Source organism: Psammomys obesus, unplaced genomic scaffold, assembly GCF_907164565.1.
Source record: "Psammomys obesus unplaced genomic scaffold, mPsaObe1.curated_primary_1811, whole genome shotgun sequence".
NCBI lineage: Eukaryota > Metazoa > Chordata > Mammalia > Rodentia > Muridae > Psammomys > Psammomys obesus.
This window is the reverse complement of record NW_026596079.1, coordinates 29,834,274-29,906,362: the sequence shown is the minus strand read 5'-3', so window position 1 is coordinate 29,906,362 and position 72,089 is coordinate 29,834,274. Positions and strand designations below refer to the sequence as shown.

The 72,089-nt window shown below is 36.8% G+C and overlaps 1 protein-coding gene across 1 annotated transcript; it reads left to right on the top strand.

Moving 5' to 3' along the window:
- The first annotated feature begins 42,000 nt into the window (after nt 1-42,000).
- On the top strand, nt 42,001-42,649 carry LOC129690738 (pre-mRNA-splicing regulator WTAP-like). The gene has a single exon (XM_055626553.1). The coding sequence runs from the start codon at nt 42,001-42,003 to the stop codon at nt 42,454-42,456; it is 456 nt and encodes a 151-aa protein (XP_055482528.1). The 3' UTR covers nt 42,457-42,649.
- The last annotated feature ends 29,440 nt before the right edge of the window (nt 42,650-72,089 follow it).

The window sequence follows — 72,089 nt, the reverse complement described above, 5'->3', positions numbered from 1 at the left end:
CTATGACTCAGGTCTGCCTCAGCTTCCCAAGAGCTGATAAAACAAGATACTCAACACCGTATTTAGTTGCACTTAGAATTTCAAAACAAAGTTAAATGACATCAAAAGAAAAGATGATTTATGGAAATTGAACCTAAACATAAATTTTACTTTTTTAGAAATGTTGTTGACCTAGATTTATAGTAGTATAACTTAAATGACTATGTAATATTCTTATTGGTTCTTAATTTTTTTACTCATCTCACACATAATAAAATTACTATGGCTCTGAAATGTCTTCATGAACTGTGTTTTTCAACTCACAGCATAGTCTACAGCATTGTTTCCAAACTATCATCTCAACCCCTGAAGAAGTTGACGTTACCATACTTTGTATGGCAGAGCATGGAATTTGTTAGCTATTTTTACAGTATATTTGTTTATATTTATTTGTTGCAAATGGTTAATCTCAGAAAGTCATTATTGGTAACCACTCTATTGGGATTACACTAGTGTTTTCTCTCCTAGATAATAACTTCCCTGGTGTAAATACTTAAATAAGGATTTTTATTTCTAGTTTTCCCTATGACCAAGAGAATACTATTTGAATACAGAGAATAGTTGAAAGTAATCAAAAGAAATAATGTTTATGCATGGTAGCAGAAAGCATAATTTCATTTCAGAAAGCTGACCTTTATAATTAGAGGTCTGAATGTTTGACACCTGACAAAATGTTCAGTTTCAGCATGTGCTTTAAACTGTGTTAGATAAATGAAATTTCTGTATGTATTTGTCTATGTATACATGTGAAAATTCTCATGTGGTGAATGGTTTAATCAGTTATACATATGTGAATGAACATATAAATTTATCATATTCTACATCTGATGCCTACATGCAGTGAATTCCTCCATTTAAAAGACTGTATATTTCATGCTAATTTCCATCATTAACTTCTTTATGCTATTTAAAGATCACTAATGAGAACTATTGTTTGAGTAATAGTAGATTTTATGATGAGAAAAAAAAATTTATGACTATAAGAAGTATCTCTTGAAAATATAGGCATATAGATATAAAACAAGAGACAACATTAATGCTAAATTATGACAACAGTGGAAACAATGTTTAGTATTTCATTAATGCTTTCTCTAAGGACTTGGATACATTTATATTAACAGATAATTTCAATGTTCCATTATGTATAATAATTTCATTAGCTTACATAAGAATTAACACATATCTTATTTCTGCTTCTAAACTCCAGTGAATATCATATATATGTCCCCTCAAATCTGGTTACTAACTTCTCTGTTCCTCATCATGCTTTCTGTTTGCTTACTTGCATCTGAGCCCTACTTATTACATACAGACACCTTCTCCTTTTCCTTGATTTCTGGTTCACTTAATAGAATCATAGCAAGTGAATATTGTTACAAGAGGATCAGGGGAAACTCCGTCAGAAAGTATGAAATGAACAGTATGCATTATACACAAGTGTGAAATTGTCAAAGAAAATATGTAGAAAAAATGTCTGCCCTCTCACAAAGTAATCAAGCTGGAACATTCTTCTATCTGGTGTTTTCTTGGCTGTTGGATTATTTGCTCTTCTACTACTATGATGGGTAGCATTACCAATGCACTTCATAGACAAGAAAGTTTCTTAGGATTACAGTTTCAGGGGAGCATACATAATAGTGAGGGAATCACTATTCAGCAGCCCAAAATAAGAAGCAGCGTGATCACATATTCAACCTTCATATAAAGCAGAGGAGCACATTATAATTAGGCAAGTCTATGAAGTCGCAATTTCAAACCCAGCGACTATCTTTCCTTCTACAGGTTTATCACATTCCATAACCTCTGCAAACAGCAACTGGGGATCTAATGTTCAATTGGCTGAGTGTGTGAGAGGCATTTATTTAAACAAGAGTAGAAAAATAACTTGTTTTCAAAAGCCACTGCAGACAGAGCATGTCTTGCTACCCCTCTCTCCTACCTCCAGGTAAGTCAGTAGCTCTCAGCTACTGCTCTAGCAACTGTGCACTTGCCACCATGCGCCCCTTCATGATGATGATAGACTAAATATTTGAAACTCCAATTCAATGTTTTCATTTACAGGAGTTGCCTTGACCATGTTTTCTCTTTATATAAATATAACAGTGAGTAAGACAGAAGGTAAAAAGATGTGACTAGAAAGTATCATACTAAATGAGGCAGCCCAGAAAGAGGAATATGTCATATATTCACTAATACATAAATCTTAGCTATGAAGTCAATGATAAAAAAGCTACAATACTTTCTGAGCTGAAGCATAAATTTAATAGTTTGGAGGGAGGGTCAGATAGATCCCATCCAGAAAGAGAAATAGAGTTAATAGTTATGGTGAGATGGGAGGCTGGAATGGCAGGATCAAATGGAGAGAAGTAGAGGAGATAGAGATAGTGGAGAGAATACAAAAGAGACAGCTAAAAGTGAAGGCCATTTGAGGGATGGTGTGGTAACAATATAATAGGACCTTCCTGTATATTTTTCTTTCTGGATACAGGTTACCTCACTTAGTATATTTTTTAGCCAAATCTATTTACCTGCTGTATTACTCATGGCCCTGTTTCTGTAAAAGGAAACTATGACCAAGACAATGCCTGTGTATGAAAACATTTTATTGAAAGCTGAGGTACAGTTTAAAATTTTTAGTCTATTATCATCATGATGAGGAGCATGGTGGCACACAAGCAGCCACTAGAGTAGTAGCTGAGAGCTACCTATATGAAGGCAATCTAAATGAAATCACCAAATAGTGGAATAGATAGAGCCCCATCCTGCCATCTATTGTCACCACCTCTCCTCTTTCCCAGACCCACTCCTCCGTTTCCCTTTAAAAAGGGACAGGCCTCCAAGAGACAAGAAAACATGATGCTATGTTCTCTTTTCATAGCTTGGAGACTACCTCCTCACCACAGAGACTAGAATATAGGATGAAGGCTCCATGCAAGCACTGACTTGACCTTTCTATGTTCATGGACTTGTGTGGATGCTATCCTTACTATTCAGGCCCTACTGTCCGTTTTCAACGAGACCTTCTGTCCTAGAAATGTTCTAACTTATTATACCACATGCAATTTTATTTTACTGTTATCCTTTAGAAGCATGTTGTTGGGGAATCCAAGATGGCGGTGACCAGCGTGCACCATATCTGAGGGGCAAAGAATCTGAAACTCCGAAATTAGTGAGTGGAGGGGCTGCTGAACCCAGAAATATGATATTGTGGCTTCCAGGGAGAAAGGGCACTAACCGTGAACTAAGACCACTTAGATTCGGGTCACCCACAGACTCTTCCGTGGACTTCTCCTGAGGGCTCCATCCCCAGACACTTCCCCATATCCACCTCTCTACTTTCTCTTTGGAGGAGGCAGTGGAAGCACCCTGGAAATTCCACCACAGAGCACAGTGCCTAGGCCCCAGGGACTGTGTCTCTTAACAAAGAAACCCCAGCTCAAGATCTGGGACAGAGAATACTCTGTCCCTCCCAACACTCGGCACACCCCTGGGACCAGCCGCCATAATCCTTCCCTGGCAGAGGTGAAGGATACTGAAGTGACCTGCAGAGTCCACCACAAAGTACAATGCCAGGGACCTAGAGCCCTTGGTTCCCAGCACGGCATTCAGTACCAGTGGACTGAGCTGACTGTTCAGCCTACAACCTCATTTGCCCCAGCAGGATCAAATCGGAGAGTAGAGAACAAGGGGAACCCCTGTGCTTTCCAACTGGTCCTGCTAGAGAGTGAGTGTGCCTTCAAGTGAGTGCTTACAGAGTCCCAGATCCAGGGCCCCTCTACTCAAGTCACCAGACAGCAGATCCCTACCACCCACACCCCTATTATAGGCAACATAGGGATTCTTGGGACAGCATTCTCAACACTGAAACCTCTGCTCTGCTGATCTACAAGTAAATTCAGAGCAAACAATTCCTGGAGCCCAGACAGATCTGCATACCAATGGTCTGTAGGCCACTGAAGTAGTCCGGGAATCTGCCCTTGCACAGTGCATCTGCTAACAGGACCTGCAAATAACACCAGTGTCACATTTCTCACTTAGGTACAGATGAAACAGCAACACACACTCTCAAACCAGTGAACCTCGCTCATCTTCCTGAAAAACATTCTAGAAACCAGAATAAGACTGACCCAATATGAAGTACAGAATCCAGGAACAAACAGTGAAGATTACAGATAAGCAGATGGCCAGAGGCCGGCCTAAGAACACACCCAACAAAAAATCAGGACATCATGGCTTCATCAGCAACCTCCAAAATCAATGGACACTTCAATCCACCGGAAACAGAAGAAAATGACCTTAAAACTATGCTTATCCAGTTATTAGAGGCTCATAAATAGGAAATGAACAACTCTCTCAAAGAAATAGCCACACAAATAAAAACAAATAAAAAGGAAATGAACAACAAAGTTCTCAAAGAAATAACCACACAAATGGAGGCAAATAAAGGGGAAATGAACAAAAATCTCAAAGAAATACAGGCAAATACAGCCAAACAAGTAGAGGCACAATTAGTAGCATATAGAGAGGAAACAATGAAAAAAAAAAAAAGTCATCATAGAAAAGCAGAACTCCACATTCAAACTGATGAAGGAAATGGTGCAAGGCATGAAAACAGAATTAGAAACAATAAAGAATACACAAACAGAGAACACCCTGGAGCTTGAGAACTTAGAGAAAAGGCCAAGGCCAGGAATCACAAAGGTCAGAATCCCCAACAAAATACAATAAATATAAGAGAGAATCTCAGGTGCTGAAGATATACTTGTAGGAATTGATAGGTCTCTCAAAGAAAAAGTAAAATCAGGAAAAGTTCCATATACAAAACATCCAAGAAATCAAGGACAACATCTAAGAATAATAGAAGTAGATGAAACAGAAGATACCAGGCTCCAAGGTCCAGAAAATATTTTTAAGAAAATCGTAGAAGAAAATTTTCCCAACTTAAAGAAAGAGATGTTCATAAACATACAAGAGGCCTACAGAGCACCAAATAGACTAGACCAGAAAAGAAACTACTCATATCACACCATAGTCAAAACACTAAACCTATAGAACAAAGAAAAAAATATTAAAAGGAGCAAGGGAAAAAAGCCAAGTAACATATGAAGGTAGACCTATCAGAATCACATGAGAGTTCTCAACAGAAACTATGAAAGCCAGAAGGGCCTGGGCAGATGTCATGAAAAATTTAAGAGACTACAGAAGCCAACCCAGACTACTATACTCAGCAAAGCTTTCAATCAACATAGATGGAGAAAACAAAATATTCCATGATGAAACAAAATGAAAATAATATCTACACAGCAACCCAGCCCTACAAAAGGTACTAGAAAGAAAATTCCAACCCAAGGAAAACAACTACATCTAAGACAACATGGTATAAAGAAAACTACACAACACAAAATCAAAAGAATACAAGCAGTGAAACACAGTAACACCACCAACACCACAACAAAAGAAATTAACATTCATTGGTCACTATTATCTATCAACATCTATGGACTCAACTCTCCAATAAAAAGACACAGACTAACAGAATGGTTTCAGATTCAGGATCCATCATTTTGCTACATCCAAGAAACAAACCTCTGCAACAATGATAAACACTACCTCAGAGTAAAGGGCTAGAAAAATGTTTTCAAGCAAATGGACCCAGAAAACAAGCTGGTGTAGCAATCCTAATATCTAATAAAATAGACCTTCAACCAAAATTAGTCAAAAAAGATGAGGAGCTGCACTTCATTCTCATCAAAAGAAAATCCACAGAGGACATCACAATTCTGAACATCTATGCCCCAAATACAGGAGCACCTACATTTGTAAATGAAACATTATTAAAGCTTAAATCACATATAGATCCCAACACTTTAATAGTGGGAGACTTCAACACCCTACTCTTACCAAAGGACAGATTATCTAGAGAAAAGCCAACTAGGGAACTTCCAGATGTCCTAAATCAAATGGACCTAATAGATGTCTGCAGAACTTTTCACCCAAACTAAAAAGAGAATACCTTCTTTTCAGCACCTCGTTGAACCCCCTCCAAATAGAGCATACAGTTAGTTACAAAGCAAGCCTCAACAGATACAAGAAGATTGAAATAATCCCCTGTATTCTATCTGACCACCATGGAATAAAGCTGGACGTCAACAACAATGGAATTAGAAAAAAGCCTACATGCACATGGAAACTGAAAACTTGATACTCAATGACAGCTGGGTTAAGAAAGAAATAAAGATAGAAATTACGGTATTCCTAGAATTCAATGAAAATGAAGGTACAACATAGCCTAATTTTGGGGAAGTAATGAAAGCAATGCTCAGAAGAAAATTCATAGCATTAAATGCCTTCAAGAAAGAAATTTGTAACATCTCATACAAGCAATTTAATGGCCCAACTGAGAGCCTTACGCAAAAAAAGAAGCAGATATACCCCAGAGAAGCAGACAGCTAGAAATAATCAAACTCAAGGCTGAAATCAATAAATTAGAATTAAATAAAACTATTCAAAGAATCAATGAAACCAAGACCTGGTTCTTTGAGAAAATCAACATGATAGACAAAACCTTAGCCAAACTAGTTTAAAGGCAGAGAGACACCATCCAAATTACCAAAATCAGAAATGAAAAGGGGGATATAACAACAGACTCTGAGGAAATCCAAACAATCATTTGGTCATACTACAAAAGCCTATATGCCACAAAATTTGAAAATCTAAATGAAATGGACAATTTCCTTGATAGATTCCATCTACCAAAATTAAGTCAAGATCAGGTAGAAAGACTGAATAGCCCAATATCTCCCAAGGAAATTGAAGTAGACATCAACATTCTCCCTTTTAAAAAAAAAGCCCTGGGCCAGATTGTTCCAGAGCAGAATTCTACCAGACCTTCAAAGAAGTGTTAACTCTAATTCTCTCCAAACTATTCCACAAAATAGAAACAGAAGGAACATCACCAAACTCATTCTATGAAGTCACATTCACCTTGGTACCTAAACCACACAAAGACTCACCCAACAAAAAAAGAGAACTTCAGACCTATCTCTCTTATGAACATTGATGCAAAAATACTCAATAAAATCCCTGCAAACTGAATCCGAGAACACATAAAAGATGTCAGCCTCCATGACCAAATAGGCTTCATCTCAGGCGTGAAAGGGTGGTTCAGTATTCGGAAATCCATCAACCCAGAAATAAACCTGCACATCTATGAAAACTTCATTTTTGACTAAGAAGCCAAAACCATTCGGTGGAAAAAAAGACAGAATCTTCAACAAATGCTGCTGGTCCAACTGGATATCTACATTCAGAGAACTGAAAATAGATCCAAAAGAGTCCAAGTGAATGAAAGACCTCAACATAAAACCAGAAACACTAAATCGGTTAGAAGAAAAAGTGGGGAAGAGCCTAGAACTCATTGGCACAAGAGACAACTTCCTGAACAGAACACCAACAGCACAGACTCTATGAGCAACAATCAATAAATGGCACCTCATGAAACTGAAAAGCTTCTGTAAAGCAGAAGACACTTTCATTAGAATAAAACGACAGGCTACAGACTGGGAAAGGATCTTCACCAACCCTATATCTGACAAAGGGCTGACATCCAGAATATATGAAGAACAAAGGAAGTTAAAAAGCAATAAATCAAGTAATCCAATTAAAAAATGGGGTACGGAGCTAAACAGCCTTCTCTATAGAGAAACATAGAATGGCAGAGAAACACTTACAGAAATGCTCAACGTCCTTAGCCATCAGGGCTATGCAAATCAAATTGACCATGAGATTTTACCTTTCACCCATCAGAATGGCTAAGATCAAAAACTGAAGTGACAACACATGCTGGAGAGGTTGTGGAGAAATGGGAACCCTCCTCCACTGCTGGTAAGGATGTAAACTTGTACAATCACTTTGAAAATCAATCTGGCGCTTTCTCAGACAATTAGGAATAGTGCTTCCTCAAGATCCAGCTATGCCACTCCTAGGCATATATCCATAAAATGTTCAAGTATACAACAAGGATATTTGCTACCATGTTTGTAGCAGCTTTATTTGTAATTGCCAGAACCTGGAAACAACCCAGATGTCACTCAATAGAGGAATGGATACCGAAATTGTACTACATTTATAAAATGGAATATTAGTCAGCAATTAAAAACAAGGAAATCATGAAATTTGCAGACAAATGGTGGGAACTAGAATAGATGATCCTGAGTGAGTTATCCCAGAAGCACAAAGACACACATGGTATATGCTCACTTATATAGACATATAAGATAGGATAAGCATACTAGAATCTGTACATCTAAGGAAGATAAGCCTGAAAGAGGATCCAGGGTAAGATGATCAATCCTCACTTAGAAAGACAAATGAGATGAACATTTGAAGTAGGAGAAAACAAGGATGGACAGGAGCCTACCACAGAGGGCCTCTGAAAGACTCTACCTAGCAGTGTATTAAAGCAGATGCTGAGGCTCATAACCAAACCTTGGGCAGAGTGCAGGGAATCATGTGAAAGAAAGGGGAGTTAGTAAGACCTAGAGAGAACAGGAGTTCCACAAGGACCAAATATATCTGGACACAGGAGTCTTTTCTGAGGCTGTTTCTCCAATGAAGGAACATATATGGATATGACCTAGAATCCCTGTGTGGTTGTATCCCATAGCAGCTAAGTATCCAAGTGGGTTTCCTAGTAAACGGAAGAGGGACTGTCTCTGACATGAAGTCAGTGGCTATTTCTTTGACCTTCCTGCGCCCTCGAAGGAGGATTAGCCCTGTTAGGCTACAGAGGAGGACATTGCATGCATTCTTGATGAGACCTGATAGACTAGGGTCATTGGAATGGGTGGAGGACCTCCCCTTTCAGTGGACTTAGAGTGCGGCAGGAGATGCAATAGGGAGGGTGGGATTGGAGGGATTAAGGGAGGGGTCTACAGCTGGGATAAAAGTAAATAAACTGTAATCAATATAAAAAATAAAAATTTAGTTAAAAAAAAAGAACCCTGTTTTTTCATGTTACAGAGAGAAGGTGGATCAACTAGCAACGGGTGGGATGTGGAAGGAACTGGGCAAATGAGAGAGGGGGGAAATGGTAATTACAATGTATTATGTGATAATAAAAATCAGTTTCCATTAATAAAAAGAAGGAGCTTAGTCACTTGTTCATTGCTGGTGCTACATGGGAGTTTCAGGATGCCTGTTTTGAGGGGGGCATACACTCTGTGTAGGTGTGTTGTCATGACTTAGTGAGCTGTTGGAATCTTTCTTTTATTGAATATGGATACCAAGTTTTCTGCACATTCGTATGTAATATACACTCGAAAAACACTCTAGGTAACTGTGTTTCCTTCTTTCATAGATAAATCTGCTTTCTCTTTATAAATCGTCAATGTAATATTTAACCGTTGGCCACTAACATTTTATCATATAAGTGCCCTATGCTTTTATTAAAACTGAAGAGGAAACTCAGAATATCTTGGGAACTTTCCATTTCCTCAAGAACAAAAATAAAATTTAGCTGTATGTATACTTTAATGTTTTTAGGTGTTCACATAATAAATATTGTTTTTTTAAACATTTACTTCAGTGAGAAAATGGCGAATGTTATTTAATTACCAAAACTACATTTTTGAAAATACCTAATAATTTAATAGTACTTTTTCAATTTTTTATGTACTCTGGAAAAAAATTTGTTATTTTTATTTTTTTAAATATTTAATTTATATATTCACTTTACATTCTGATCATAGCCCTCTCTCTCTTCCCCATGCAAGGATGGCCAATCCTCCATCCTTCTTCCCTCTAACCCTCCTCCCTTATTCATCGAGAAAGCAGATCCCAAAAAAATCTGGGCTCAGGGGCCTTTGCAAAGACTGATACCCCAACCACAGACTATTCATGAAGATAACCTTGCTCAGATGTTGCCCATGGCAGCTCAGTTTCCAAGTGGGTTCTTTAGTAAGGGGAGCAAGGCTGTCTCTGACATGAACTCAGTGGCTGGCTCTTTGATCACCTCCCCCTGGGGTGAGTGCAGCTATACTAGGCCACAGAGGAAGACAATACAGCCAGTGCTGAAGAGACCTGATAGACTAGGATCATATGGAAAGAGAGGAGGGCCTCCCCTATCAATTTACTGGGGGAGCAGCATGGGCAGAGAAGAAGAGGGAGGAAGGGTGGGATTGGGAGGAGACGAGGAAGGGGGCTATAGCTGGGATACAAAGTAGATAAGTTGTAATAATCAAAAAATAAATAAATAAAACAAATAAAGCTGCTATGAACATAGTTGAGCAAATATCATTGCTGCATGATAGAGCATCTTTCGGTTGTATGCCCAAGAGTAGTATAGATGGTTCTTGAGGTAGAGCTATTTCCAATTTTCTGAGCAAATGCCAGATTGATTTCCACAGTGTTGTACATGTTTGCACCCCCAGCAGCGATGGAGAAGCATTCTTTCTCCACATCCTCCACAATATGTGCTATCACTTGAGTTTTTGATTCACAGATAATATGATAGTATACATAACTGACCCCAAAAATTTTATCAGAGAACATCTACAGCTGATAGACACCTTCCACAAAGTGGCTGAATACCAAATTACCTCAAACAAATCAGTAGCCCTCCTGTATATAAAAGATAAATAGGCTGAGAAACAGCACCACTCTCAATAGCCACAAATAAAATAAAGTATTTTGGTATACCTTTAACCAAACAAGTCAAAGTCCTGTTAAAAAAAGAACTGTAAGTAAGAAGAAAATTGAAGAAGATATCAGAAGATAGAAAGACCTCCCATGCTCATGGCTTTGTAGGATCAACATAGTAAAAATGGCCATTTTACCAAAAGCAGTCTACAGAATCAATGCAATTCCCATGAAAATACCAACACAATTCTTTACAGAACTTGAAAGAAAAGTTCTAAACCTCCTATGGAAACACACACACACAAAACAAAAACAGAATACCTAAAACAATTTCATGCAATAAAATAACTTCTGGAGGTATACTCATCTCTGATTTCATGCTACACTACAGAGCAATAGTAATAAAAGCTGCATGGTACCGGCATAGAAATAGACTGGTTGACTAATGTAATCAAATCAAAGCCAAAGAAATAAACCCACAAACCTAGAGACACCTGATTTTTGACAAAGGAGCTAAAAGCATACAATGGATAAAACAAAGCATCGTCCACAAATGGTGCTGGCCTAACTGGACGTCTACATGTAGAAAAGTGCAAATAGATCCATATTCATCACCCTGCACAAAACTCAAGTCCAAGTGGATCAAAGATCTCAACAAAAACCCAGAAATATTAAATCTATTAGAAAAGAAAATGGGGAAAACCCTTGAACTCATTGTCACAGGAAATAACTTCCTGAACAGAAAACCAACAGCACAGGCTCTAAGATAAAATAGAAAATTGATTAATAAATGGACCTCATAAAATTGAAAAGCTATTGTAAGGCAAAGGACACTGTCAATAGAACAAAATGGCAGCCTACAGATTGAAAAAAAGATCTTTACCAACCCTACATAGGATAAAGGGATAATACACAAAATGTATAAAGAACTCAAGAATTAAACACCAACAAACCAAATAATCCAATAAAAAATGGGGTACAGAGCTAAACAGAGATCTCAAATAGCCAAGAAGCACTTAAATAAATGCTCAATGTCCTTAGTCACCAGAGAAATAAAAATAACACTGAGATTCCATCCTAAACCTGTCAGAAAGGTGATGATCAAAAATGCTGTTTATTATAACATCACATACAATATTAGAATTGAGTAAAACTTGTTAGAGGGATCAGATTAATCTGCCTACAACAATAAGTATTTTCATTATTAACATTATATCACATGTGAATTGTTATCTTTCATTTATGCTTAAAATTCCCAAATTAAATAACCTGGACCTAGTGGCACATCCTTTAATCCCAGCACTCAGGGAGGTGGAGTCAGGTGTATTGATGTAAGACTGATACCAGCCAGAATTCGATGCCAGCGTAGTCTAAACATGAGTCCACAACCCTGAACATCCAAGGCTAAATAGAAAAATACTGTGTAAAAAAACTATACTCAATAGAATATTTCTTCTAAATCTTTTAAAGTAATTCCTTATTTTTTAAATATTGTTGATTTGAAAGTGCAACCCATAATTGAGTCAAGCGAATTTTTTATGTGTATATTTAGAACTTTAAAATTTTCTCATTTGTTTCTGCTCATTTTATATTAAGCACTCATTACTATATTTTTATTATGCTAATGACATTCTGTTTTGCATGTATCTGAAGTATTTCTTTTGATTGCCTTGTACATAGTCCTCATGTGTATCAAGTTATATGTATGTATGTGCATATAACTATGAATTATATTATATTATAAATGAGTAATATTTATATTATCCTGTCAACTAATATATATATATATATATATATATATATATATATATATATATACTGATATATCTAGTAGGCAAAATAATTGTAAAATTAATTATTTTTCTAACTGTGAATGTTTTCATTGTATTGATATATACTAAAGTTTCTTTAAGAAAACCAATCTATATTTCAAGAACAAAGCACATGTCACTCCTTAATTCAAAGGTCAATTAGCATTTTTATTAAAATAAAATTAAAAGAAAAATTATTTACATGTTTATGAACAAATGAGGTGGATTATCTGTTAAAAGTCCTTGCCTGGAGTGCCTGGAATGACAACTCCATGAAACCTATGTAAAGTTAAAGGGGAGAAGTGACTGGCAAGGACTATGCTCTGACATTTAGCATGTGCTTGCTCATACACAGGCATACAGGGTAGACATGAGGAGAGAGAAAGGAAAGTGGGTTTGATCAAAACACATTCAAGCAATGAATAAAGTTTCAAAAAGTAAAAACAAGCGAACATATACTCACCCCACATAGGAAACAAATGACAGACAAAAAGACTGATATAACCAAAGTTAAATTTGGTAAATTAATGACTTTTGTTGGATTTTATATACAGGCATATGTATAAGAGGTGATTTATAGGAGCAGAAATGATTCAAAGACAGCTTTATCGGCAAAGCCTAACCATTCATGGGTGACATCTATCACAAGCTGGAAACCAAAGGCACACTATACAGCCTACAAGCAGCTCAATAGGACAGAAAATGCTCTTTCCCAATGGCTGTCCACTTGGTCTGAGTCTTTTCTATGCAGCCCAGCTGCTCTCTGCTTCTTTGTGGCTTCTTAGCTTGTCTGCTTTTAGACTGCTTGGCTGGTATCTGCTTGTGTGTACTTTTCCAAGCAGCTGTACTTGTCTGAGAATGACTCTCAGCACAGGTCTTACTTACTATTTAAGCAGTCTTTTGGATGGAGGGGATTAGTAAGTCTACTCAATTTCAGGGCCTCCCTTATGCAAATTTGAGTTGTTTTCTTCCTGTCTTAAAGGGCTTCCCTACAATATTTCATCTCTGTTTTGAATAACCTGTTGTTTGAGTATTCTAGAAACATCATGTCTTATTTTTTTTTCCATTAAAGATAGGAGTTTTTTGCTTGGGGGAAATGCATACACCACAGTTGTACAGTCACAGGACTTGAAACGAAAATAAATGCTCATCCTAAAACAAACAAACAAACAAACAAACAAACAAAAACTATTACACAACAAATGTTTAATACAAATAATTTGATGGATTAAATTTAGGATTATCTTTATATGCTTAGTGTTCTTTTTTGTTTTAAAATAATCATTTTAAAGCAGATACTAAGACTCATAACAAAACATTCGGCAGAGTACAGGGAATCATATGAAAGAAGGGGAGTTAGTTTGATGTGAAAAGAATAGGAGCTCCACAAGGACCAAATATATCTGGGCACAGGGTCTTTTCTCAGACTGACACTCAACCAAAGACCATGAATGGATATAACCTAGAACCTCTGCTCAGATGTAGCCTGTGGTAGCTCAGTAACCAATTGGTTTCCCATAGTGAGGGGAACAAGGACTATTTCTAACAGGAACTCAATGGCAGGCTCTTTGACCTCCCTACCCCCCAAGGGAGGAGCAATACTGTTAGGCTACGGAGGAGGACTTTGCAGCCAGTCCTAAAGATCCCTGATAAAATAGGGTCAGATGCAAAGGGAGGAGGTCCTTCCCTATCAATGGACTTGGAAAGGGGCAGGGAGGAGATGAGGGAGGGAGGGTAGGACTGGGGAGGGAATGGGGAGCGGGATACAGCAGGGATACAGAGTTAACAAAATGTAACTAATAAGAAAAATTAAATAAATTCAAAAAAAGAAAAAATAATCATTTTCTATTTCTTTCTAATTTATTTCTTTATAAATGTATATACATGTACACCTACCTGCATGCCAGAAGAGGGCATCAGAAAGCTGTATACATGGTTGTGAGCCACCATGTGGTTGCTGGGAATTGAACTCACGAACTCTGGAAGAGCAAACAGTCTTAACTGCTGAGCTATCTCTCCAGCGCTCTTCCTATTCTTGATTTAAGTTGTGGTAGCTACAAATTGTATGACATTATATGAGAAATATACATAAAAATTTAGATAAAATATATAGTTTTTATGTCATCACTTCAGGGTATATAGGAAAATATATTAATCAGACTGTGCTTCTATTATTTCACAAAATAAACTCTGGGAATTTTATTTGTATATTACGCAAAATATATTCTTATTTTCCTGTGTGTGTGTGTTTGTGTGGGTGTATGTGTTTAGTGTGTGTGTTTGTGTAAGTTTGTATGTATGCATGTACGCCAGAAGTTAACCACAAGTGCAGCATCTCTTGCTTTGTCCAGCGAGTTGCTTTCTTGACTCATAAATCCTTTGCTTTAGAACTGCCCAGAGAATGGACTGGCTAGCTAGCAAGCTCTGGCGATCTAGCTTGAATACACCAGGAGCTCACACGTCTTTGCTATGTAAATTCTTCGATTATATAAGATATGTAGTTTTGCCTAAGTTTTCTTTTTTTTTTTTTTTACATTTGTGCTTAATTAACTCTGATTTTTGTGTGTGAATGACTAAGCTCTCTCTCAAGTCCGTATTTCTCATTCTCATGGACAAGCAGAAACACAACAAACAACCAAAAAACATAAACTTTGTCGCATTACAATTCCCTGAAATTTATAGAACTATACATGAAAGGATGTTAAAGTATTAATGTATCCAGACCCACACTTTAAAATTCTCCTGAGGCTTTTCTCATTTCTATGCATATTCTCTCACATTTCTTTGGGTTCTGCTGCTTCTTTGACCCTAATCAATGCAGGGTGTCTCTTCAAGAGTCATCGGAGGGTCTGTCTTTCCTGATAATTGGTTACTAGTTCTTTTTGAATAATGATTTCTTTTTCTTCTATCTTTTTTCAGCCTAGGATAAGCTCTTTCTATTCTTAATATATCTGCTTTCATACATTTACCTCCGAAGTGGAAATAGCAATGTTTGAAAACTTGGCACAATCTGTGATTGAAGTGAATTCATAAATAAGCATAGTTGAATAGCTCAATACTATCTCACTTTAAGAAGGAAAAGGAGAGAATAATATTAGGCTGTTATTTTATAAGCTTTCTTTATTTTTTCATATTTTTTTATTTTTTATTTTTTATTAATTACAGTTTATTCACTTTGTATTCCTCCATAAGCCCCTCCCGCCTTCCCTCCCAGCTCCACCCTCCTTCCCCCTCTTCTTGCTTGCCCTCCCAAGTCCACTGATAGGGGAGGTCCTCCTCTCCTTTCTTCTGATCTTAGTCTATCAGATCCTATCAGGAATGGCTGCATTGTCATCTTCTGTGGCCTGGTAGGGCTGCTCTCCCCTCAGGGTGAGGTGAACAGGCCTATCAGATTATGTCAGAGGCAGTCCCTCTTTCCATTACTATGGAACCCACTTGGATACTACGCTATCATGGACTACATCTGTGCAGGGGTTCTAGGTTATCTCCACACATGTTCCTTGGTTGGAATATGAGTCCCTGGGGAGACCCCTGTGTTAAAATTTTCTGGTTCTGTTGCTCTCCTTGTGGGGTTCCTGTCCTCTCCAGATCTTACTATTTCCCACTTCGGCTCTTTGACCTCCCCACCCCCCAAGGGAGGAACAGTCCTCTTAGGCCACAGAGAAGGACTTTGCAGCCAGTCCTGAAGATACCTGATAAAACAGGATCAGATGAATGGGGAGGAGCCCCCCCCCCCATCAGTGGATTTGGAAAGGGGCAGGGTGGAGATGAGGGAGGGAGGGTGGGATTGGGAGGGAATGAGGGAGCAGGATACGGCTGGGATACAGAGTTAATAAAATGTAACTGATAATAAAAAACATAAAATTAAAAAAAAATTTAAAAAAAAGATTCCATGCACTTTGCCCATCAGTTGGCCTTAAGTCTCAGTGTCTGCTTTGATAGGCTGTAGGGCAGAGCCTTTCAGAGGCCCTCTGTGGCAGGTTCCTAGGTTGTTTCCTGTTTTTTTCTTCTTCTGATGTCTATCCTCTTTGCCTTTCTGGATGGGGATTGAGCGTTTTAGTCAGGGTCTGCTCTCTTGATTAGTTTCTTTAGATGTTCACGGTTTTAGTAGGTTTATCCTATATTATATGTCTATATGAGTGAGTATATAAAGTTGGCTTGAAATGCAAACATATTAAGCTTTGAATCTTGAACTTAGGGCATAAGAATCAGTTACAGACTGAAGAAATGAATGCAATTAAGTGTTACTCAGTAACATTAGATATGGGCCTTGATTGAAACAGGTTTTCAAAAGAGTCATCAGTCATTTTAGGATGTAGTATTTCATTTTAGGAGGGAAATACCAAGATGCAAAAAAAAAAAGTTCAATTTAAGTAACTATAGGATTGCTAAGATTCCATAAAAGACCTAAAGTGTTTAAAATCGTGAGAATACAACTTTTAATAGCTTTAACTGGATTTGGGCATGATTATCAAACAATAAATAAATAAATAAGTATACAGAAGGGAATTAATTAGTTGTTTTAGTAATTAGTATGCTGTTCTTTCTCCAAATACAAACTGGTATCCCTAACCTCTGATAACTTCTCTCTGTCGACATTTTCTCTGTGATTTCAAGTTTTTAAATTTGTTTTTATTGTATGTGTTTGAGTGTGTTTTGCTGTGTGTAACACTTGCATGCCTGGTGCAATTGGAATACAGAAAAGAACTTAAAATCTTCAAATGCGGTTAAAGACTGCTGTCAGCTGCCATGTGGATGCTGTTAGCCAAATCTGCTTTCCCAATAAGAGAAGCCAGTGCTGTTAACAGTTGATTCATCTCTTTAGCCTCATTTTAAGAGATTTATGTTCAGTTTGTGTCAGAACACAGTTATTCTGTGGTTTCTCAAGTTCTCTTGGGATATCATTTATTTTTCTTGCTATGAACTGAATGTGTGTTCATTAACTCAAGTTATAAAATTCCATCACTATGTGAAATTTTGTATTGTTGTAGTTTGGTGTTCTTGTCTTTGTTTTACTTAAATTATGAAGGCAGATTCTTAAAGAATAAGATTAGTCAGCTTCCCTTGAAGAAACAAGGGAAATGCCTCTTGGCTTCTGCCTTCCTACCATATCAAAATTCAGTGGAAAAAAAAAAAAGGTTTTTCCAACCACAAGAAGGACTCATATCAGACCAAACACTTGTTAGGACTTGTATTTCTCATTTTTCGGAACTCTAAATCCTAATATATTCCTTTTATGCCAGCTGGTCTACATTTGCCACATCTCTAAATACATACAAAACTATATTCAGTTTTCATAGGCTTAGGAGATGTGCTGAAAAAATGAAAAAAGAAGGAACAGGTATTAGAAATACAGCTTGCACATTTATTAATCGACCAAGGCTATAAAAAATGTTTCTATCAGAAGCTCTGAATCGTCAAGCTTTATATTGTTGGACACGCTTACATGTGTCCAACAATATAAGTATTTCCAAGAAATAGAGAAAAAGCAGAAAATTCCATACTACACAAGTGGCAGTGAACTGCTCTCTTTCTTACAGTGTTCTTTTTCTCTGCATTCTTCCCCTCCCCATTTCTATTCCTTCCTTCTTTCCTTCCATCATAGTATCCTACCTTCCCATACTTTCATTAATTATTTCATATAGTCAGCGTTGGTCCAGAAGTTTAAAAACTAATGTGTTATTTTTCTAATTCCTGGCAGATTCAGAATATAAAACTGTCTTATTCTTACTTACCTGAAAATTTTTTGGATGGAAATGCAGAAGAAAACAACAAATATTTTATTCCATTGTTTCTGATTTTCAGATACATGTTAATAGAAAATGTACTTATGGAAACTCCAAGGATGAGACTTTTCATTTCTAACATTTTTAAAACTAAAGGCTGAAAAAGAAGTACTGGACCTCTCAAGAGATAACAAATTCTCACACGTTTTCTAGCGCTATTTCTTCATCAAAGAAAGTTCACATGAAGAAAGGGAACTCAACCTCCCCAAGCTTTGTGATTCACCCATCACTAATTTAAAGGGTCATTACTCATTCTGTTTCATAGGAACACCAAGGAGGAGCTTTGCCTGCATCTTTTAATCAGTGAGTGTGATGTGAGGTCCTTTTGAGAGGTAAGAGGGAAAGGGAAAGCAATTTCCAGATCAAGTTTCTCAGAATCTCAGAATTGGTGTGCATCTCAACTACTAATTCAAAATTGTGCCATATATAGCCTTCTTGTGTTTTTTATAAGTTATTGTGACTCTGAAAATGCCAAACAAGTATCTTCTTCTTAATCCAGTAGCCAAATCTGTTTTTATGTATGTTATATCTTAAATTTAATGTTTAAGATGGATTTTCTCCTTAAATAAATGGTACCTAATTAAATTTGGGAAAAGGTGAAACAGTGGGAACATCCAGGTTAAGATGAAAATGAGTGTAATATCTTAGAGCAAGGCTTGGGATGAAGAACCACAGAACAATTTCTATTCAAATCTGAAGAAATCAATGCTAATGGCATGCACAAACCAAATCTATATATGTAACTTTTCTTATCCATATATTTAAATTATTTCTTCAATTGTTAAGTATCAGGTAAGTTCATATTCCAATTAACTTTACCAGTTCAATTTTCTGTGATAAGAATGATTCAAAAGTCTATCAAGTGCATTTTTTTAAGATTTATCTAACCTATATCTTGTTTGGTTTTCAAGAACCAACTTATCTATTTTCTATTTGATTATTATTTTTCTTCTTACCATTCCTTCCTGTCTGTTCATCTATTATGAGTGTAACTAATGTTTTATTATTCTGAAAAACAGCAATATCGTTTCTGAGACCAAAGTAATTATAGCAAATAATTTTATGCTATTAATTATGTATATGTTAACAATATGAACAATTCAGGTGAAATTGGGCTCCCTTCTTCGAAAAAGTAGGACATTAATCTAGTTTAAATATTATTGGAGGACTGACTAAGAAAATAAACACTGATGCAGTGTTCAGGCCTTTGTTTTAGGTGGCACATCATTATTTAAAATGAGGATATCCACATTCACATATATAATAATTGCAATAATAAAGCTGAACTGAAACATATTCTCGATCTCATCTTTAATTTTATTTACATAGATCATCATAATGATGTCTCTCAAACAGAAAAAGTTTAATTTTACAAAATACATATTTCATATAGACATATTTGAAAATTTGGAAAACACAGAAATCACATTTGCTCTAAAATCTACAGCTGAGAAAATATGAATAAGATAATTTGATATATGTGCTTGGAGATTATACTATAAACTTATCTCATGGATATAAAACACTATGAAACAAAAATATTGTTTTATTCAATTATTTCTGAAAAATCAACTCTTTTTTTATAGGAAATCTAAAATGTATAAAATATGTCAAAAAATTTTGGCACTATAATTTTTTCTGAAAAGAGTTATATAATAAGCAAAATATATAACTAAAACTGAAGAAATGAGATATCAGCTTAGAGTGAGTACTAATCTTGTAGAAGGTCTTAGAATTTTTCGCAGCAGCCATTTCTTGTAGTTCCTAACTACATGTACTGGCAGCTCTATGTCTCCTATCCTTTCTACACTCATATTCACATACCCTTCATTACACATATTTACATATGAGTAAAAAATTGATTATATTTTAGCCAGGGTCCTCCTTCTTGATTAGCTCTTTAGGTGTACATATTTTAGTATGATTTTCCTATACTATGTCTAATATCCACTTATAAGTGAGTATATACCATGTGTGTCTTTCTGCTTCTGGGATACCTCACTCAGGATGATCTTTTCTAGATCCCTCCATTTGCCTGCAGATTTCCTGGTTTCCTTGTTTTTAATTGCTGAGTAGTATTCCATTGTGTAAAAGTACCACAATTTCTGTATCCATTCCTAAACTGAGGGACAACTGAGTTGTTTGTAGGTTCTGGCTGTTACAAATAAAGCTGCTATGAACATGGTTGAGCAAATGTTCTTGATGTATACTTGAGCATCTTTTGGATATATGCCTAGGAATAGTATAATTGGATCTTGAGGTAGCAATTTTCCTAATTGTCCGAGAAAGCACCAGATTGATTTCCAAAGCGGTGGTAGAACCCCTGCACAGATGTGGTCCATGGCAGCTCAGTACCAAGAGGGTTCCCCAGTAATAGGAACAAGGACAGTCTTTGACATGAACTCAGTGGCTGGTTCTTTGATCACCTCCACGTGAGTGGGGAGCAGCCTTACCAGTCCACAGGGTAAGACAATGAAGCCATTCCTGATGAGATCTGATAGGCTAGGGTCAGATGGAAGGGGAGGTGGACCTCCCCTATCATTGAACTAGGGGAGGGGCATAGGAAAAGAAGAGGGAGAGAAAGTTGGATTGGGGTGCAGGAGGGGACTATAGCTGGTATACAAAATGAAGAAAAAGTAATTAATAAAAATAAAATTTAAAATTGATTGTAAAAGACAAATAGCTCATATTGCTCAGATTGTTCTGAGTGATAGCTCACAGAACATATTGTACAGTGCATGATTGCTTTGACACCATTTTTTAAATTACAATTAAGAAAATGGTATTATATAAAATCAGTTCTGTACCACGATTAAAATATTTTAACATTAGCAGGTTTTTTTTTTAATTTTACATTCATTTCCTTAATGAGCTTGTTTATGTGGTGGACAGGTACAAACTAAGGAAATAATGTAAAGGTCAGAGAACAAACTGCAGGAGTTGTTTCTCTCCTTTCACCCTGTGAGTCCCGGAAATTAGATAGGAGTCTTCATACATTATTTTAGGTGCCCTTCACAAAAAAAAAAATGAATTTATGTCTTTTACCATTTATTTTATTATGAGTAAACATTTTTTTCAAAGTACATTCTTCTGATCAAAAGATAATTCTGGATGTATTTTTAGGTAAGATTTTGCAGACATGAACATCTGAATCTTGGATGCTTTCTTTGTCTAATGTGTGCAAGTTTTAGTCATTTTGATGTTCTCCACATGGGATGATGAGCTGTTGATGTTTCTTTCTCGTGAACATGTTTAGTGATCTTATTCAGCTCCAGGTTTGTTCCCTTTATTATGCTTAATCTGATAAATCTTGGATTGAAATTTATACCTTCTGTAATGTAGTACTGTCACATTAAGTTCAGAGAAGGAACAGGTAATGAAGAAGAAGCTACGTAGTGAAATTAGTGTCTTACAAGAGGCCTCTTGAGAGCCACCTTGACTTTCCACCATGTGGGAGCATATAGGAGGTGCCTGGAGAAATAGAAAGTCTGTTTTCAGCACACACTCATTCTTTTGAACATGCCATTACACCATACTGTGCAACAGGTGTTTCGGTTGTTGTTAAGTTGCCTAACAAGCGCCGATACTAACGCACACTCATTTTACTCTAATATGTTAAAATAATAACAGTAGCATCAGTTCTTTATAGAAAAAAATATTTTATCTGTAAGTGATAATATTTTTCATAGTTTTTCCATACTTACATTTTCTTTCTTTAAATTTTTTTTTATTAATTACACTTTATTCATTTTGTATCCCCCTATAAGCCCCTCCCTCCCCCCTCCCGGTCCCACCCTCCCCCCCTTTCTGCATGCATACCCCTCCCCAAGTCCACTGATAGGGGAGGTCCTCCTCTCCTTCTTTCTGATCTTAGTCTATCAGTTCTCATCAGAAGTGGCTACATTGTCAGGGTTCTAGGTTATCTCCACGGATAGTCCTTGGTTGGAGTATGAGTCTCTGGGAAGGTCTCTGTGTTCAAATTATCTTGTTCTGTTGCTCTCCTTGTGGAGTTCCTGTCCTCTCCAGCTCTTACTATTTCCCACTTCTTACATAAAATTCCATTCACTCTGCCCATTGGTTGGCCATCAGGCTCAGCATCTTCTTTGACAGTCTGCACTGCAGAGCTTTCAGAGGCCCTCTGTAGCAGGTTCCGTGGTTGTTTCCTGTTTTCTTTTTCTTCTGATGTCCATCCTCTTTGCCTTTCAGGATGGGGATTGAACATTTTAGTTAGGGTCCTCTCTTTTGCTTAGTTTGTTTAGATGTACAGATTTTAGTGGGTTTATTCTATGTTGTATGTTTATATGAATGAGTATATACCATGTGTGTCTTTTTGCTTCTGGGACATCTCACTCAGGATGATCCTTTCCAGGTCCCACCATTTACCTGCAAATTCATGATTTCCTTATTTTTCATTGCTGAGTAATACTCCATTGTATAGATGTACCACAGTTTCTGCATCCATTCTTCAGTTGAGGGGCATCTGGGCTATTTCCAGCTTCTGGCTATTACAAATAAAGCTGCTACAAACATGGCATTTTCATAAAATTCCCTTTACAATGTATTTTTCTTTTAGAATGCCTCATTACGTAGCTCAGGCCCATTTCCAACAAGGAACCCTCCCTCATTATTTCAAATGCTAGTATTATGGGCACACTGACCACATCCAGTCCCAGAAGTTTTATAAAGCAGCAATGTCTCCCTTCTAGTAGTCAATGGAATAGTGCATTTGCTATTTAATTAAAGATTTGCCTTCTCGGCATTTATTTGAAACAACTGTATACTTCTTAAATGTGTACCATGTCCTAAACGTTTTTTTCTCTATTATTATTATTATTATTATTTATTACAATTTATTCAATTTGTATTCTTGCTGTGGCCCCCTCCTTCTTCTTCCAATCCCACCCTCCCCACCTCTTCTCCCCCTATGTCCTAAATATTTTTTAAAGATTTATTTATTCATTATTTATACAGTATTATTCCTGCACTTATGCCTCCATGCCAGAAGAGGACACCATCTATCATTATAGATGGGAATTGAACTCAAGCCCTTATGGAAGAACAGCCAGTGCTCTTAACCTCTGAGCCATCTCTCCAGCCCCTTTTCTAAACATTCTTATCTTACACTTATCCTGTGTTAGATTAGTGTAAGTCTATCCTTACAGTAATCCATTTTTTCATAATTTCTACCTATTCTTTGTAAAGAACATAAGCATGAGAAATGATTTTCTCAACAAGAAAAAAACTATATTCTCAATTTAAGTAATACTGTAAGACCTGGGGTCTCACAGCTCAGGAGTTCAAGATCGCGCCCTTCCCAGAAACTCCCACAGACCACAACTCCGTGCAAAACAAGAGGTTTATTAACCATTGTGCAATGGGGTCAGCCCTGCCGGTCAGCAAAGAGTGGCACCGGGAGACAAAGGCTTTAGGTTTTTAAAAGACAAAGTGTGGGTAAATTTGAAGTTGCAGTTTTGGCAAATTAGGATTAGATGAGGAAGCTATAAAGTAAGATAATTGATTAGTCTTAGGTGCTCAAGTTTGGCTAGTCCTGCCAAGTGTGGATGCAGCTGCAATTGAAGGTGGGGGTGGTTAGCTCATCCTTGAAGATTGGGGCTGTGGACTTTTGGCTGGAGGTCAGGAGCTACTCAGAAGGATTGAGGCCGTCTGGGTTGGTTGCTAAGAAACACTATCTCAAAGATAAGGGTCTGGTCCTTCTTTTTGCTGAGTGAAGGTCATTGCTTGCTTGCTTTTTTATATATATATATATATATATATATATATATATATATATATATATCTGTCCTCACAGATAGGGTCACATTTCTCCATTCTCTGAAAAGGTACTAAGAGGCTTTAGCTTAACCTGAACCTAAAACTCAAAACTATAGGCTTTAGAAGACATACAGGTTACAAAGTTAGTCTAACCCTTTCAATACAAAAAGCAATGGTATGAAATTTATAAATTATGACCATTACTTAAAAGGTATCTCTATTTATTTTTTATCCAAAAGAAACACAAAAGTAGATTAAAAGGTAACATCCTTCATTGTCAAGAAGAATAAAGTTCAAAGTATGGCTCTGATTTTTATAAGCTGTCTTGAATGTTTTCTTTAAACTTCTAGGGAACTTAAGTACTATATATAATCTCTGTAATACCCAGTGACCTAGTTTATTTTCTGTTGTTGTGATGAAACATTCTGTCCATGAGGAAATGGGATGGGAACGGGTTTACTTAGCTTGCATAACGTATTGCAGTCCATCATTGAGAAAATTAAGGATGGAACTCATTTCAGGAATCAGCGGGAGGAACTGAGCACAAGACCATGGTGAGCAGTTTAGAGGTTTGATTTCCATGGATTTCTTAGCCTACTTTATTTTACAATCAGAACCAACTGTCCATAAGTGATACCACCTACAATGGATGAGGCCCTCCAGCATCAGTCATTAACCAAGAAATGTGTCCACGACATGACCACAGGCCTAACTAATAGCAGCCAGTCTTCAATAGACATTTCCTATTCCTGTTTCTCTAGTTTGTGTCCCATTGACTAAATAAACCAGCACACCTGGAAATACTACCTAGATATATTTTAAACATTAAATGCAATTATATATGTATATATGCATGTATGTACATGGTTATAGTTTCAAAAAAAAACCATGTAGATGTGTGATTTAATTTTACATAGACATCATTCTTCTATTCACAAGGCCCATATATTTTTCCTAGACATTAACTATTGTTTCCATTGATACTCTGAATACTTACATGCACATTAATTTCTTCTTCTTTCAAATAAAAAGCTATTTTTTCTAGCTCATAGAACATTCTTTTCTACATAACTTCAAAGAAATAATTCAAAATGTAAAGCAACACCTCTAATTACCTTCACAGTACTCAGAACAAAGCTCTGAATTCTTAAATATGTGTTTTTGAAACTTTGAGAATATTTGTAGTGATTTATCTAACTTATATATATTTATCATATTTTCTTTTCTAATTTTATTCAGTGATGCAGATTGAGCCCAGGGATTTGTCCATTCAAGGTGAGCATTTTATCACTAAGCTAGACACAGAGAACAATACTGCCCTCTATGTTGTTTCAGGTGAGATTATAGTTATCCCCCAATGGCCATGTATTAAAGGATTATCTATGAGTGTGTATTACTATTAAGTGACATTTACAACTTAAGAGACACTCTTCAAACTAAATTTCTATTCTAGTGTAAGGAAGTTTGGTCACTGGAGAGTGCTTATAAAGAGAAGAGTAGGACCACAGATCCTGCCTCTCCTCTCTTAGCTTCCTAGCTACCCTGACGTAAGCAAATGTCTCATATTATTTTATGCCTTACTCGAGGCTCAGTTTCTCAAACACTGAGGCAAACTTAATCTTTTCTTCAGTAAGTTGCTTATCTTAACTATTTGTCACTTCAAGGGACATGTGTATTTCTGTTATACAATCCATTCTTTGTAGATAATATGATTGAATGAATAATGTTAGGTGAACAAGGACAAAATGTTTGCAGTAGAGATATAAATTTACATGCAGTATAATTAAGAGTTAATGTATAAAGCAATACTTAATATAAATAAGAAGAGAAGCTGGAGAGATGGTACACTAATAAGAGCATAGGATGCTTTTCCAGGTCAAAACTCACACTCATATGTTGGCTAACTCATCTGTCATCCCAATTACAGTAGATCAGTGCCCTCTTTTGACCTCAGTGAGCATTGCAGGGATGTAGTGCACAGTCATAAATGCCATCAAAACACAAGTACATATTAAAAATTATGAAAAATAAAGTGAAGAATGTTAGTTTAATGAAGTATATGTATGTTAATTGGGTCATGCTTTTTATTTTTACTGTGTATTTTATTATTCAGTACTTCCTGTTTGTTTTTGTTTTTCAATATTGGGTTTCTCTGTGTAGTCCTGACTGTCTGAAAAATCTCCATTTAGACAAGAGCAGACTTGAACTCAGAGATCCACTTGCCTCTGCCCAGCCATCCCCCAAGTGCCTGGATTAAAGGTGTGTGCCACCATCTGTTGGCTAAAGCAATTTTCTAAAATTTAAATATATTTTATCATATTCTTCCCTTCCACTAAGTTCATCTCCATCTCCCCACTAAACCAACTGTAATATTTTTTCAAATAAAACAAAAAATGATACAACCCAACAACAAAACCTGCTCAAAAACAAGAAAACAAAGAAGAAACCCTGTCAAATTCTTACAAAAATAAAACCACACACATAGGTTCTGCCCTGGAATGTTAGGTATACCCAGTATCATTTGTTTGGAAAAAATTGATTTGCCCTCTCCCAGAAAGTATAAATGACAATTCAGTTTTTAATCTTTACCCTAGATTTACTCTAAATTTTCATTCATTCATTTGGGTTTTTTTAATTTAATTTTAATTATATGCTCATATATTATAATTTATTCACTTTGTATACCAGCTGTAGCCCACACTCTCCCTCTTCTCCACCTATGCCCTTTCCCTAGTCCCCTGATAGGGGAGGACCTCCTCCCCTCAGATCTGACCCTAGCTTCTCAGGTCTCATCAAGATTGGCTGCATCATCTTCCTATGTGGTCTGGCAAGGTTACATCCCTCAGGAAGAGGTATTCCTCTGAGCCAGCCACTGAGTTCATGTAAGAGAGAGCCCCTGCCCCTCTTATTAGGGAACCCAATTGGAAACTGAGGAGCCAAAGAGATTGCTTTCAAGAGGGGGTCTAGGTTCTATCCATTCATGGTCCTTAGTTGGAGTATTGTTCTCTGCAGATTTCCCTGGACCCAGGTATTTTGGATCTGTTGGTCCCCTTGTGAAGACTCCTCCAGGTCTTTCTATCTCTTCCTTCTTTAATCAGGTTTCTGGCACTCTGGCCAAAGTTTGGCTATGAGCTAAAAGCTTTTCCCCACTTTTTCTTCTAACAAGGTTAGTGTGTCTGGTTTTATATTTAGGTCTTTGATCCACTTGGACTTTAGTTTTGCACAGGGTGAAAAGTATGGATCTATTTGCATTTTTCTACATGTATGCATCCAGTTAGACCAGCACTATTTGCTGAAGGTGCTATCTTTTTTCCATTGAATGGTTTTGGCATCTTTGTCAAAAATCAGGTATCCATAAGTGTGTGGATTTATTTCAGGGTCTTCTATTCGAGTCCCTCCATTTAATTCCCTTGTCAGGTGTTTTATGCCTTCCTTCATACAAGTCTCTTTCCATGTCCATGCTGTTGTTGTATTGTTTCTGATATTGTTCTTGAGACACTGAATTTAACTAGGGACTACTTTTTGGTGTGCACACAAATGAAGATACTGGGACATATCTGTAATTTTCTTCCCTATTGGCTGGCTTCCCTCATGTCAAAAGGTTCTATGTTGCTTCTGGATTTTTGGCTGTTTAACGCCTTTGGAAGATGGTGCAACACCAGCTATATCCACGATGCTGAGCAGATCACTCTTGTTAAAGGCTTTCCTCAGTAGATTATTTGAAATAGAAGCACGCATGGTAAATCTCAGCCATACCTTTTGATGGCAACCCACATAAAAGGGCCATGAAAAAACCCAGTATTTTTGGCCCATTTGTCCTCAAATTTGTGGCATTACACTATCCAGTTGCTTTACCTAGTATTAAATCCCATTTCTTTAATATATTGAGACTGGTAATTAGCAGTTCTCTAAGAACCACACAAGATCTCAACTCCAGATTTGAACTGCTGAGACATCCAGTATAATGAAATTAAAATTTACTGTATCTTAGCCTGTCTATTATGAGAACATTGTTAGATTGCATAGACCTGAGCCTGTGAGGCAGTCTAATAAGTCACATTTAATGTAAGGATAAATAAGTATAAACATATGTGTTCTATCTGTTCTGTTTCTTTAAAGAACACTTAACAAAACCTGCAGAAGTTAACATTTTGTTTTCTCTTGGAAATATTATTTGTCCTAATTTCCAAAGTGTGAAATCTTTGTGGAAGTGGCCAGAAAGTATATACATAAATCTATCAATTTTCAGAATATCTTCCAATTTATTTCCTTATATCTGTACCTCCACTGTGAATTTTACCTAAAACTAAATGCAAGTCTTCAAATATTGGAAATTTATTGGAATGTATATGATTATAAAATTGTTAATATTATTCATAACATAATATTATTAACACGTCAATGCTGTGTATATTCTAATGCATTATATTTTATACCAGTCTTTCTAATACAAAATAAAACTGTTCAAAAATTCCATGCTTTTTGATTTTTCACATATAAGCAAGAAGAGTGAAGTCACATTTAAAATTTTATATAGTACTGGGAACTTCTATGATCTCCTTATGGATCTGTCTGTACTCCTATCACACTGTTGTTCTGTGGAAATGAGATGGCAGAATCTCAAAATTTATTTTTTAGCAACTGCTTTAGTAAAAACTTACAACAAGTGCACACAATCCATGGGAAGCAAGAGCCTACACAATATCAGCTATAAATGGAGTAATCTGCGTTTACTGCAGAACTGGGACTGAATGCTGCTCTGATGCTTACGACTAGGGGCTATTCTTTTCTATTAATGATAATTTCATTTCCAGTGATCAACGAAGAATTCAACTGCTATATATGTATACATATATATGTATATATATAAATATATTTCAATATAAAATGTATATTATAAATAAAAATAGAAAGCTGTATATATCAATATATAATATTAATATATAATACATATTATGTAATATATAATATAGTGTATTTATATATAATATATCATATATGTAATAATATATTAATACATTATATTATATTATATATTATATTAATATATATACACAGCTTCCTATTTTTATTTATGAGTGTTACTTACATATAAATATTCTTATATGACAATGTCAAGACCACATATAATCTATGGCATTGTAATAAATAATAATATTAATAATAATAAATGTGTAAATATTGAACTAAAACTTTCAATTTCTAGTTGACAGTTATGGCCAAAGTGTCTACATATTCTACAGTATAAAATACTGTAGAACGTATGATATATATGGTATATACATACATTATATTATATACATTGCTTTATATAAACATACATTGTATACTATATAATATATAAAAATAAATATGTATAATTATTATATATTATATCACTAAAGATCTTTTGTTAGTGTAGTTATCATTATTATTTTTATTATTACTATTATTATTATTTACAATTTATTCAATTTGTATCCTAGTTTTTGCCTCCTCCAGACCATACCCTACCACCCTCATCCTACTCTATCCCTCTTCCTTAGTTCACTAATAGGGGAAGTCCTCCTCTCATACTGTCTCACCCTAGCCTATCAGGTCTCCTCAGGACTGCCTGGATCCTCTTCCTCTATAGGCTGGTAGGTCGCCCCACCAGGGAGAGTGATGAACAACCTAGTTCATGTCAGAGACCATCTCTTCTCCTCTTACTAGGGAACCCACATGGACACTGAGCTGTCTCTGGGTTACATCTGAGAAGGAGGTTTAGGTCTTCTCTATGTATGCATCAGTCTCTGCAGTCAATACTGGATCCTGCTTTTCTTTGGCTTTGTTGGTATCCCTGTGTAGATCCTGTAACCTGTAGGTTCTTTAATGTACCCCTTCTTCAATATGATTCCATGCACTCTGTTTAAATTTTTCTGTGAGTTCCTACATCTGCTTTTATCTCCTGCTGATTGGAGTATTTTAGAGAACATCTATGATAGGTTTCCCTCTCTTTCTACGACTTTCCCTCTCTTCTACGACTTCCAGTGTCTATACTGTTTTCCCTTCTGAGTCCTAGGGTCCCATATTCCATAGGGTCCTCGTGTAAGAGCTTATTTAGGTCTGTAGGTTTTAGTATGTTTATTCTATATAGTATGGCTAATATCCACTTATAAGTGAGTATATACCGTGCATGTCTCTCTACTTCTGGGATACCTCACTCAGGATGATATTTTCTAGTTCCATCCATTTGCCTACAAATTTCAAGAATTCCTGTTTTTTCATTGTTGAGTAGTATTCCATTGTGTAAATGTACCACAATTTCTTCATCCATTCTTCCGTTGAGGGACATCTAGATGGTTTCCCGATTCTGGCTATTATGAATAAAGCTGCTAGGAACATAGTTGAACAAATGTCCTTGTTGTATGGTTGAACATTTTTCTGATATATATCCAGTAGTGGTACATCTGGGTCTTGAAGTAGCACTTTTCTAAGTTTTCTGAGAAAGCACTAGATTGATTTCCAAAATGGTTGTACAAGTTTACATTACCATCAGCAATGGAGGAGGGTTCCCCTTTCTCCACATCCTCTCCAGAATGTGTTGTCACTTGAGATTTTTTGATCTTAGACATTTGGAAGGAATTTCAGAGTCCTTTGGATTTTCATTTTCCTGATGAATGAGGATGTTGAGCATTTAAGTGTTTCTCTGGTATTCTATATTCCTCTGTTGAGAATTCTCTTTTTAGCTCTGAATCCCATTTTTAATTGGATTATTTGGTTTGTTGGTGTTTAATTTCTTGAGTTCTTTATATATTCTGGATATTACCTCTTTGTCAGATATAGGGTTGGGGAAGATCTTTTTCCAGATTGTAGGCTGTCTTTTTGTTCTGTTGACAGTTTCCTTTGCTTAACAGATCCTCTCCTTAGATACTGAAAAAGCTTTTGATAACATACAACACTTTCTCATTTATAAAGTTTTGAAGAGATCAGGGATAGAAGGCACACACCTAAACATAGTAAAGGCAATATACAGCAAGCCTTTAGCCAACATCAATCTAAACAGAGAGAAACTTAATTCAATCTGACTGAAATCAAGGACAAGGCAAGGCTGCCCACTCTCCATATCTCAACTATCTAGAGCAATAAGACAACTAAAGAAGATAAAGGCAATACAAATCAGAAAGGAAGAATTCAAAGTATCACAATTCAGGGACTATATGATAGTATACATGAGTGACCCCAAATTCTACTAGACAACTCCAACAGCTGATAAACACCATCAGCAAAATGTCTGGATACAAAATTAACTCAAAAAAAAATAGCTGAGAAAGAAATTAGGGAAACACCATTCACAATAGCTACAAATAATATTAAGTACCTTTAGAAACTTTAACCAAGTTAAGTATGAAACAAACAAACAAACTTTCTACTCTCTGAAGAAAGAAATTGAAGAAGGTATAAGAAGATGGAAAGATCTCCCTTTCTCCTTGATAGACAGGACTAACATAGTAATAATGGCTCTCCTACCAAAAGCAATATACAAATGCAAAGCAATTTCCATCAAAATACCAACACAATACCTTACAGACCTTGAATGAACTATTCTCAACTTCATATTGGAAAAAAAAAAAACAGAAAAACTAAAACCATCTTGTACAATAAAAGAACTTCTTTAGGTTTCTCCATCATGACCTCATGTTGTACTATAAAACAGCAGTAATAAAAACAGCATGGTACTGGCACAGAAACAGACTCTAAGATCAATGGAATCAAACTGAAGACCCAGAAATAAACCCATACACCTAGTGACACAAGATTTTCTTTTTTTTTTTACAAAGAAAAGCTTTTTTCAAAGATTTTTTTTTTAACAATGGGAAAAGACATCATCTTCAACAAATGAAGTTGGTATGACTGGATGTCTACATGTAGAAAAATACAAATATCCTCATCACTCTGCATAAAAGTAAAATCCAAGTGGATCATAGACCTCAACATAAAACCATTCACACTAAATTTTTTAGAAGAAAAAGTCAGTAAGAACCTTAAATTCATTGGCACAGGAGACAACTTCCTGGACAGAACACTAAGAGCACAGGCTCTAAGGTCAACAATCAATAAATTGGACCTCCTGAAATTAAAGGTCTTTTTAAAATTTGTGTTATTTGTCACTCTGAAAATATGAAATATAGAAGCATTTTTAGAATTACTCTTTCTTTTCTTTTGAACTTGTCTTACCATGTTACTATTCCAGCTAAACTATACACACATACATACATAATATATATATGTATATATATATATGTATATATATATATAATTTTGCTGAAAGAAATCAACAGAACTTGTATTCATTTCTTATAAGAGCCCTGTTTGCTATACATGTAGGCATTTCAACATAACTGACAACTGAAAGTTGTTTTCCATAATAAATATTATTTAACAGTATTAAAACTATTAATTATTTTAAAGTTAATGATTTCTAAAATGTCACAATTTAACACAATAATTTAATATTATTTAAATATATATTTTTGTTTTGAATATACGTTTAACCTGTAGTTTTAATTAACATGTTTTTTCCTATGTTAGTCTATATGTGCACACACACACCTTATATCTCTAGGGATGTCCTTCAGATTTAAATTGTCATGATTTTCATGGTCAGCTTCCTGTTGACATGGCTGAGTGTTACTTAAATACATACAGGAGTTCTTATATGAAAATGTCAGGACATCATACAGTTTGTGACATTATAAAATAATAATAATAATAATAAGTATTATTTTTCTCCTATTTTCCTCATACAAATGTACATATTAATAATTCTAACAATATTATGAACTTTTACAGAAACATTTATATTATGTAATAATTTGTAGTTGTATCTATTGGTCTGTTTGTTACATTCATTCATCTAACAAAATATTATTTTAGATCTTAAAAGGATGTGGAAGTACATTTTTAAAAAGCCATTTTCATTATCAATGGTAAAGAAAATGGTTTCTTAAATGTATATATATATATATTATATATATATATATATAATATATATATATATATATTTCTTAATTACTAGAAGGAAAAAGCAAAACAAGGGAGTTTGTGCTAGGATGGGCAGGTATGTAATTCCCTTAAGGAAGGCCTAGGCAACAATGTCATATAAGGACAAGGTCTGAAAGAAGAAAATACAGACAGGAAGTTCTATGGAGAAAGGTAATTAATGCAAAGAAAGCCACACATACAACATTTCCGAGCTGGAAATAACTTGTTAGGAGCATACCTTCATGAGGGCCATCTATAGAATATTAATCAGTATTAATACACTATATTTAACCAAATTTAGCCAAAAGGTAAAATTTTGTGAGAAATTATTCAAGACAGGTGATGAACAGAATATAGAAGAAAGGAAATGACAAAATGACAACATTTCTTTTTTTAATTACTTTTTTATTTTTTATATTAATTACAGATTATTCACTTTGTATCCCAGCTGTAGATCTCTCCCTCATTCCCTCCCAATCCTACCCTCCCTCATCTCCTCCCATGCTCTTCTCCAAGTACACTGAGAGGAGAGGTCCTATCAGGTCTCATCAGGACTGGTTATATTGTCTTCCTTTGTGGTCTGGCAAGGTTGCTCCCCCATCAGGGGGAGGTGATCAAAGAGCCAGCCATTGAGTTCATGTCAGAGACAGTCCCTGTTCCCCTTAAAAGGATACTGAGCTGCCATGGGATATATTTGTGCAGGAGTTCTAGGTTATCACCATCCATGGTCCTTGGTTGGAGTATCAGTCTCAGAAAAGACCCGTGGGCCCAGATTTCTTGGTTTAGTTGCTATCCTTGTGGAGCTCCTTTACCCCCCCAGGTCTTTCTCTCTCTCCCTTCTTTCCTAAGATTCCCTGCACTCTGCCCAACGTTTGGCTATGAATCTCAGCGTCTGCTTTGATACCCTATTGGGCCCTCTGTATTAGGCTCCTGTCCTGCCCCCTGTTTTCTTCTTTTTTCTGATGTCCAACTGGTTTACCTTCTGAGTGAGGATTGATCATATTACCCAAGATCTTCCTTCTTGCTTAGCTTCTTTGGATGTACAGACTTTATATGTTTGTCCTATGTTATATGTCTAATACCCACTTGTAAGTGAGAATATACCATGTGTGATTTTCTGCTTCTGGGACACCTCACTCAAGATGCCCCTCAGCTGAGAAATGGATACAGAAATTGTAGTACATTTACACAATGGAATAGTACTCAACAATTAAAAACAAGGAAATCATAAAATTTGCTGGAAAATGGTGGGATCTAGAAAAGATCATGCTGAGTAACACTATTTCTTAACTTCCTTTTCAGTTCTCTGTGTATTCTTCTGATACAATTTACTCAGTCATTTCCGAAGAATTGCTCATGTACTCTAATGAATAAGTTTCTTCTTTCCTTTGATTATCTCTTTTAAAGCTCATAGTATTAATGATTTTGCACATTTTTTTCATTTATCTTTCTAAGTTTTGTATGTTATATATTCTGATCTGTCTACTACTCCCCACAAAGTAATAAAAATATAACTCAAATTATTGGATCCTTTAAAATATTTTCTTCCTAGATTAACTTCTACTGAAATTAGAGGAAATTGTGAGGGCAGTACAACACGTTTGCTTGTAATCAGTCTAGAGTCCTGTGGAAGAATATTAAAGGCAGCTTTAATTGAAGCGAAGCTATCTCTTCACCCCTCTAATAAACATTTTAAATGACTGTATTAGTCAGCATTCTTTTTTTGTAGTTGTTTTAGCTCTTTATTTATTCTTTTTTTTAAATTTTTTATTTAACTTTTATTAATTACACTTTATTCATTTTGTATCCCCCCACGTGCCCCTCCCTCCTCCCTTCCCAGTCCCACCCTCCCCCCCTTTCTGCATGCATGCCCCTCCCCAAGTCCACTGATAGGGGAGGTCCTCCTCTCCTTCTTTCTGATCTTAGTCTATCAGTTCTCATCAGAAGTGGCTGCATTGTCAGGGCTCTAGGTTATCTCCATGAATAGTCCTTGGTTGGAGTATGAGTCTCTGGGAAGTTCCCTGTGTTCAAGTTTTCTTGTTCTGCTGCTCTCCTTGTGGAGTTTCTGTCCTCTCCAGCTCTTACTATTTCCCACTTCTTACATAAAATTCCATTCATTCTGCCGACGGTTGGCCATCAAGCTCTGAATCTGCTTTAGAGAAACAAAACTTACAGAATCAATCTCTCTGTCTCTGTGTCTTTCTCTGTCTCTCCCTCTGTGTATATACATTTATGCGTGTGTGTGTGTGTGTGTGTGTTGTATTTCTTACAGACTGTTCTCCTGCTAATCCAATAAAAACTGCTTATGAATGGGAGGTCCATGAATCTACTCCCTGTTCAGTCTACATAGCTATATGTCTTATTCGGTGTTCAGTATATGCTAGAATATTGAAGAAGTACACTTTAATGTTAGCGAAGGAATGAACTTGCCAGAGTGAGCTAGAGCAAGCACCTAAGGAAAAACAGAAATTCTTTCTTCCTTGTCTTTTATACACTAACAACAGAAGGTGTGGTCCAGATTAAAGGTTAGATATTTTCAGCTTATAGGTTGGGATAGAAATCATCACTTCAAATGATTAAATTAAGAAAAAATTTCTCACAGGAATTTGTACCTAGGCATTTGGGTTTTACTTAATTCCAGATGTAGTCAACATAACAAAAATAGCCATCATAATTACGTAAAAATTTTGTTACATATAATATTTATAGACATCTAAATTTTGTATTGACAAGGTAGTCTCTTTGCCTCAAACTCTACATTTATTTGCATCTCATAAAAAGTTTGGTTTGCTTGTATACTGTATAAATTTTTAAACTGTGTTCTTTCATCACTTCTTTAAAAAGTTAGTATCCTCCATAACTCTGCAAAATGTCATTGCTGTTATGACCTCAAGGCTTTCAAAATAATCTCTCCCATGTTTTTAACATAGAAATTACTTCTTGATGCTACCTCCCTATATCCCTATATATATATTTATTTATATATAAATATTTACTATATCCCTATATATCCCTATATCAATATATATATATATACATATATATATATATATTTACAAACTGCATGAGTTTTAGATATAAAAATGCACTAAGCATCTTTATTTGGATAAAGAGAAAATAAGTTTGAATGTAACATAAAGGGTGAAAAATATCTTTTTAGTAATATTACTTTAATATTTAGCTTAAAATAACTTATCATCTTTAATTCTCAAAAACCCTTAATTTGAGTATAGTATTATATTAAGTTTCATACAAAAGGAAATAAGTTTAGAAGTGTTAAATATCTTTTTGATATACCTGATAAAGAACATAAGATGAATTAGAATGTAAGTCCATGACCTAGGTCCTGTGAGGCAGTTATATTGGCAATTTTGTCAAGATTAACATGTCAAAACCATTTTACTTTCTATTCCTGAACCTTCTTGTCTCTGATAATTTGTTTATTAAATTCGTTTCTACTGAAACCATAAGTCTTAGCATTATCTTAGATGTGAATTGGCCATTGTCATAGTTAGTATTATGACCAGGAGCAAATAGGGTAGGGAAAAGGTTTTCATATTACAGCTTATAGTACATCATGAAAGGAAATCAGGGTAGGAACTTGAATTATTTAGGGTTTTGTGGCTGTAAAGAGACACCATGACCATAATAACTCTAATAAAGATAAATATCTTACTTGGTACGGTTTACAGGTGAAGATGTTTATTCATTATTAGCATGGCAGAAGTATGGTAATGTAAAGGCATACATGGTGCAGAAAAAGAAATTGAAAGTTCTACATCTAGATCAGAAGGCAGCAGGAAGAGAATTTGGAACCTCAAAGCTCACCCCCAGTGATACACTTCCTCCCATAGAACCACAGCAAGCCAAAAAGGCCACACCTCCTAGTCGTGCCACTTCCTGGTGACCAAGCCCTCCAACAGATGAATATATGGGGGTCATTCATATGTGACCACCACAAAACTAAAGAAAAGAACTTGGAAGGAGTAACCGAAGAAGCAATCATGGAAGAATGATGGCTACTGGATTGCTCCCTTTGGCTTGCTCTTATACTACATGGGACCAATTGCCTAGAATGGCAGTACTCAGAGTGGTCTGTACTCTACTAGATTAATAATTTATGAAGAAAATGGCCTTCAAACTTCTCTACAGGCAATATTACAAAGATATTTTCCCAACTGAGGTCCTTCTAATTATTCATTATTTTTTTCAAACCATAATAATACAGTATTTCTTCAAATTTGCTATGGCACTACACTTTTTTATATATTTTTTATTTTTTATATTAATCACAGGTTATTTACTTTGTATCCTAGTTGTAAGCCCCTCTCTCATTCTCTCCCAACCCCACCCTCCCTCCCTCTTCTCCTCCCTGCCCCTTTCCAAGTCTACTGCTAGGGGAGGTCCTCCTCCCCTTCCATCTGACCCTAGCTTATCAGGTAACTTCAGGACTGGCTGCCATGTCCCTTCTGTGAACTAGCAAGGCTATTCCTCCCTCAGGGGTGGGGGGTGGGGCGTAAAGGAGCCAGTCAATGAGTTCATGTCAGAAATAGTTCCTGTTCCCCTTACTAGGGTACCCACTTGGATATTGAGCTACCATGGGCTACATCTGAGCAGGGGTTCTAGGTTGTATCCATACATGATCCTTGGTTGGAGAAACAGTCTCATAGAGGACCTCCGTGCCCTGATATATTTTGTCCTTGTGGAGCTCCTGTCCTCTCCCGGGCATATTACCTTCCCCTTTTATCGTATGATTCCCTACACCCTGCCAAAGGTTTGGTTATGAGTCTCCGCATCTGCTTTGATACACTGCGAGGTAGACATTACACTTTTGTAAAACCTTTCTTAATTGCACCCATTTGGGGTAATATTCTCTCTTTCTTTATTGAAGAAACTCCTACCTAACTTTTATCAGCCACTATAAGGCATTCTGTAATTCATCTTATGGAATATTGAAAATAGAGCCTCAACATGGAGTACCATTGGATATGGCACTTCATTTATGTGAGTAGATATACACAGTAGTTTATATACATGGGCAGAAGTACATGGGTAGATATGCATTATCTACTCATATCATGAATAGATATGCATGCTACTTCATACACATGAGTAGATAGGCATAGTTATTACAATAAAATTACAACAGTCATCAAATACAAACAATAAATTGCTTCTTTTGCAGTTTAGATAGTCTTGTGCACCTTTCAGGTTTGTTGTATTGAATTTTGTTGATGTTCCTGTAAGAGACAAAATTAAGACTAATGGGATACTTGAAACATATGTGTCTAGAGCCATGGTCGTAGAAAGAAAAAATAAGTAGGCTGACCTTTGCTAGCCAAGCAGAAAGAAGACAGGAAGACCCAACCATGCTTTAAATACCATTCGGCCCTTATAGTCTCCAGAAGACAAAGAAAATAATATGAATGCTATTTTTGCTATCTCAATTTTACTATTTTGCTTGGAAGAACTATCATATGCAGGGAGTATTAAGAAAGAGTGATTTGTTTATTAGTATCTTTCCTTGTTCCTCTCTATGAACTCTCTTGGGTCTTGATAACTAAGACTGTTATATTCACACTGTCTAGATGCATCAGAGAAAAGACTTGTGCAAACACTTTAACTTTATCATATGAAAAATAGTGTGAACATAAAGGAATAAACTGTAATAATAGCTAGATAATTCATTACTTAGGTACATTCCAGCAATCTGAAAGAGGCTGTAACCTCAAAAGTTTAATTTTAAGTGATCTGTTTCTTTAAAGGATAAATCCATCTCCAAATACAGACCCATTGTGAAGTAATGCTTAGACAATGCTTATTTCAGGTTAGAGGTAATCTAGTATTTATGACCTAGCTTTCAGGTTTGCATATACAAAAATAAAACTGAGCTCTGGGATGAACGCAAATGACCAGAATTCTCTAGCAGCTTCTTATTTATTCCCACACATCCGCCCAGTATTTACTGTCTTTTGCATAGTTGTGCAATGGGATATTTTATGGCATAACATAGATCTTGAAGAAAAAGATAAGCAGAATCACATAAAAAGAATCACAGAGAAGTCACAGAGTCTACAATACACGAAGTGTGACTGAGCTTTGGACATTAGATCCTAGACTTTCTAAAGTCAATTAAACTATACTTAGATCCAAAAGCAACTGGTAAGATATATGACGATTCATATTCTTAAAAATAATCTAAATATTAATTTAACAGTTCTATAATTTCACAGTCCAAAATTTATTCTAATTGAATATCATAGTTATTACTATATTTATGCACTACTGTGTCCAACCATAGACAAGAATTAATTGTACATATATAGTCTCAATTCCATTCTTCCATCTACTAATAGATCTTATGTGGACACCACCCTGCAAACATAAAAACATACATACACATTCACAGTGTTACTGTACTTCCCTATCATCTGAAACATTGATAATTCTGGAAAAGTCCTCAGCAACTTATCTTTCACAAATTATAGCCACCGCAAAAATTAATTTTATACTTTTGGTACTTGTATGTCTTAAAATTTTAAGCCATTTTGTGCCCTATATTTATTATCTCCCAGAAGATTTGAATAGTTTTATATATTATAAGTAATATCTAGTAACTGAGACTTTATTACATAAAATATGGATCCTGCTAATGTTTTAAAAGAAGCTATATTTGTTCTTTCATATGAGCGTGAGTTCTAATACTAGAAGCTAAAGAGATGTCCTGGATGGAGTGAGAATCCACCATGCAGTGCTACGTTTTCTGACACAGCTCGGTTCTTCCTGTGACTAAATTAGATTTGCTCATAGTTCTTATCAAATAAAATACTACAGTCACTGTAATATTATATTTTATGGCATGGCAATCAGGGTTAGCATTGTTCCAAGTCTTAGAGCATGTAATGCACTGTAACTTATGACAATATTCTCCAATTTGAACTTTCAATTTTAAAGATTTTTCTCTTTTAAAAAAATAAGACACACAGAATCAAGAAACACTTCATGAAATGAATACAAAGATTGCATATGAAGTCCAGGATTTGGTTTTCCATTGGGTGATAAACGGACGGCTCTGCATCAGTTCAGACCTTCTACGGCTGTGGGTAGATAGAGTGAGAGGCCCGAGGGCCTCAAAAAAGCATGGAAAACACAAAAACTCAAGGATTTTATTTATCACCCAATGGAAAACCATCTGACTACAAGTACATGAATCATTTGATTGGGAGCCTCTTACCTGTCACCTATAAGAAAATTGAGGAATAACAACCCACATAAATCACATAATATGTTGGGATATTTTTAATGTACCAGTGCACGACTAACACATTATATCTGGGGCAAAAGATTCCATAATTTTTGAAACATTAAAATTAAATATTACATACACAAAAAAACAGTTGTAGTTTCAGGATATAAAAAAGTTTGCAAGCTATACAGCATACATAAGATTAATGTCTAAGACAAACTGTCCTGCTTGGGAACTATGGAGGGAGCACACAGCAAAACACAAAGCAACCTGAAGCTTCACTATCTTAGAGAGTACATCAGTCTCTCAGGTTCAGGAAGGCTATTGTATTCAGGAGGCATAGACTCTAAACTGAAAGACCTATGACACATATTTTCAAGGCAGCTAGGCCAAGCTAACTCCAAGTTTCTGTCAAGATGTAAGGTGACAACTTTCATAAACTGTAATCATTCATGAAAACCATTTCAAAAACCCTCACAATGTTGGTTGTCTTAGAAATGACATGACTCTTGCACTCTTGAACTAATAGTAGCTAAGTTACTGTTAAAGATCAGCACAGAACTGAGCCATCCAAAATTCTGCCACCAATGTGGGTATAAACCTACAAAACCCTCTCCTGACTGAATATATGATAGCCGTTAGTAGCTGGAGATGGAGAATTACACCTCTTTGGGAGTTTGAACCCTTATTGTATGTTTCAGTGTTCCATTTCAGTGCTCCACGTCAGTGCATATACAAACTTAAATAAATCAACTTAGTGGGATATTAAAAAGAAAGGGAGCAATAGGAGGACAAGAAGAAGAGAAGATATGAACTTGGAAATGTTGTAGGGGTCCAAGGGTCATTAAATTAGGTTTATGAGGGCTGTATATGATCATACGTTCTTCTGTTCATGTGTGAAGTTATCAAAGAATACATTTGTAAAATGTGTACATATTAACAATAACCTACAAAACTTTTCCAAGTATCTGAAGCCATTGACTTTCAGAATTCAAAAATATATGTTAGAAAGTCTTGCCTGTGGGAACCAGAGGGCAATCTTTGAATGATCTTGTTGAAATAATTGCTTTTATAAAGGAAGTTTTATGAAGTGATGGCAATTTAATGTAGTCATTAGGAAATTATGAACAACCTCACTATTCTTAAGTATGTGTGTGTAAATTACATATGACATAAAAACACAGAATGAGTATTCTGTTTCCAAAAACACAGTAGAGGACAATGCAGCCACTTTTGATGAGAACTGATAGACTAAGATCAGAAAGAAGAGGAGAACCTCCCCTATCAGTGGACTTGGGGAGTGGCATGCATGCAGAAAGGGGAGGGAGGGTGGGATCGGGAGGGGAGGAGGGAGGGGCTTATGGGGGGATACAAAATGAATAAAGTGTAATTAATAAAAAATTAAAAAAGAGGAAACACTGCATATAAAAGATTTAGGGGGAGGGGCTTATGGGGGGATACAAAGTGAATAAAGTATAATTAATAAAAATAAAAAAAAATAAAAAAAAAACATTTTCACCTGCATAAACACTCCTCAGTATTTGATCCTAGATACATGTAATTCATATTTACTAGAGGCCAGATCATTTAAAAGATACCTACTTTGGGATAATATAAGATAAACATACTAGAGGGCCCTGAGCGGGCCGGGCCGGCCTCCTCTCGCCACTCCTCCTCGCCCGAGAGGTGCCTCTCGGGGTTCAAGATGACCAACGAAGAACCTCTTCCTAAAAAAGTCCGTCTGAGTGAAGCAGACTTCAAAGTTATGGCACGGGATGAGTTAATTCTAACATGGAAACAGTATGAAGCATATGTTCAAGCTCTGGAGGGGAAGTACACAGATCTAAATTCAAACGATGTGACAGGCTTAAGGGAATCTGAAGAAAAACTAAAGCAGCAACAGCAGGAGTCTGCACGCAGGGAAAACATTCTTGTCATGCGACTAGCAACCAAGGAACAAGAGATGCAAGAGTGTACTACTCAAATCCAGTACCTCAAGCAAGTCCAGCAGCCGAGCGTTGCCCAACTGAGATCAACAATGGTAGACCCAGCCATCAACTTGTTTTTCCTAAAAATGAAAGGGGAACTGGAACAGACTAAAGACAAACTGGAACAAGCCCAAAATGAACTGAGTGCCTGGAAGTTTACGCCTGATAGGTAAACAAATCATACTCCCCAGTCAAGACTTCCCTGACAGTCCCACCTCGAGAAAGCTGTGGTGGGACAGCCAAGTACTCATTTCCACACCAAGACTCAGACTTTTTTGAGCCAAAAAAGCCACATTCTTATACTGTCCAGCTTGTAATGGTTAATGTAAAACTTACCAGATGAACCTTGTGTTTCAGCTTCTTTCTCTTCCCTTTGCTTCAGAGGTCTGATGCCATCGGACTATTCCAAAGAAGAGGCCACCTCCGAAAAATTCCCCTTCTAGGACATGTAGACACTTGAGAAATGTTTCTGTTTGAAGAAAAGAGAGGGAAAAACAGAAGTTTTAAGTCTGTGGCACACTGTGTCTTCAGACAGTTTGGAGGATTGAAAACCTAGAGGTTTTAAACCATGAATTGAACATGTAAAATTCCAGTAAAATGTAAAAATGGAATATGCATCGCTCTTAACCTTGAGCATACTGACTTAGAGACACTGCACATCAGTTATGCCAATAAGACTGTGGACTTCATGATTGTTGAACTACTGGGTCAAAACGAAATGAGATATATTTTGCTTTTAAAGGGTTTACTTACTAAAAAACAGCTTCTCATGGCTGTGAGAAAATCAAGTCATAGCTATCAGTACAAGTAGTGCATATATATTGATCCATTTAGCTCAGAGCTCTATGTTATATAATGGAGCCTTAAATTTATGTGTTTTTCTAAATCAATGATTTGTTATTTGAATGGTTGCAGAAACTGTAGATAACCTCAACTGAGGACTGTACAAACATGAAGGTGTGGTCTCACACTTCAGGTTTAAACTGTTTGAAGAATTCATTTCACAAACTAGATTGTATATGGTATTGGCTGTGATGAGACTCCTGTTATTCAGTAAACCCTCATCTCATTTAGCAGGCACATGTTAAACAGTATTGTCATTGGTGTTAAATGGGGGAATGTGTTCCCTTCATTGTATTTGGGCCTTTTGTACTGAATTATTGATATTAAATTAAATGTGCCTTGAAAAAAAAGATAAACATACTAAAATCTGTACACCTAAAGAACCTAATCAAGAAGGAGATAATCAGTTCACTAACACAGCGGTGATATTTTCCCTCATGACCTTTTGTGAAGCAGGAGTGAAGTGGAGACAATGGAGAAAAATTACTACATGTTGAAAGTTAGAAGAAAGAAATGTATGAATGTTATCTTTGAATAATGAGAACATTTTATTGTATTTTTAAATATTTTTATATTTTATTCACTTTACATCTCAATTGTAAACCCCTCACTATTCTCCTCCTTCCTTCTTCCCTGCTTATCCTGCTCCCCTAGTCCTCCGAAGGGGAGGACCTCCTCCCCTACACTCTGACCACAGCCAATCAGGTCTCATAAGGACTGCCTGCCTCTTCTTCCTCTTTGACCTGATCAAGCTGCCCTGCTAGGGGAAAGTGATCAAAGAGTGGGTATAAGTGTCCATGTTAGAGACAGCCCCTGCTCCCATAACTTTGGGACCTGGAGGGAGAATCAGCGGCCTATTGGCTACATCTGAGCAGAATAACTAGGTCCTTTCCATGCAAAATCCTTGGTTGCTACAACAGTCTCTGCAGGCCCCTCTGGGTCCATATTTGTTGGCTTTGTTGGTCTCCTTGTGGAGCTCCTGTCCAGTCTGGGCCCTTCTATTTCCCAACACTTCCATAAGACTACCAGCGCTAAGCCCAAAAATTGGCTGAGTCTATTTTTGTTATTATTATTTTTAATTACAGTTTATTCACTCTGTATCCCAACTGTAACCCACTGCCCAGGTCCCCTCCCAATCCCACCCTCTCTCTCTAATCTCCTCCCATGCCCCTCCCCAAGTCCTCTGATAGGGGAGGTCCTCCTCCACTTCCATCTAACACTAGCCTATCAGGTCTCATCAGGACTGGTTGCTTTGTTTTCCTCTGTGTCTTGGTAAGGCTGCTCCCCCATTAGGGGGAGGTAATCAAAGAGCCAGCCACTGAGTTCATGTCAGAGACAGTCTCCGTTCCCAGTAATAGGGAACACACTTGGATTCTGTGCTGCCATGGACTACATCTGTGCAGGGGTTCTAGGTTATCTCCATTCATGGTCCTTGGCTGGAATATCAGTCTCAGAAAAAGAACCCTGAGCCCAAATTTTTGGTTCTGTTGTTCTCCTTGTGGAGTTTCTGTCCCCTCCTGGCCTTTCATCTCCCCCTTCTTTCATAAGATTCCTTGCACTATGCCCAAAGTTTGGCTATGAGTCTCAGCATCTGCTTCAATACCCTGCCGGGTCCAGTCTTTCAGAGGCCCTCTGTGGTAGTCTCCTGTCCTATTCCATGTTTTCTCTGTCTTCCTATTTCTGTACTTTGGCTTTTCTGAATGAGGATTGGTTATTCTACCCAGGGTTCTCCTTCTTGCTTAGCTTCTTTAGGTGTAAAGATTTTAGTATATTTATACCATATTATAAGTGAGTATATATATATATATACCCACTTATATTATATATATACTATATACTATATATATACTATATACTATATATACTATATATATACTATATATATAATATAAGTGAGTATATATATACTCACTTATAATATGGTATATATATACCATATTATATATGTATAATATATAATATATGTATGTATATATGTATATTATATATATGTACATATATAATATGATATATATACTCACTTATATATAATATATATGACAATATATAATTATATATATGTATATATATATATACAAATATATAATATATATAAGTGAGTATATACCGTGTGTGTCTTTCTGTTTCTGGGATATCTCACTCAAGATGATCTTTTCTAGTAACCACCATTTGCCTGCAAATTTCATGCTTTCCTTGTTTTTAAGTGCTAAGTACTATTCCATTTTGTTAATGTACCACATTTCTGCATCTGTTCCTCATTTGAGGGACATCTGGGTTGTTTCCAGGATCTGGATATTACAAATAAAGGGACTATGAACATGGTTGAGCAAATGTCCTTTTTACATACTGGCTGTCCATCTTAGCATCTACTTGGATCCCCTTCTGGGTGGAGTCTTTCAGAAGACAACTATGGTAGACAGTAGCCCTGTTTCTTCTCTTAAACAGCTTCTGGTGTCTATTCTATTTGCCCTTCTGAAAGAGAATTTAGTATTGCCCCTAATGTCCTCCTTGTTATTTAGCTTCTTTAGATTTGTTGATCAATTCTTCAATCAATCAAATTTTCTTTTGAGCTCTGTTAGTCATATTTTGCTTTGCTCAAACATGTATAAAATTTTATGTTGGCTGCATCCCGGGATTTAGTGTGTGAGAAAAAAGTAAAAAAACCTTATATCACATATTGTTTACAGGCTGACTGATTTATCATGTACACACACAAACACACACACACACACACACACACACATATACACAGGATTATTCCTCCAATACACCCAACCTATATCAAAACTTGAAATGTGTATCTTTTAGGAACTCTTTAAATTACAGCACAAATTGTTTCTCCAACCACAGTAGTTCCATCCGGTTCAGATGACATTTTGCATGAAATTTCCTCAGAAAGCTGAGTCTATTCATGTATAAAATAAAATAATAAAATACATGAGGCAGGGTATGTTTGGGTGAGGCAAGTGTCAACATGTGCAGAACAGTTCACAATCAGGAGGGATTGAAGAACATGTATGAGTTTTATCCTCCTTTTCTCTCTGTTGGGAGAACTCAACAGTTTGGGACAAAGAAGTGGGTCTGCAGCCAGCTTGGCCTAGAGGATGGGTACTGCCATAGTTCTGGCAGACTTTGAAATGTCCTTATGAGAACGTTCACTGCACTGTGGTGTAATCCAACACCACTGTTTCATGACTGTCTCAAATTCAGTATTGGCCATTCACTGTTTTTCCCCTCTGTTGCCCTGTGTTCTGCTACCTGCATGCAAACTTTATTTTGCATTCTGCCACAGGGAGATTCTAAGTCAGTAACTTTAGAAAACATTTAAAGTACTTTCTTAGGTATTACTCTTGGCAATCCATTGTTTGATATTAAATATTACTCTCTTTTTTAAAAGAAGATATGAAGTGCATGCAGTTAGCTTATTCAACAAATATAAAGAGGTCTGAATTGAAGTAAATCTAAACCAAGGAGCCAGTAAGACTTCTCAGTCACAATGTTAAAATGACTGAGATACAGAGTTGGTGAGGCACAATAATTAAGATTTTCAGGCAGTTCATCAGAAATAACTTTAAATGCAACACAATGGTCCTACAGGTTATTAGAAACCCCACAAGAATAAAATGAATGTTTTAAAATTTTAAATCCAAATATGAGATGCTATCTTATTTACTCTACCTCTCTCCATCTTGAGAACTGCATCTTGGAGGATTATCTCAGTGAGCTAGGTGAGCAAGCTCTCCTGCCCTGAGGTTAAAGTCCTCTTAACTGGCAGGAGGTACAGGAGTAAAAGGAAGGTGTCCCAGCTTCCATTGCCCAGGTAGATTTTTTCAATGACTGAAAAACTACCGCAGCCCTCAAGCACATTTCTCTTTATTCTCTTTATCTCTGGGAACCCTGTGTCACATACTTATTCAGGTTTATAGCTGCATGACACTGTATCTTCCTTTGATAGTTTTCTTAATTTTACCTGCAGCTTTATAATTAGCTTCTCTATTAAATTACCCCATTTGTGAGTATGCCATCTGTTTCCTCCTGGATCTGGCTCATACTAGAGAAAAAAAAATCATAAAAAGATAATACCCTTAAGTAAGACACGACTGGAAGTAATTGTTGATATATTGCCCATTGGTGACATCAAAAGGTATTTACTGAGAGTTAAGAAGGCTAGCTAGTCTTTTATTAAAGAAGATAAAAGACAATGTATCATTGATGGGCTAAAGGAAAACATGCACACTACAGTGTAAGAAGGTTTCAAAATACTTGCTAACTAAATATATGTCCTTGACATTTGTGTTTAAATAAACATGTATAATTTTTGAAAGTTGCTGATTTTTAACAGAAAATTGTTACATAACACCATACCCATATTTGAAAATGAAGACAATGTCCTGAATATTATATTGATATATCCTTGATATGAGTTGTCAGAGTCAGTGACTATTAAAAATATATACTATGAATTTTGTGGCTTTAAGTTTGAATATTTTTTTAAAAAAATCATTGTTCCTACTACCTATAGGTTTGCACTAAATGAATTTCATTCTAGGCACACTCTCTCATATAATTTTAATTTAGAGTTAAATTCATGGACATGATGCCATGAAATCTAATCTTAATAAAGAGAATTTAAGAAACAGCTTTAAGTGTAGAGATTTATAGAGCTGGTGAGCAGGAGATTAATAGAGTGAAAAGTATGAAGTGCAACTACCATGTGTCTGTCTCCTGTTAGACAAGATGTTCACTCTCCTTTTACCTGATGATTGTGCAATATTAATCCTATTTCTCTTCTTATAAAGCTTTCATTTTATAAATCACATTGTTTCACACTTTAGTTTTCTTTAGTAATATATAACTCTGGACAATTTCTACAACTGGAACAAGTCTCAAATATCAACCTTTCTTTTATATTTTTCAGAAAAGAAATGTTTTTGCTCATAGAGGTATGAGTCTTGACTTTCATTTTTGAGCTAGAATTTTATATATTTTATTTAATTAAGATCCTAGTATAAGAACACAATTAAAATAATAAAATATATTGAACCATACCACTACCATTCAAATTATTTAAATTTTTAAAATTCTGCCTCTCTTTTTTAACACTGAGATTCTTGGTATTTAGAGAAAGGAAAGATAGTTTCAGTGTTAAACCTCCCCTAGACACTATCATATTTTTCAAATATTTCATTTCAAGAACTTCAGAATGAGTAAAAAAAAAAATACAGATAACAAGTGTGCTGATTTTCACTGTGGACAAGAGATTCACTTCTCCTTTATCTGCCTACCCTCAAACTCTCCTTCTACTTGATATTCTTTCTTCATTTTCTTTTTATCTTAGTAGGGAACACTTTCCTCTTAAACTTAAACTCTTTCAACATGTAGCACTGTGCTATAATTTTTTTTTTTTTTGGCCTTTGTATTTGCAGAGTGATGTAAGTGAAACAGTATAGAATACTTTCAGCACCTCATTTTTTTTTACTTAAATATTATTTATGCTACATACATAAGGATTTTTGAATGTGATTATAGTGTATCTCCTTACAGAGTACTGGAAAATTTTAAGTTTGTATACGTATTATCAATGCATAACGCTAAATAGCTCACACTAGAAATGGCATGATTATTTCCTTTTCATGGTAGTGTGGGGAATTCATTTCCTTGTGTCATGGTTCAAAGGAGTTGAAGAAGAATATGAATCAGTAGATGGAAGCAAGGCAGAAACCACCCATGTTGGAGAACGTCATATTTAATCATGTGCCAAGGGCCTGTCGACACCATATTATCCCATCCCGACTACATTTCCATAGCTGATAATCTCTGCATTATATTCCTGTATTTGTAAAACGATTAAACTCTCATCCTCAACATTAATAATGGCTAATAAGCTCTGAATATTGACAACGGGGATAGGCATGATGAAGTAACAGAGGGAACACTTATGAGAAAGCACAGAGAAAAATATAGGAGTTACTGGCTAATTAGACAGTGTGTAGTAATAGACACTGTGCTACCAGTGATTCTGGATCAAGAGACCTAAGTGATTTATAGCAGATAGAGTTGTGATAATTCTGACAAACAAGGACAAATTTTCTCCTATGAGTGTTACATGTGGAAATTGAACATTATGAAAGTTGAAATCAGAGTTAAGAAGTAGATTTACGGTCACTTTGTCTTAGCAATTGATGTATTAAGTATTAAAATAATTAAATAACTCTTCATATTCAAAACATGCTCAAATATTTGTTATTGCAAAATTGACTGTTAAGTTGTTCTAATTTTTTTAAGTAAAACATACAAAGCCAAATTCATGTATGATTTGCAGAGTTGCTAAAACATTGATAGTCTCCCCATATTAACATTGCCTCAAATCACAAATGGACATTTTTCTTTTTTTAATTCTTTTTATTTTTTATATTAATTACAGTTTATTTACTTTGTATCCCATCTGTAGCCTCCTCCCTCCCAATTCCACCCTTCCTTCCTCGTCTCTTCTCTGCCCCTCTCTAAGTCCACTAATAGGAGAGGACCTCTTCCCCTTCCATCTGACCCTAGCTTATCAGGTATTACCAGCACTGGCTGCAATTTCCTCCTCTGTGGCATAGCTAGGTTGTTCCTCCCACAGGGGGTGGAGAGGTCAAAGAGCCTGCCACTGAGTTCATGTCAGAGACAGTCCCTCTTCCCCTTACTAGGGAACCTACTTGGCTACTGGGCTACCATGGGCTATGTCCGAGCAGGAGTTCTAGTTTATATCCATGAATGGTCCTTGGTTGGAGAATCAAAGGTGAGAGGATCCTTTAAACAACATGGGGTTCAGGTACAATCAAGTTAACATCTGCAAAATATTTATGCAATTAAACAAGGACAGTAAGTAAATGAATTAGAGGTGGTAATGATCGTAGATAATTACTCTGTGTAATAGTAAAATCTATTTAAATTTCATTGCATTTAGTTAAACTAAGATTGTCAAGAGGTGTCAGATATATGTAATTGTACCTCATCACACCAGTCAATCACTGTGGTTCCTCAATAAATCACTATTCAGTGCAATTTTATTATATACTTATGCACAAATCACTATTAGATTTCCTTTTCCATTTAAAAACTTTGTTTTTCCAAATATCACAGTGAATTTTCACTTACTGAATCACATATTTTGCCTAAGAAGACAGCACACTATCTGTGCCCAAAGAATTGAGGAACATCAGCTATTAGTAATCTAAAATGAATAGCTAGAATCCTGAGTCTGGTAATCCCCTAATGACTCATTGACCCTGATCAGCAGGAAGTGGATAAAAGAGTTCTACAGCCCCTTTCCCTATTAATGTCCTACCTAAGGTTACTGTTCGAAGTGATGTTGGTATGTACAGGAATGTAAATAGATCCTGATCTATCATCCTGCACAAAACTCAAGTCTAAGTGGATGAATGAAATGGAAGTTTCTGGACACAGTTTGTTCGTGTGATGTCTTGTTGCAACCTGGGCATGTTTTTCCCAGGTTGGCTTGTAAAAGGACACTTGATATTTTGCTCTCTCATTCAAAGGCTGTGACTTTGGCCAGCTGAGAACATCCGTGGGTAGACTTTGAGGAGAGAACACACAGAGAGGCCCAGGCAGAATGAGACATTGCTTTTTTGGATTGACATTACTGCACTGATCTTCATGCTTTGACACTAGACTTCACAGAAAGAAAAGTTCCAGAGAGCTTCTATAGGTAATCCAATAGAGTCTTTCCCTCATTGCTTTTTCTAGTTAGTTAAAATGCAGAAATGCCTGGCATACTGATAGTCATATTGTATTCTGATTCTTGGTAATGAGAATGGCAGCAAACCTACTGTGGTATAGCCCAACAAGGTTCCTTATACCAAAATAAAGACAGATTTTGACTTATTTAACTCACCCCCATCAAGTGTTTATTATGTGAAACTGACGCTTCATGCTAAATAGTCTAAAATGTTCTAACTCTCAAATTCTATAACCCTTTGGCAACTTGTTTACAAAAAATACATAAATTTCCTGCCCTTTCGCCATTTTTCTTGTCTATTTTGTGGACAAAAGAAGGCAATATTGAAATTTTAATTTCTATTGTAATTGTGTGAATACATATGGTAGTGATTTTCGGAAAATTTGTGGAAAAGGCAAACGACCTAAAATTTAACAAAGACAAATTTCCCAAAATTTATATTCCATTTGCAAGACATTAGATACTTAAAATAATTTTAAATATCTTATTATTATTCTATATTTCTTGATTGATATGAGCAAATAATAATTTTATGACACATTGCAGACCTTTAGATTTAAGGTTTAGAATTAATGACTAAGATCAAAATGTTAAAAATTAAATTGTGATCTTAACTTTCTAATGTACAGTATAAATTAAAAATTAAAATCAATTCATGTTATAAATATATGTATAAATGTGCATAATGTGAATTATTTATTAATTTCTGAGAAATAACTGAACTGATTACAAAGAAGTACATTTTTCATTAATGCCATCTCACCTTATTTATAAATTTGTACCATTATATTAACAAAACATCTATGTATGAATGTAAAATATTCATATGAACAAAACTTCACAGTGATCATTTTGTCATAAAGTTATGGAAAATGGATACTTGGAAAATGTTGCAATCATAACTTCAGTTTTACTTTTTTTTCACAGTTTGTCCAAATTGTTAATTTTTCATTTTGTGAAGATCTTAAAATATAATCAGGTAAGAAATTCAAGACTGTTATTCCGAATGCTACATGAAGCTAACCTACAAATATTCAGTTGAATTCTCAGTTGTGTACAATAAGACAGAAAGAGAAAGAAATAACTACTTTTGCAATATTCTGTTTAGAAAACAATAAAGGATCTACTTCTTTAAAGTAAATGTTATAAAATTCAAAGACTTTCTTTTAATCACCTCCCCCTGAGAGGGGAACTGCCTTTCCAGGCCACAGAGGAAGACATTACAGTCAGTCCTGATGAGATCTGATAGGCTAGGGTCACATGGAAAGGGAAGAGGACCTCTTCTATCAGTGGACTTGGAGAGGGATATGAGAGGAGATGAGAGAGGGAGGGTGGGATTGGGAGGGAATGAGGGAGTGGGCTACAGCTGGCATACAAAGTGAATAAACTGTAATTAATATAAAAAATAAATTAAAATTAAAAAATATAGAAATAGAAAATTTATATTAACAACATAAGAGACAAAATTCCATGCATTTTTAAATAAAAAAGGAATCTCTAGGGTGAATGTAGAGAAACACATGTGAACATATTTCTGCATTAAATAGTTATGGCCAAGGGCAAGTCACTCTGTTAACAAATTAAAATTTACTATGATAAAAAAAGAAGTGAGTTTTATCTGATGCTACAAAAATAGATTGAAAACGAAACAGAACTATGAGTCCTGCATTGAGAAAAACTTACAGAGAAAAAGTTCATCAGCATTATATAAATAGGTAAAAGTAATTGTTAGATTTGTAACTGGAAGGTATTTTAGTTTTCTTTCTGAAACTCATAGAATTCCACTGTATATAAAATATTTTAATGTTATAAGAATATGCATGTTTTTATTCACCCTCCCCTAGTCCCTTACTCATTGGATGTATCTTCATAATCCCCCAACTCACACAAGCCCTGGGCAAGCTGCTCTACCGTCTGTATTGATTTGCCTGTTCTATACATTTCATGCAAATACAGTCATTCAATATGTGGTCCTCTGCTAAAATTGATTGTGGTATCAGTTTCACAAATTAAATGGGCTAGCCTTTGAATCATGTACATTTAAATTAGTGGCTTGGATGGTGTGTGGTTTGTATCTCAATGAAGCTCAAATAAAACAAGCCATTTCCAAATGCCAAAAAAAAAAAAAAAAAAAAGAATATGCATTTTTGTTCCTGACTTTTCTCATTTATGTAGCCATGCACCTATCATAAAGGAATGTAGAGGAAAGATTGTATTTTGTCTCATGGTCTACCTGGATCAAGTCAGCAAGGGTGGAGAAGGGATGGCAATGGGTGCTTTGTTCATATGCGAATAGATTAAGAAATAGTAAAGCATTGTCCTTGGTTGGGGTATCATTCTCTTCAGGGCTCTCATGACCCAGGTTTTTTTTGCCTCTGTTGGTCTCTTTTTGGATCTCTTGTCTCCTCCAGGTCTTTCTGTATCTTCCTTCTTTCATAAAATTCCATGCATTCTGCCCAATGTTTGCCTCTGCTTCTATACTTCAATCAGTAGAGTCTCTTAGAGGCCGTCTGTGGTAGGCTCCTGTCCTGCTGCCTGACTTCCCTGCTTCCGATGTCTATAGCATTTGTCCTTCTGGATGAGGATTGAGCATCTTTCCAAGGGTCTTCCTTGTAGTTTAGCTTGTTTAAGGGTATAGTTTATCCTATGTTTTAGTATGTTTATCCTATATTTTACATCTAATAACCACTTACTAGTGAGTATAAAGCATGTGTGTCTTTCTGTTTCTGGGTTACCTCACTCAAGATAATCTTTTCAAGTTCATGCCATTTGCTTGCAAATTTCATGATTTTCTTGTTTTTAATATCTGAGTTATATTCCATTGTGTCAATGTACCACAATTTCTGTATCTATTCCTCAACCAAGGACCATGCATGGAGAGGACCTACATCCCCAGCTCAGATGTAGCCCATAGACTCAGTCTCCAAGTGAGGTTACTAGTAAAGGAAGCAGGGGCTTCCTCTGGCCTGTACTCAGGCAGGCTCTCTAATCACCTGGGTGATGTAGCCTTGCCAGGCCATAGAGGAAGAAAATGCAAACAATCCTGATGAGACCTGATAGGCTAGGATAAAATAGAAGGGTAGGAGGACCTCCCTTATCTGTGGACTGAGAAAGGGGCGAAGGGGGAGAAGAAGGAGGAATGGTGGGATTGGGAGGAGACAGGGAGAGTGCCACAGCTGGGATACAAATTTTATAAATTGTAATAAAGGATAATAAAAAAGAAATATTAAAGAATGAATGTTAGTCCTTGCCTTGCCTTCTTGTTTCCATTTTTAATTATGTTCAGGACTCGAACCAAAACTTGTGTTTTGACCATGTCTTTCCAAAATGCTTTTAGTTCTTTCATGAGAGACTTCTAATGTTTTAGGAGTTACAACATTGTCCAAAATGCAAGTCTTTTCTGAAATTGGAGGCACTTTTTTACCTCCATATGCACTTTATGTTCACATAAAATTTAAAAATAATGAGCAGACAATTTCTATATTTGCCAAATACTAACTATGAAATTAATATTCCTACTTTAAATCAGATAAATGAGAGCAAAATAAGCCATGATTAATCAAAAGTAATATTATAATAACATGTCAAATACCTAACACTGTAGCTCTATATATGACACTTGGTGTTACTGATCTGGATTAAGAGGCAAAGCTTGACAACTCCCTCAACATGTTAGCTTCAGTTACTTGCTTCAACAGTACAATTAAAGACATAATAAATAAATGAAAAATGGGAAAGAAGATAATGAGCCTCCAAACCCATCTTCAGAATATGAGTTATATTTTAAAAATAGGGTTAGAGTATGCAGAACAAAACAATCCAAGTCAATAAATAATCCCATAAATCATCATTACCTAGATCCAGTCTCTTACAAAAAGTGGAACTATATCAGTCAGAACTATATGAAACCACTTTTCACAATAAAAGTTCCCAGTCTGGTTTGGCTCCTATAGTTTCCTGCTAAAAACTGGAATCTAGGAAAATATTTTCTCAAGTCTAAGGCAAATAGTGACATTTTCCTTTTTATAGGTTGATATTATGAAAAGTACAATGTCTTGTGGTCTATTCCTTCAAAACTTTAATAGCCATAAGGAGAAGAACAAGTGTCTCTTTAAAATCTTCTAATTAATAAATGGTGTCACTAAGGTTCATAATGGTTCATCTGAGCTTCAGTCACTGCGAAGAACCATCCCCTCTCAAAGAATCACCACCCTCAAGGTCAGCAACAGAGGTGGCCTGTTTTGGACCTGCTTCACTCCTTGTCTGCAGCTTTCCTTGGCAGGTGTTTTATGATGCTGGCATCTCCAATACCCTTCCTTGTCTGTAACATGAATTTCCCTTCGGAGCATAATACAACAGACTCTCACAGTAATATGACACTGCCACCCATTGTCTTCCCTTAGAGAATGTCTAGAACCTTGGTGCAAGTCTCTATGACTGTAATGTTTGCATTTTATATGCTTCCATAACAACCTAAAAATGTTGCTAAGTTTTAATACCAGTTTTAGTCTGGCTTACTTTTGCAATAGATACAGTGGCTATGCCTTGACTTTAAAACCTAAGAAAATGCTGTCCTAAGGTATAGATTTTAAGCAAAAAATTCCTTCAGCAGTATTATCAGTTCATGCTTTTTCTTTTAGAATGATTATGAATTTGACTATACTTAAAAGATGTTCTACCATAAAACAAGGACACAGGCTCGACTATGTCCATAGAAACTTTATTTGTAATAGCCAGAAACTGGAAACAACCTAGATGTCCCTCAACCAAAGAGTGAAAAAAGAAATTGTGGTACATTTACAAAATAGAATACTATTCAGCTATTAAAAACAAGGATTTTCCCCCCTCAGCAGGGGTGGTGGTGGTGGTGGTGGTCAAAGAGCCAGCCACTGAGTTCATGTCAGAGACATTCCCTGTTTCCCTTAATAGGGTACTGACTTGGATATTGAACTGCCATGGGCTACATCTGAGCAGGGGTTCTAGGTTATATCTATGAATGATCCTTGGTTGGAGTATTAGCTTCAGATAAGACCCCTGTGCCTAGATATTTTGGTTCGGTTACTCTCCTTGTGGAGCTTCTGTCCAGTCTAGTTCTTACTATCTTCCCCTTCTTTCATAAGTGTTCTTGCAATCTGCCCAAAGTTTGGATCTGAGTCTTAACATCTGCTTTGATACACTGCTGGGTAGAGTCTTTTATAGGCCCTCTGGTAGGCTCCTGTCCTGTTTCCTGTTTTCTCCTTCTTCCATTGGCCATCCCATTTATCTTTCTGAGTGAGGATTGATAATCTCATCCAGGATCCTCCTTCTTACTTAGCGTCTTTAGGTGTATTGGTGTAATCAGCTTCCACTACCTAAGCCATTTTATAGCTTTAATCTTAAATTATGTACTCTCTCATGCCCCTTACCCAAGAGTAATACATATGCCTTTGTATATGAGTTACAACAAACATCTATTAAAAATAGCAAATAGGCTGAAAGAGTCTTATAAAATGAATATCTACCATGAATGTTGAATGTAATATACTGATATTGCTCGATAACATTATGTTTCTAATATTGTTTGTTATATTTGTCAGTTGAAGTCCTTTGGAGTTAGACACTTAACCACTTGTGATCTATTAAATCTATTAAAGAGTTCTATAAATTATCCCTCATTCCTTCTCCATGTGATGCTTCCTGTGCTCTTCAATAAAATAGGGAACACATTGTTTTGTTAGGGACAGATACAAAATAACACACATAGAGACACAGGGAAACCTGACGAACCCTGGGCCAGATTCCTACGACAGCATTTTTGGCAGGCAAAGATTTTGACTCATACAACAGATACAGAAATGGTGAAAGCCACAGGAATAATTAAGTTGGGGGAATCAAATTTGGCCTCACTTACGGTTAAATTGCCGTGAGGAGATGAGCTTTAATTTCTTCCTTACTGTGACTTGGGACATTACTGGCGACACTGAGCTAATTACTACGCATTCAATCTACACAATGAGAAGTGTATTACTCTGATATTATAATAGCCAGATCTATGATTTATTCATGTCATTTGATGTAATAGTCGTGTGCCTTAGTCCTCATCACTCTCTCTTATCTAAGTCAATTTTAACAAGAAACCACATACATGGCACAGTAATTCACTAAATGTTCTTCAAGGACTTAGATGTTCTTTTCACTTTATCATACTCCACCTTCCAACTATGCCATGAACTTCAGAAAAAAATAAATAAAAATTTCTTTCCTCTGTGTTCTCTAAATGTGTATTCCATAGTATTCTTTGCATAGTGGGTTACCATCTTATTTTGCTAACTGATTAAAATCTGATGCCATTATTTAATAAAATTCTCTTTCCCTCCCTGCAAATAAAGGAAAAAATATATAAAATTGTCATGTACTATTCAAATAACTTTTCAGTAATGACTATTCATAATAGAAATCATTAGTTATAACACGGTACAAAGAATATTAATGAAAGAAAAACATATCTTGGCTCATCTGCTTTCTGAAATATTCTTGGTAATAAGTGTTAGATTGGGGTCAAAGTCATTTTCCTTATTTGAAATGGAAAGGTAATTCTAATGCTTATAGAAACATGATTTTAGTGTGCCAAGAATTTTAATTTCTAAGCTGACAACTTCTTAGCACTCTTATCTGATAACAGCTGTTGTAAGGCATGTTCCCATCTTTTATCAATTGCTGGCTCTTCTCCAAATAAAAAGTGAAATATGAGTAAGAGTGACATGCAATCCAAAATGTAACTTTGAACTTTAGTCAAATTCTATTGTCACCAAATTACGTTAAGTTGACACGTTGATGACAATGTTGTATAACTGATAGAGTCTTCCTAAAGAGCAATTGTCAGAAATGCAAACAGGAAATGAGCATTCCTAAAATTAAAAACTAGTAACAGTAATACTTCTGTTTTTCTTGATGGTAACTTTTTTTTCCTAATTTTTGAGAGGCTGCAGCAAAACAAAGAAAATGGACTATAAAATACTGTTTTTAAGTGACTCTGCACTTCTGCGAATCTTAACAAGAAAATGTATTTTACTAGTAAAGCAGACATTAACTCACGGAATATGGTTCTAAGTTTAGAATGAAACCATTATGGGTTCAGGAATAGCCATACACTGACCACGTAAACACCAGACTCAGATTAATTGAAGTTTATTGAACCTTGAACAAAAGTGCAGCAGTCTGGGACATAATCTGGGTTGAGGAGATAGATTATCATGCCAGGCTGTTTCTAAGGCAGTTTTTTTGTTTGTTTGTTTTTTTAATAGGAAAAACCCTAGCTAGGTAACAACCAGGTAACCAGGAGGATGGGGGCAGCGTTACATAATTGATTTTGTTCCAAGTGTGTTGTAGCTAGACAAAACACTTTAAACTGATTGGATGGGATTTAGGGCATGGGAGCTCTGGAGGACATTCCACCTTACCTGGAATAAGGAACATGGCAGGATGCTGTGATCTTTAACAGAACATACATTTATCTTTAACTCAAGCAGCTCAAGCATTTATCATCTATTATTTTTTTTTAAGCAACACAGATATTGATCTATTGAATTGTGCCCTGGTCTCTGGCCCATAGAGACCTGAAAACTTAAACTTATTTGCACCTATAATCAAAATGGCTTCTGATATGCTAAAGGTGACAGCAGGTATTGAGAGAGGAGCTTTCAGAGACCCCCTGTGGAAGGCTCCTCTGCTGAACCTTGTCTTCTCTTCCCATCTCTATTCTTCTTGCCCTTCTAGAGGGGGAGGAGGTGCTCTCCTATCAGTATACTAGGGGAGGGATATAGGGAGAGAGAGATAGGGTGAGTGGGATTGGGAAGAGATGGAGGATAAAGTTGAGATACAAAGCAAATAAATTGTAATAAATAAATTAGAAATAAATAAAAAAAGAAGAGGAGCTACAGTTATGTTAAGAGCTAAAGTGGTCTCAATGGAGGGGCTATAGAGTTTAAGCTCCTTAAGCAGGTTATAAGAAAATTACATGAATGTTCAAAATTCATTTGTTATTTAAGATTAGTAGCAATTTTGTTTGTGTTCCTTAAAATTTTGTGCCAGTAGAGAATGTAATTATTATTATTATTATTATTATTATTATTATTATTATTTGCTATAGTTTGTGTGTACTCTTTTTTTTTGCGTGTAAAATTTTTTTGGCATTTTACTTGTTATTTTTCTTTGGGGGGACCCATGTTACAGTGCATTGGGGAAGGTTAGTAGACAACTTTTAGAATTGATTGTCTCTTTCTATTGCAAAATCTGGGAGTTGACCTCAGGTCATAGATTTCTGTGGGAAAAAACACTTTTATTCACTGATCCTTTTACTCAGTATATACTCTGTATTCACATTAGAAATCTCCAGATCACTGAACAAATATTTAAAATACCATGCATCAACTGAATTGATTCGACCAATAAATAAGCTGTGAGACAGGTGCATCTACTAACTTTTAGGATCTATATATTTGTGTATTCTCTCCAAACAAGAATATATTCATGTTTGTAAGCATAATAGTTTTCTTTTAACATTAGGTCTTTTTTTATTTAATTTTATTTTTTTCTTATCAGTTCCATTATATTAACTCTGTATCCCAGCCGTGTCCCACTCCCTCATTCCCTCCCAATCTCACCCTCCCTCCCTCATCTCCACCCTGCCCCTTTCCAAGTCCACTGATAGGGGGGGACTTCCTCCCCATTCATCCGATCCTGTTTTATCACATATCTTCAGGACTGGCTGCAAAGCTCTCCTCTGTGGCCTAACAGGACTGCTACTCCCTTGGGGGCTAGGGAGGTCAAAGAGCCCATCATTGAGTTCCTGTTAGAAATAGTCCGTGTTCCCCTCACTCTGGGAAACCAATTGGTTACTGAGCTACCACAGACTACATCTGAGCAGAGGTTCTAGGTTTTATCCATGCCTGGTCCTTGGTTGAATGTCATTCTCAGAAAAGACCCTGTGTCCAGATATATTTGGTCCTTGTGGAGCTCCTATCCTTTCCCCATCATGCAAACTCCCCTTCTTTCATATGATTCCCTGTACTCTGCTGAAGGTTTGGTCATGAGTCTTTGTATCTGCTTTGAAAACATTGCTAGTTAGAGTCTTTCAGATAAGCTCAGTAGACTCCGGTCATACATTCAATGCACATCCCATCTGTCTTTCTAAATGAGGATTGATCATCTTACCTCATGTCCTCTCTTTTGATTATGTTTTTTAGGTGTATGGATTTCATTATGTTTGTCATATCTTATAGGATATATAAGGGAGTATATACTGTGTTTGTCTTTCTCCTTCTGGGATATTTCACTCAGAATGATCTTTTCTAGATCCCACCATTTGCCTGCAAATTTCATGATTTCCTCCTCTTTGATTGCTGAGTAGTATTCCATTGTGTAAAAATACCACAATTTCTGTACCCATTCCTCCATTGATGGGCATCTGGGTTGTTTCCAGGTTTTGGCTATTACAAACAAAGCTGCTATAAACATGGTTGAGCAAGTATCCCTTTTGTGTACTTGAGCAAATTTTGGGTATATACCTAGGAATGGTATAGCTGGGTCTTGAGGAAGCACTATTCCTAATTGTCTTAGAAAGCACCACATAGATTTCCAGAGTGGCTGTACCAGTTTACATTCCCACCAGCAGTGGAGGAGAGTTCCCCTTTCTCCACAACCTCTCCAGCATGTGTTGTCCCTTGAGTTTTTCATCTTGGCCATTCTAATGGGTGTAAGGTGAAATCTCAGGGTTGTTTTGACTTGCATTCCCCTAATGGCTAATGAGGTTGAGCATTTCTTTAAGTGTTTCTCTGCCATTCGATATTCCTCTGTCAAGAATTCTCTGTTTAGCTCTGTTCCCCATTTTTTAATTGGATTACTTGGTTTGCTGATTTTCAGCTTCTTTAGTTCTTTGTATATACTGGATATGAGTCCTCTGTCAGATAAAGGGTTAGTGAAGATTCTTTCCCAATCTGTAGGCAGTCGTTTTGTTTTGATGACGGTGTCCTTTGCTTTACAGAAGCTTTTCAGTTTCATGAGGTCCCATTTATTGATTGTTGCTCTTAGAGCCTGTGCTGTTGGTGTTCTGTTCAGGAAGTTGTCTCCTGTGCCAATGAGTTCTAGGCTGTTCCCCACTTTTTCTTCTAACAGATTTAGAGTATCTGGTTTTATGTTGAGGTCTTTGATCCAGTTGGACTTTAGTTTTGTGCAGGGTGATAAATAGAGATCTATTTTCATTTTTCTGCATGTGGACATCCAGTTGGACCAGCACCATTTGTTGAAGATGCTGTCTTTTTTCCATTGAATGGTTTTGGCTTCTTTGTCAAAAATCGAGTATTCATAGGTGTGTGGGTTTATTTCTGGGTCTTCTATGTGGTTCCTTTTATCCTCCTTTCTGTTTTTATGCCAATAACATGCAGTTTTTATTACTCTTGCTCTGTAGTACAACTTGAGATCGGGGATGGAGATACCCCCAGATGATCTGTTGTTATACAGGAATGTTTTGAAGATTCTGGGTTTTTTGTTTCTCCACATGAAGCTGAGAATCTTTTTTTTTCAAGGTCTGTAAAGAATTGAGTTGGTATTTTGATGGGAATTTCATTGAATCTGTAGATAGTTTTTGGCAGGATGGCCATTTTCACAATGTTAATCCTACCAATCCATGAGCATGGGAGATCATTCCATCTTCTGAGATCTTCTTCAATTTCTTTCTTCAGAGACTTGAAGTTTTTTCTCAAACAGGTCTTTCACTTGCTTGGTTAGTGCCATTCCAAGGTACTTTATGTTATTAGTGGCTATTGTGAAGGGTGTTGTTTCCCTAATTTCTTTCTCGGTCCTTTTTTCTTTGGTATAAAGGAGGGCTTCTGATTTTTTTGAGTTGATTTTGTATCCTGCCACTTTGCTGAAGGTGTTTATCAGAACCTTCTCTGGTTGAATTTTTGGGGTCGCTCATGTATACTATCATATCATCTGCAAATAGTGACACTTTGACCTCTTCCTTTCCGATTTGTATCCCCTTGATCTCCTTTAGTTGTCTTATTGCTCTGGCTGGGACTTCAAGAACTATGTTGAAGAGGTATGGAGAGAGTGGGCAGCCTTTTCTTGTCTCTGATTTCAGTGGGATTGATTTAAGTTTCTCTCTATTGAGTTTGATGTTGGCTATAGGCTTGCTGTATATTGCCTTTACTATGTTTAGATATGTGCCTTGTATCCCTGATCTCTCCAAGACTTTAAACATGAATGGGTGTTGGACTTTGTCAAATGCTTTTTCAGCATCTAAAGAGATGATCATGTGTTTTTTCTCCTTCATTTTGTTTATGTGGTGGATTACATTGATGGATTTCCGTATGTTGAATCACCCTTGCATGCCGGGGATGAAGCCTACTTGGTAATGGTGGATGATAACTTTGATGTGTTCTTGGATTCGGTTTGCAAGTATTTTATTGAGTATTTTTGCATCAATGTTCATAAGAGAGATAGGTCTGAACTTCTATTTTTTTGTTGGGTCTTTGTGTGGTTTAGTTATCAGGGTGACTGTTGCTTCATAGAATGAGTTTGGTAATATACCTTCTGTTTATATTTTGTGGAATAGTTTGAGTACAATTGGTGTTAGCACTTCTTGAATGTCTGGTAGAATTCCTTACTGAAACCATCTGGCCCAGGGCATTTTTTTGGAGGGGAAACTGTGAATGACAGCTTCAATTTCCTTGGGGGATATAGGGCTATTCAGTCTTTCTACTTGATTTTGACTTAATGTTGGAAGATGGAATGTATCAAGAAAATTGTCCATTTCATTTCAGTTTTCAAATTTTGTGGCATGTAAGCTTTTGTAGTATGACCTAATGATTGTTCAATTTTCCTCAGCGTCTGTAGTTACGTCATCCTTCTCATTTCTGATTTTGCTGATTTGGATAGATTCTCTCTGCTTTTTAGTTAGTTTGACTGAGGGTTTGTCTATCATGTTGATTTTCTCAAAGAACCAGCTTTTTGTTTCATCGATTCTTTGAATAGTTTTATTTGTTTCAAACTGATTGATTTCAGCCCTGAGTTTGATTATTTCTAGCCGTCTGCTCCTCTTGGGTGTATCTGCTTCTTTTTTTTTTTTCTAGGTTTTTCAGTAGGGCCATTAAGTTGTTTGTATGTGATGTTGCAAATTTCTTCTTGCAGGCACTTAGTGCTATAAATTTTCCCCTGAGCACTGATTTCAATGTGTGCCATAAATTTGGGTATCTTGTGCCTTCATTTTCATTGAATTCTAGGAAGTCTTTAATACCTTTCTTTATTCCTTCCTTAACCCAGCTGTCATTGAGTAACAAGTTGTTCAGCTTCCATGTGCATGTTGGCTTTTTGTGATTTCTGTTGTTGTTGAGGTCCAGCGTTAGTCCATGGTGGTCAGATACAATACAAGGGATTATTTCAATCTTTTTGTATCTGTTGAGGCTTGCTTTATGACCAACTATGTGGTCTATTTTGGATAAGGTTCCATGCAGTGCTGAAAAGAAGGTATACTCTTTTGAGTTTGGATGAAAAGATCTGTAGACGTATATTAGTTCCATTTGATTTAGGGACTCTGTAAGTGTTTTTATTTCCCTATTTGTTTTCTGTCTAGTTGATCTGTTCCTTCCTGAGAGTGGAGTGTTGAAGTCTCCCACTATTAAGGTATTAGGATCAATGTGTGATTTAAGCTTTAATATTGTTTCATTTACGAATGTAAGTGCTCTTGTATTTGGGGCATAGATATTCAAAATTGTGATGTCCTCTTGGTGGATTTTTCCTTTGATGAGAATATAGTGGCCCTCCTTATCTTTTTTGAATAACTTGGGTTGAAAGTCTATTTTATTAGATATTAAGATGGCTACTCCAGCTTGGGTTTCTCTGCTAGGAGCCACTTGTTGTGCTGGAGAGGGGGTGCTGTGTCCTATGGCAGGCTGCCTCTCTGTCCTTCCCCTCTGACCTTGGGTTGAAAGTCTATTCTATTAGATATTAGGATGGCTACTCCCGCTTGTTTTCTGGAACCATTTTCTTGAAAAACATTTTTCCAGCCCTTTACTCTGAGGTAGTGTTTATCTTTGTTGCATAGGTGAGTTTCTTGGATGCAACAGAATGTTGGATCCTGACTCAGCAACCATTCTGTTACTCTGTGTCTTTTTATTGGGGAGTTAAGTCGGTTGATGTTGATAGATACTAGTGACCAACAATTGTTACTTACTTTAAATGTAGTGTTGGTGGTGTCACTGAGTTTCATTGCTTGTATTTTTTTATTTTATTTTATTTATTTTTTTTTGTGTAGTTATCTATTTCCTCTGTTTCCTTAGATGTAGTTGTTTTCTTTGGTTTGGAGTTTCCCTTCTAGTAACTTCTGTAGAGCTGGGTTACTATGTAGATATTGTTTAAATTTGGTTTTGTCATGAAATATTTTGAATTATCTGTCTATGTTGATTGAAAATGTGGCTGGGTAGAGTAGTCTGGGTTGGAATCTGTGGTCCCTTAAGGACTGTATGATTTCTGTCCAGGCCCTTCTGGCTTTCATAGTTTCTATTGAGAAATCTGGTGTGATTTTGATAGGTCTACCTTCATATGTTAATTGGCCTTTCCCTTGCTGCTTTTAAAATTTTTTCTTTGTTCTGCATATTCAGTGTTTTGACTATGATATGACATGAAGAATTTCTTTTCTGGTGTAGTCTATTTGGTGTTCTGTAGGCCTCTTTTATATTTATGAACATCTCTTTCTTTAAGTTGGGGAAATTTTCTTCTATAACTTTCTTGAAAATATTTTCCGGACCTTTGAGCCTGATGTCTTCTTTTTCTTTTACTCCTATTATTCTTAGATTTTGTCTTTTCATGGTGTCCTTGATTTCTTGGAAGTTTTGTGTTTGGAACTTTTTTCGTCTCGATTTCTTTGGCTATTTCTCTGAGGGCTTTGTTCATTTCATCTTTATGGGTCTCTAATAGCTGGAGAAACATACTTTTGAGGTCATTTTCTTGTATATCTAGTGAATTGAAGTGTCCATTGTTTTGTGGGGTTGCTGGTGATGTCATTATGTCCTGATTTTTGTTGGGAGTGTTCTTAAGTCTGCCTCTAGCCATCTGGTTAGTTATAACCCTCACTGTTTGTTCCTCGAGTTTGTAGTTTGGGCTATGATCCTCTCTTTCTGTTTTCTGGACTGTTTTTTCAAGAAGATAAGAGAGGTTCACTGGTTTGGGAGTATGCATTGTGGTTTCAGTTTTGCGTAAGTAAGGAATGTGATGCTGGCGCTATTTGCATGTGCTTTTAGCAGGCCCAGTGTGCATGCTCGGTTTCTCTGACTATTGCAGTGGCCTGCAGGCTACTATTATGCAGTTCTGTCTGAGATCCAGGGATTGTTTGCCTGGATTACACTGGTGGACCCACAAGGCAGAAGCTTCAACGTTGGGGTCGCTATCCCAAGAATCCCTCTGATGCCCACACTAGGGGTGTGGGTGACAGGGATCTCATCTGGTTGCTTCTCTGGAGAGGCCCTGGGTCTGGGGCAAACTCTCCCTAGAAGGCTCACTCACTCTCTTGCAGGACCAGTTGGAATGCACAGGGGTTCTCCTTGCTCTCTACTCTCTGATTTGGTCCTGCTGCGGAAAATGCACGGTAGACTAACAGTCATCTCTGTGGCACTGTGGCTGCAGGACTCGGTGTCCACCTTTCCTGTGTGCTGCCTCTCTGTCCTTTCCCTCTGCCAGGATGCATTATGTTGACTGGTCCCGGGGTATCACTGGAAAGAGTTAAGTTGAGTGTTCTCAATCCCAGATCCCGGGCCCAGATCTCTCTCTGCCAGAAGCAGACTGGTGGAAGAACCTATGTTTGCTGATCCTGAGAGAGTATCAGGTATGGTTGAGTGTTCTCAGATCCAGAGCTTGGGTTTCTCTGCTAGGGGCCACTTGGTGTGCTGGAGAGGGGGTGCTGTGTCCTATGGCAGGCTGCCTCTCTGTCCTTCCCCTCTGACCTTCCCCTCCACTAGGGCAAGCTTATGGTGTTGCTCTCAGGGGAGTGAAAGAAGGGGTTGGGACTTCTCAGTCTGTTCCTGAGCCAGGGTTTCTCTGCGGGGGGGGGGGGGGGGCGCCGGTGATAGGACTTCGTGCTAGACCTTATTGCGCTGGACCCAAGAGAATCTCAGGACGTGTTGAAAGACCACAGTCCCAGATCCCGAGCTGTAGTTTGTTTGCTAGGAGCAGCCAGCAGCACTGGAGTTCCCGCACTGTGAAGCAGCTGTGCGCCTCTTTATCTTTCCACTCTGCTGCGGCAGGGTGATGGCGGCGTTTGGGGGAGTGCCCGAAAGGATTGGGTTTTCTCAGCCCCGATCTCGGGTTGAGGTACAGACAATGTGGTCTGTGGAAGATTCTGATGGATGCCTCCTGCCTCCTCTGAAAAGGGAGTAGGGATTTTGAGCTGGGCGCACAGCTGCTCTCCTCGCATGGCGGGAGCTCAGTTGTGCTGGCGGCGGGTACTCATGGTCAGTGAGACCTTTTAGGGAAAGACTGGGTGACCTGTGGTCAGTCTTGCAACTTTCCTTCCCTGCTAGGTTTTCTTGCGACTGGGACTTCAAGTCTCTGGCACCCTTGTGCCCACCGATCAGCCTGGGAAAATGATCAGGCACGCAGCCTTGTGGCACCAGCCCGGAGACCCAAAGCCCGCATTAGCCGGGTTCTCTTCCGGGTTCTGGTTGGGCAGCCGAGAGTGGACCCAACCGATTCCCATGCTGTGGGAGCCTCCCCTCACCTTGGACACAGGATCGCTGTAGTTTTAGGGCCCAGAGTTCAGTCTCCTGGTCGCTGCATGGAGAGTGTTGTCCTGCTTCTCAGACACAGTGTTCTCCCGGCGCCGCCATCTTGCGCCCCTCCCCCCGTTTGTGTGTATTCTAAATAGAGTCTACAACTGGCTCTGTTGACAAAGCAGGATTTAAACATACTTCTTGTCTTCTTGTCCATGTAACGGTGTTTGAAATGTAGTGATGGAGAGTAGCACATATTAGCAGAAATAGGGGTTTCCCTTTCCTTTTTTTTATAATTTTTTAATTTCTTTATATTAATTACAGTTTATTTACTTTGTGTCCCAGCTATAGCTGTACTTTGTGTCCCTCCCAATTTCACCCTCCCTCCCTTATCTCCTCCTTGCCCCTTTCTAAGTCCACTGATAGTGGAGGTCCTCCTCCCCTTCCATCTGATCATAGCTTATCAGGTTTCACCAGGACTGGCTGCAATGTCCTCCTCTGTGGCCTAGCAAGGCTGTTCCTCCCACAGGGGGCTGGGGAGGTCAAAGAGTCTGCCATAGAGTTCATGCCAGAGACAGTCCATGTTCCCTTTACGAGGGAAACCACTAGGATACTGAGCTGCCATGGGCTATATCTGAGCAAGGGTTCTAGGTTATCTCCGTGCATGGTCCTTGGTTGGAGAAACAGTCTCAGAAAAGACCCATGTGCCCAGACATATTTGATCCTTGTGGAGCTCATATTCTCTCCAGGTCTTACTAATCTTACTAACTCTCTCTTCTTTCATATGACTCCCTGCACTCTGCCAAAAGTTTGGTTATGAATCTCAGCATCTGCTTTGATACACTGCTATGTAGAGTCTTTCAGAGGCCCTCTGTGGTAGGCTCCTATCCTGCTTCTTGTTTTCTCCTACTTCCAATGTCCATCCTATTTGTCTTTCTAAATAAGAATTGATCTTCTTACCCTGGGTCCTCCTTCTTGTTTTGCTTCTGTAGGTGTACAGATTTTATTATGTTTATGCTGTCTTATCTTATAGGTCTAATATCCACTTATAAGTGAGTATATATAATGTGTGTCTTTGTGCTTCTGGGATACCGTACTCAGAATGATCATGTCTAGGTTCCACCATTTGCCAGCAAATTTCTGTAATTGTATTTTAATTAATTAGCAGAAACAATATTAAGAAAAAAACATTTCTGATTTATCTCTGATATAAACATAGATAATTGGAGCCAAAACAGAAATACCAAAAAGGCATCCAAGAGTAGGTTCAGAAGACACTTCATATTATATGATTACACAATGTGGCAGAATCTTGCTACAGTATTTTGGCTCTAGAGAAGGGGAACCTCAATTATTTATTTATTTATTTATTTATTTATTTATTTATTTATTTATTTATTAAATCAGGAGAAGCTTCTCATGTAAAACTGAGGGAAAACCTAGGGCTATCGTGTCCACTGAAGTGTCCATAAAGTACAAGCAGAGAGGGTACAGGAACATTGATTCTGTCAGCAGAGATGAGGCTTGCAATGGTCTACTTAGACGATTTGAATGGTTGTTCGCTATGAATCAGTAAGTAACAAATGATTTTAGTTTCAGAAAGTTATACAAGTGTACCGCTATGGTTTGAATGTATGGTATATCCTACAAGCTCAGCTCTTAGATGTGACTGCCCAGTGGTTACACTGAAAGTTGATGAGGCACTTTTGTGAAAGACACTAAAAAATCACAGCCACTAAAATGTGACTGTGATCTTTTCTAATTCCATCCATTTGCCTGCAAATTTCATGATTTATTGTTTTTAATTGCTGAGTAGTAGTCCATAGTAAATGTACCATAATATCTGTACCCATTCTTCAGTTGAGAGACTTCTAGGTTGTTTCCAGAATTTGTCAATTGTGAATAAAGTTTCTATGAACACAGATGAGCAAATGTCCTTGTCGTATGGTTTATCATATTTTGGATATATACCCAGAGGATGTGTAGCTAGATCTTGAGGTAGCACTATTCCTAATTTTCTCAGAATGTGCCAGGTTGATTTCCAAATTGGTTGTATAAGTTTTTATTTCCACCAGCAATGAAGGAGGGTTCCCCTTTATCCACAATCTGTCCAGTATGTGCTGTCCTTTAAGTTTTTGTTTTTAGCCATTCTGACAGGTATAAGGTGGAATCTCAGGGTCATTTTGATTTGCTTTTCCTAGATGACTAAGGATGTAGATCATTTTTTAAAGTGTTACTCTGCCATTCGATATGTTTCTGCTGAGAATTAGCTCTGAACATAGTTTTTCAGTTGGATTACTTGGTTTCTTGGTGTTTAACTTCTTCAGTTTTTGCATATTCTAGATATTAACCCTCTGTCAGATGTAGGATTGGTGATGATCTAGGAAAGATTATCCTGAGTGAGGTAACCCAGAAGCAGAAAGACACACATGGTATATACTCATTTGTAAGTAAATATTAACCATATAATATAGGATAAACATACTAAAATTTATAGTCTTAAAGAAGCTATACAACAGGGAGAACCCTAGAGAAAAGGCTTACTCCTCATTCAGAAGGGCAAACAGGAAAGACATTGAAAATAGGAGAAAACAGGGAAAAGGACAGGAGCCTTCCACAGCTTCTGAAACACTCTATCCAGCCAGATAAAAAAAGAGATACTAAGACTCATAGCCAAACTTTGAGCAGAGTGCAGGGAATCTTAGGAAAGAAGTGGGAAACAGTAAGAGCTGGAGAGGACAGAAACTCCACAGGAGTTCCACAAGACAGGAGAGCAACAGAACCAAAAAATCTGAGCACAGAGGTCTTTCCTGAGACTGATATTCCAACCAAGAACTGTGCATGGAAATAACCTAAGACCCCTGCACAGATGTAGCCCATGGCAGTTCAGTATCCAAGTGGGTTCCATTGTAGTAGGAACAGGGACTGTCTCTGACATGAACTGATTGGCCTGTTCTTTAATTACCTCCCCCTGAGGGGGAAACAGCATTACCAGGCCACAGAAGAAGACAATGCAGCCACTTCTGATGAGACCTAATTGACTAGGATCAGAAGGAAGGAAAAGAAGTCCTCCCTTATCAGTGGACTTGGGGAGGGGCATGCATTCAGAGGGTGGAGGAAGGGAGGGATTGGGGCAAGAGGAGGGAGAGAACCACAGGGGGGATACAAAGTGAATAAAGTGTAATTAATAAAGAAAAAAATAAAATGCTTTAAACAAGCAAAAAAAAAGAGAAAGAAAAGAAAAGAAAAGGAAAGGAAAGAAAAGAAAAGAAAAGAAAAGAAAAGAAAAGAAAAGAAAAGAAAAGAAAAGAAAAGAAAAGAAAAGAAAAGAAAAGAAAAGAAAAGAAAAGAAAGACCTGAAGGAAACAGGAGCTCCACAAGGAGACCAACAGACCCAAAAAATTTCTGTCCTCAGGGGGTCCTGTAGAAACTGATGAATCAACCAAGGACCATGCATGGAAAGAACCTAGTTCGCCTGCTCAGATGTAGTCCATGCTCAGTCTCCATGTGGGTTCTCCTGAAGGAGAGCAGGGGCTATCTATGACAGGAACTAAGTGACTGGTTCTTTGATCACCTACCCTACCCCTGGAGAGTTGGCCTAACTAGGCCATGGAGAAAGAGTCCTGATAAGACCTGATAGGCTAAGTTCAGATAGAAGGGGAGGAGTATCTTTCCTATCGGGGGAATAGGGAATAGTCATGAAGTGGGGAGAGGGACTGAGAGTGGGACCTGGAGGAGATGAGGGAGGAGGCTACAGCAGGGATACAAGGTAAATAAATTATAATAAATAATAATAATACAGAAAATATTTTTAAAGTGAATGTGATAGTTAATATCAAGTGTTATTTTGATTTAATCTTGAATGGCCTGGTGACAGGTTCTGTCCATGATTGCATAGTAGTTTTATCTTTATTATGTTAACTGAAGTGGTGAGACTTTCCCACTAAGATATGCCCACCATAGGTTGTGCCATTATCTCTCAAAAAATTCTAAAATTTAGACAGCAAATAGAGCACTAACGTGCATCCATTCATAATTCTTAAGGGAAGATGCAATGTGAACAGATTTCTCAAGATCCCACTCTTGTGACTTCACCACCATTAATGGACTATAGCCTTGAATGGTTAGTGAAAAACAAGAATTTCCTATTGTACATTGCTTTAGCTAAGGTATTTTGTCACAGATATAAAATCAGAACAATAAGAGAAAAAGTACCAGAAGTGCATTTCATTATTGTAATGAATCTATCCATTTTTAGGTCTTTGGAAAATTTTTTTTTAATTTTATTTTTCTTTTTAGTTACATTTTGTTAACTCTGTGTCCCCACTGTATATAGCTCCCTCATTCCCTCCCCAAACCCACACTCCCTCCCTGGTCTCCTCCTTGCCCCTTTCCAAGTCCACTAATAGGGAAGTACCTCCTCCCCTTTCATTTGACCCTGTCTTATCAGGTATCTTCAGGGCTGGCTGCAAAGTCCTCCTCTGTGCCCTAACAGGACTGCTCCTCCCCTGGGGTGGGGGGAGGTCAAAGAGCCTGCCTTTGAGATCCTGTTAGAAATAGTCCTTGTTCCCCTTACTTTGGAAAACTACTTGGTTACTGAGCAACCACAGGCCATATCCGAGCAGAAGTTCTAGGTTATATCCATAGTTGGTCCTTGGTTGAGTGTCAGTCTCAGAAAAGACTCTGTGCCCGGATATATTTAGTACTTGTAGAGCTCCTATCTTTCCATATCATACTAACTCCCCGTCTTTCATATGATTCCCTGCACTCTGCCATGGTTTGGTTATGAGTCTTAGTGTCTGCTTTGAAACACTGCTAGGTAGAGTCTTTCAGATGCCTTTTGCGGTAGATTCCTGTCATACCTTCAATGCACATCCCATTTGTCTTTCTAAATGAGGATTGATCATCTTGCCTGTGTCCACTTTCTTGATTATCTTCTTTAGGTGTGTAGATTTCATTATGTTTATCATATCTTGTAGGTCTATATAAGTGAGTATATACCATGTTTGTCTTTCTGCTTCTGGGATACTTCACTCAGCATGATCTTTTCTAGATCCAACCATTTGCCTGCAAATTTCATGATTTCCTCCTTTTTGAATGCTGAGTAGTATTCCATTGTGTAAAAATACCACAATTTCTGTATCCATTCCTCTGTTGATCGACACCTGGGTTGTTTCCAAGTTCTGGCTATTACAAATAAAGCTGCTACAAACATGGTTGAACAAATGTCCTTGTTGTGTACTTGAGCAAATTTTGGGTATATACCTAGGAGTGGTATAGCTGGGTCTTGAGGTAGCACTACTCCTAATTGTCTGAGAAAGCGCCAGATTGACTTCCAAAGTGGTTGTACCAGTTTACATTCCCACCAGCAATGGAGGAGGGTTCCCCTTTCTCAACAACCTCTCCAGCATGTGTTATCACTTGAGTTTTTCATCTTGGCCATTCTGATGGGTGTAAGGTGAAATCTCAGGGTTGTTTTGAT

Coding starts and splice junctions, on each gene's coding strand:
- LOC129690738 (XM_055626553.1), top strand. CDS start 42,001: ATGACCAACGAAGAACCTCTTCCTAAAAAAGTCCGTCTGAGTGAAGCA.